The 72,089-nt window shown below is 41.6% G+C and overlaps 1 protein-coding gene across 1 annotated transcript; it reads right to left on the bottom strand.

Annotated features, from left to right (window-relative positions):
* Positions 1-42,297: 42,297 nt before the first annotated feature.
* On the bottom strand, positions 42,298-68,341 carry SLC30A8 (solute carrier family 30 member 8). The gene is made up of 8 exons (XM_013191761.3): positions 66,841-68,341; positions 56,926-57,130; positions 52,878-53,016; positions 47,829-47,982; positions 47,148-47,337; positions 46,640-46,745; positions 44,431-44,565; positions 42,298-43,396 (listed from the first exon to the last, which is right to left on the bottom strand). Exons 1-8 carry the CDS (start codon positions 66,918-66,920, stop codon positions 43,251-43,253), a joined length of 1,155 nt encoding a protein of 384 aa, XP_013047215.3. The 5' UTR covers positions 66,921-68,341; the 3' UTR covers positions 42,298-43,250.
* Positions 68,342-72,089: the final 3,748 nt, after the last annotated feature.

Genomic DNA, 72,089 nt, shown 5'->3' with positions numbered 1-72,089 from the left:
GCTGCCAGACCAGAGCTCCTAGCCTTTCAGGGTTCAGTTAGCAGTTACAAGTATATTGACATTTCTTTTTACCTCAGGCCAGATGAGGGAGAAACAGTTTCTTACTTTGTAGAGCACTTTTGTTTCCACTGTTTGACAGCTTTTGATAATGCATTTGGGAAGGAGAGTGAAAGTGATTTCCACAGAGGTAAAAACGTCTTCAAACTTTTCCATTCCCAAAGAGCCACAATTCATTCAACTAAACAGGACCAAAAACATTCTTAAACTTGCCTTTCCAGCAACCTGCCATGCCATTCCTTAGAGAGCTGCTTTCTGAACTTAATCAAGGCCCTTCCCAGCCTGTCTGCAGATCCCCCACGCACAAGAACAGCTCTCCATAATATGTTGCTTTGGTATACATAACTCTTTCATACCAGATAAACCAGGAGTTTTTGAGAAGCCTTTATCAAAAAAAGTAACTATCTGTGTCATGGAAGCACAGAAAGAAACTACAGTGTATTTAATCATCTGCTGTTCAGAGTATTTAGCTGTAATACTGGAAACAAACATTCAGCCTGATCTAGTGGAAGGTGTCCCTGCCCATGGCAACGCGGTTTTAACAAGATGATTTTTAAGGTCCCTTCCAATCCAAACCATTCTATGATTCTATGATTCTAAGTATTACAAATTCTTACACTTTCGCTACATTTCTCATCAGGTTAAATTCTATTTTATGCAACTTTATTTATGGGGAAAAATGTATCTCAGACTTCTTTCTCAAAAAAAGTAAATTTTACATAACAACCTGAATCTGCTGTCTGCCTAAATAAGCATTTATTTCTTGTAGTATAGATTAGATACCTATATGCCTCTGATATCTGGTCTTGGTGACGATGCGTATGATATGCTATACTCATTATTCTTCAGCAAAGCCAATTTAAAGTAGATTCATCTTCTGAAAATCCAACCTCTTCCCTCCTTTGCCCCCAGCATGGCAAATACCTTTTTATTGAAAGACCGATGCAGTGTGAACAGTGTGATATGTCCTCACCTTTCATTATCTCACCACAGCTTTGATAAGTATGGGATCTTATTTTTGTTTTTGTGTGCTTTTACTGAGACATTTAGGAATTAGAATTTTTAGCATCAGGAATTTCATGCAGAGCCTCAGAAAACAAGCATAACTATCAGAAGAGCTATGTGCTGTTTTCATATGACCTTATTCACAATCACTATGTTAAAGGTGTTAGGTCTGAAATCATTTCAGTCTCTTGAGCTTAATGCCAAAGCAGAGACAAAGTCCATAGTGTGGCTCATTCTATTCTGCATCAAGAAGGGGCTGTATCAGAGAAGTGTTAATCTCAATTTATTTAACTTCCCTAGTTATAGCAGTACAGTAGTTAGAGGTGGAATAGGCCTACCATGTCTTGCTTCTGATCTATATCCTTGGACAAACAGGGGGTGTTTATCATACATTTCCTGAGTTTTGTCTCCCTGAATTTGAAATATAGCTTGATTGGCAGCTAAATGTTGCCACTTACCACATTTTTGAGAGTTGTTAGGGGCAACAGCGATTACATAGGGGAACTGCATTTGAGAAAGTGGTGGAAATAATTCTATTTTGGGTTCCAGTAGACTTTCTCCCCTATAGGAGGTAGAGGAGGTTTGCAGTATGGAAGAACAGTCTCACATACTTTATATATCTCACATACTCTTTTTTGCTTCTAATATCTACAAATTTCCTTGCAGCAACATGATCAGCACTCAGCATTGCATCTAGGTTTAGATTCCGATGTGCACCGCGTTTCTTGTCTCCTATCCATTCAGAAAACACCTGCTGGAGTGTGTGAGATGGTAGGAAGGATGTGGCTGGCTTTTCCCCAGAGCATCAAGACCTCATTATAGTGTGTCCAGACATGGGGAGAACATTTGTTTGCAGTAATATAGGTATAACATCAGTAACAGATTTCTTTGGGCTCTCTAAGTACATGCTTGGTTTTAGGGATTAAAGTAGAACTATGCTTGGCTTAGAATTAAGCATGTGCTGAAGAGTGCTACTGATGCACAGAGTATCGATCTCTCTATAACACTGAGACCAAAATCACAAAGATATTTTAGCACATAAGTCTAAAGGACTTCAAGGGAACCATCCATATCTTTAAAGGTAGGTACATGCTGAAGTGCTTTGCTGAATAAGAGCATTTTGAAATATTCTTTTATATCTTTTGCACTTGAAAAATCATTAGTATAGCTGAGAAGGACAAGAAATGAAGAGGAAAAAATGGAAGAAATATGTAGGGACATTTGGGATTCTAGACACAAAATATCTGCAGCACCGATTTTAGGCAGGTATGCCACTTCAAGTGTGTATAAAACAAGATTTTTTTATTGTATTTTATGAATTGACTGTAGACGATGTAATACAAGTGGGACATAATAGAATAATGAAAAGAACAAGATGTGACTAAGTCTTCTAAAAGTTTTTTATGGTCTTTGTCAGAACAAAAACTTCATCCCATGCTTTCTAACTGTCATTACCTTCACATAAAAATGTAATGTTAGAAAAAAAAATCTGTTTAGAAAATTATTTCAGTCCATCCCCAAAACACCAAAAACATGAATATTATCCACAGAATGATTATAGTGATGTTGATTACATGGAATGCAAGCTGGTTATTTGTTTCAGTAACTAAAATAGGAAGCTGAAATGGTAAATAATTAATCTTTCTCCATGATGGTTATAGAAATGTAATCTTGTACCTTGTTAATGTTTTGCTGTACATTGGATAATCCTGTAATGATGCAAAGGTAAATGGCTAAGGTATGCTGGCTGTGGAATATAGAAAGAGCTGATGCCCTGAGAGGTGGACAGCCTGGGGAGAGATTTTCTGTAATGCATATTACCTTATGTGTATAAGTCCATTTGTTTAACAAAAAAAGTCCACCACAAAGCCATTTCAGGTTTGCTGGATACAAGAGCAGATGAATGAGTCGTATGATATAGTCAGAATACTCTATGATAAAAATGAGGTATTGATTCAAGGAGATTTTAATTTAGATTAGTTCGCTTAAAATGAATAATAAATTGAAATGAACTCTACAGAGCTCATGTTCAGAATGAATTATCTTGCCACTTCATTGAAACCTGAGGTAAGGAATAATTCGAGTTATGGCCCTAACCCAAATCACCAATTTTAAATGAGAATTGTACAAATAATTTGGACAACAGAATGATAGATACAATATCTCTGAATTAATGATTTGTAAATGAATTATAGGAAAAGGGAAGACTAATGAAGAAAAAAAAGTTCCTAAAATAAATCAGGAGGAAAATACATAAGTAATTTCTGTACTATATTTGATATTATTTAATCCTTATGTGTCAAGTGATGTGTTAATATTTGATAAAATCTTACATATTGCTGCTAGTATTTCTTTCCAAGAAACCTCCTTCACCCCCCTGTCTTTCTAGGTAGGATTTTCAATGACTTATTCTGATGAGGAGCCTTTTACAATAGCTGGCAGAACAGGTTGCTAAGATGCCTTGCGCTGATTTAACCTTTGTTTACATATGATTTATCTATGCATGTTTACAATATGCATACTCACCGCCCACACTGAGAGTGTTGATGTATATAAGCATACAAATACACACTTCATTATATGATTTCCTCTTGACTCATTTTCAAAGCCTCCATTTCCTTGCTCATTCTATTTACTATATTTCAGTTAAGATTTATATTCTTCACTCTACCCATTTCTCTGTATATCATTTATTTTCAACATTAAATTGTGCATATAAGATCTAAAATAGATAACAGAATTGAGCAAAAAGGGATTATGTTCTGCTTCTACTTTTTCTACAATTACAGCTTACTGTTTAATCTCCACTTTATTCACTTTCTTATTTATTTATTACCATTTTTTAAAAATAAGTTTTCATGTTAGAACTGAGGGCCTTTGTTTAACACCTAGCTTGCTAGACAATCTGGGGATCCTTTTAGGCATCTAAACTCAGTGATTTTACACTTTTTCCAAATGAAAATGAGGTGCCTGGAGAAGATTACTTGCTTGCAAGGAGTAGATGTTCTTGATTTATGACAGAATAAAGTGTCTTTTGAAGGACAGCGTTCATACTAAACATTTCAAACAAAGGCATGTGGATATTTGTCTCTTGAGTGCTCCAGAATATCGCACATAGCAGGTAGGATCTTTGATTGGCTTACGGCCAAACTATCAGCTACATTAAAGCCTCCTGTTCAGATGTGCAAAGTTAGAACAAATATGCGTATTCCATTGTCCATGTCATGGCTACTGAGGACTTTAAGAAATCTTTATTACTTTTCTTTCCATTTTTGCTTTTTCTGTCTTCATTTTGTTGTGACTCAGTTGTGTTCATATGAGCCCAGTCACCTCCACACAACCATCATTTAAGCAAATGTGGTAAAAGAAAACTCTGATCTTGCAAATTTATCAGTGTCCTGAGTCTAGTGGAGCCCTGCTATGTGTTGTGGTTTAACCCGGCTGGCAGCTAAACACCACACAGCCGTTCGCTCACCCTCCCCCCTCCCTCTCTGGGATGGGGGAGAGAAACGGGAAAGTGAAGCCTGTGAGTTGAGATAAAGACAGTTTATTAAGACAGGAAAATAATAATAACAATAATAATAATAATAGTGATAATGGTAATAGTATTAACAATAATAATGTGTAAGAAAACAAGTGATGCACAATGCAATTGCTCACCACCCGCTGACCGATGCCCAGCCTATTCCCGAGCAGCCGGCCCCCCACCCCGGCCAGCCACCCCTATATATTGTTTAGCATGACGTCAGATGGTATGGAATACCCCTTTGGCCAGTTTGGGTCAGCTGTCCTGGGTCTGTCCCCTCCCAGCTCCTGCTGCACCCCCAGCCTGCTCGCTGGCAGGACAGAGCAAGAAGCCGAAAAGTCCTTGGCCCGGTGTAAACACTGCTCTGCAACAATTAAAACATCAGCATGTTATCAGCGCTCTTCTCATCCTAATCCAAAACATAGCACCCTACCAGCTACTATGAGCTACTTAACTCTGTCCTAACTGGAACCAGGACAGATATCCACCCCTTATTCCATACCATTTATGTCATGCTCAGGTTACACTCTGTCCAATACATTCTAATTAATCACCATTTTCATCTATGATATATAGCAATCATGGTAGTGATGACATACATTATTATATAATAATTAACATACTACAATTCAACTCATGGGCTATTCTCACCCAGTATCAAATCCCCTTGAGGTACACACCGGACCTCCCCATTCTTTTGCATTACCCACCAAGTGCATCCAGGTCCCTGAGTAAAAGCAATTCCACGAATGGGTTTGCCTTTTCCTGAGGCAGGAGTAGCCCAGACTGTTTTACCCAGCATGTTTCTTACGTGCACTACAGGAACTTTATCCCCTTCTACAGTGCGTAACAGGTTTGATTGGGCAGGTCCAGCTCGGTTGGCAGATCCCCTGGTATTGACTAACCAGGTGGCCTTTGCCAAATGTGTATCCCAATTTTTGAATGTCCCAGCACCCATTGCTTTCAGTGTAGTCTTCAACAGTCCATTGTATCGTTCAACTTTTCCAGAGGCTGGTGCATGATAGGGGATGTGATACACCCACTCAATACCATGTTCTTTGGCCCAAGTGTCTATAAGGTTGTTTCGGAAATGAGTCCCGTTGTCTGACTCAATTCTCTCTGGGGTGCCATGTCGCCATAAGACTTGCTTTTCAAGGCCCAGGATAGTGTTCCGGGCGGTGGCATGGGGCACAGGATATGTTTCCAGCCATCCGGTGGTTGCTTCCACCATTGTAAGTACGTGGCGCTTGCCGTTGCGGGTTTGAGGGAGTGTGATGTAATCAATCTGCCAGGCCTCTCCATATTTATATTTCAGCCATCGTCCTCCATACCAAAGAGGTTTTGACCGTTTGGCTTGCTTGATTGCAGCACATGTCTCACAGTCATGAATAACCTGTGCTATAGTGTCCATGGTCAGGTCCACCCCTCGATCACGAGCCCATCTGTAGGTTGCATCTCTACCTTGATGGCCTGAGGTGTCATGGGCCCATCGGGCTATAAATAATTCACCTTTATGTTGCCAGTCCAGGTCCACCTGAGCCACTTCAATCTTAGCAGCCTGATCCACCTGCTGGTTGTTTTGGTGTTCTTCAGTAGCCCGATTCTTGGGCACATGAGCATCTACATGGCGTACCTTTACAACCAGGTTCTCTACCCGGGCAGCAATATCTTGCCACAATGCCGCAGCCCAGATGGGCTTGCCCCTGCGCTGCCAGTTGTTCTGCTTCCATTGCTGTAACCACCCCCACAGGGCATTTGCTACCATCCATGAATCAGTATAGAGATAGAGAACTGGCCACTTTTCTCGTTCAGCAATATCTAAAGCCAGCTGAATGGCTTTTACTTCTGCAAACTGACTCGATTCACCTTCTCCCTCAGCAGCTTCTGCAACTCGTCGTGTAGGACTCCATACAGCAGCTTTCCATCTCCGATGCTTTCCCACAATACGACAGGACCCGTCAGTGAACAAGGCATATTTCTTCTCATTTTCTGGTAGCTTGTTGTACAGGGGGGCTTCTTCAGCACGAACCACCTCCTCCTCTGGTGATATCCCAAAGTATTTGCCTTCTGGCCAGTCCATAATCACCTCCAAGATTCCTGGGCGACTGGGGTTTCCTATTCGAGCCCGCTGAGTAATCAGTGCAACCCACTTGCTCCATGTAGCATCAGTTGCATGATGCGTAGAGGGGACCCTTCCTTTGAACATCCAGCCTAGTACCGGCAGTCGGGGTGCCAGGAGGAGCTGCGCTTCAGTACCGACCACTTCCGAAGCAGATCGAACTCCTTCATATGCTGCCAATATCTCCTTTTCAGTTGGAGTATAGCGGGCTTCAGATCCTCTGTATCCCCGACTCCAAAACCCCAGGGGTCGACCTCGAGTTTCCCCAGGTTCTTTCTGCCAGAGGCTCCAGGTGGGACCATTCTCTCCGGCTGCAGTGTAGAGCACATTCTTTACATCTGGTCCTGTTCGGACTGGCCCGAGGGCTACTGCATGAACTATTTCCTGCTTAATTTGTTCAAAGGCTTGTCGTTGCTCAGGGCCCCATTCAAAAGCATTCTTCTTACGGGTTACTTGGTAGAGCGGGTTTACAATCAGACTGTAATTTGGAATATGCATTCTCCAAAACCCCACGACACCTAGGAAAGTTTGTGTTTCTTTTTTGCTAGTTGGTGGAGACATAGCTGTTATTTTGTTGATCACATCCATTGGGATTTGACGGCGTCCATCTTGCCATTTTATTCCTAAAAACTGGATCTCTCGTGCAGGTCCTTTAACTTTATTCTGTTTTATGGCAAAACCAGCCTTCAGAAGGATTTGGACTATTTTCTTCCCTTTCTCGAAAACTTCTTCTGCAGTGTCACCCCACACAATGATGTCATCGATGTACTGCAGGTGTTCAGGAGCTTCCCCCTGCTCCAGCGCAGACTGGATCAGTCCATGGCAAATGGTAGGGCTGTGTTTCCACCCCTGGGGCAGCCGATTCCAAGTATATTGGACTCCCCTCCAAGTGAAAGCAAACTGTGGCCTGCACTGTGCTGCTAGAGGGATGGAGAAAAATGCATTAGCGATATCAATTGTGGCATACCACTTGGCTGCCTTTGATTCCAGTTCGTACTGGAGTTCTAGCATGTCCGGCACTGCAGCACTCAGTGGTGGCGTGACTTCGTTCAGGCCACGATAGTCCACTGTTAGTCTCCACTCACCATTAGACTTTCGCACTGGCCATATGGGACTATTAAAAGGTGAATGAGTCTTGCTGATCACTCCTTGGCTCTCCAGTTGACGAATTAGCTTATGGATGGGACTCAGGGAGTCTCGGTTGGTGCGATATTGCCGCCGGTGCACAGTTGTGGTAGCGATCGGCACTTGCTGTTCTTCAACCCTCAGCAACCCCACAACAGAAGGGTCCTCTGAGAGACCAGGCAAGGTAGACAACTGTTTAATGTCCTCTGTCTCCAAAGCAGCTATGCCAAAAGCCCAGCGGAACCCTTTTGGGTCCTTGAAATATCCTCTTCTAAGATAGTCTATGCCAAGGATGCACGGAGCATCTGGGCCAGTCACAATACGGTGCTTTTGCCACTCATTACCGGTTAGACTCACTTCAGCCTCCAATACAGTTAACTGCTGGGATCCCCCCGTCACACCATAAATACAGATGGGCTCTGGCCCTTTATAGCTTGATGGCATTAGAGTACATTGTGCACCGGTGTCTACCAAAGCCTTATACTTCTGTGCGTCTGACGTGCCAGGCCATCGAATCCACACAGTCCAATAAACTCGATTGTCCCTTTCCTCCCCCTGGCTGGAGGCAGGGCCCCTCTAGTCCTGGTCAGAATCTTCATTTCTGTGTTTAAAGGACTGCCTGCTGGAAGTTGGAGCAGCAAACCTTTCAGAGAACTCCTTTTTCCCAATTGTTTTCCTTTGCAATTCACGTACCCGTGCCTCTAGGGTCGCAGTAGATTTTCCATCCCATTTTCTCATGTCCTCTCCATGGTCACGTAGGTAAAACCACAGGGTGGCGCGGTGTGTGTGCCCACCATATTGTCTTCCTTGCATAGATGAACGTTTACCCCTAATAGCTGAGACACTGGTTTGTACAGGTGGGGAGGAAAATAAACTCTCTTTAAGTTGGTGGATCTCTTCAGAAAGTTTCTCCAAGGTATTCTCTTTTAGCTGGTGGACACTGGTTCGTTCAGGTGAAGGGGAAGATAATCTTTCTTCAAGTTGGTGGATCTTTTCAGAAAGTTTCTCCAAAGCATTCTCTTTTAGCTGGTGGACACTGGTTCGTTCAGGTGAAGGGGAAGATAATCTTTCTTCAAGTTGGTGGATCTTTTCAGAAAGTTTCTCTAAAGCATTCTCTTTTAGCTGGTGGACACTGGTTCGTTCAGGTGGAGGGGAAGATAAATTCTCTTTAAGTTGGTGGACCTCTTCAGAGAGTTTCTCCACAGCTGAGACACAGGCCTTTAGGGAAGAGGAGAGATTTCCTTCGTACTGCCGGAGTATTTTAGTCACTTCATTCACTGTGGGATTCTCCTCCGTTTTCCAGGCTAGCATTGCCAATGAGCTGGCATATGATGATGGGGCACTCTGTACAAACTTCCGCCACATGGGTAGTGTACACCGGACTGCATCTGGATCTGCGGATGTTTGTGCGTCGTCTAGGTCCTTATAAATTACTTCCCGTACGGCCAATTCCCTCAGGTACTGAATTCCCTTCTCCATGGTGGTCCATTTGCTTGGTAAACATACAAGTTCTTCCTTGAAGAGATACCTTTCCTTCACAGCTGACAGGAGACGCCTCCAGAGGCTGCGAGATCGTGCTCCATCTCCAATTGCTTTGTCAATGCATGCGTCCCTAGCAAGGGATCCCAGCCGCCTGGCTTCCTTGCCCTCCAATTCCACATAATTGGCTCCCGTGTCCCAGCACCGGAGCAGCCAGGTGACAAGCTGCTCGCCTATACAGCGACCAAAATCTTTTCGCACATCTTGTAGCTCACGCTGGTATAGAGTCCGGGTAATTACTGTTGATTTTTCGACATCCTCATCCTCATCTTCAGTCTTCTGCACCTTTGATGGCCGGTGTAGAGTCCGGGTAGTTACTGTTGATTTTCCGACATCCTCATCCTCATCTTCAGTCTCCTGCACCTTTGATGGCTGGTATGGAGTCCGGGTAGTTACTGTTGATTTTTCGCCATCCTCATCCTCATCTTCAGTCTCCTGCACCTTTGATGGCCCAGCCTCGTCTTCACTACGCCCAGACTTAGCAGAAGACTGTCTGCGTTTTAAACGACCTGAGCCTCTATACCATTTTTTCACCTTGTCTACAGGGGCAACTTGCACTGCTACAGCTCGTTTCTCTGACCCAGCCACAGGGTCTGCCACAGGGGTTGGAATACCCTCTGCGGGGTCAACTTGCACTGCTACAGCTCGTTTCTCTGACCCAGACGCAGGGTCTGCCACAGGGGTTGGAATACCCTCTGCGGGGTCAACTTGCACTGCTACAGCTCGTTTCTCTGACCCAGCCACAGGAGTGGGAGCAGCTGCACGAGCTGGGGCAGCTGCAGGAGCTGGGGCAGCTGCAGGGGCTGGAGCGGCTGCAGGGGCTGGAGCTGGAGCGGCTGCAGGAGCTGGAGCGGCTGCAGGAGCTGGAGCTGGAGCGGCTGCAGGAGCTGGAGCGGCTGCAGGAGCCGGAACGGCTGCAGGAGCTGGAGCTGGAGCGGCTGCAGGAGCTGGAGCTGGAGCGGCTGCAGGAGCTGGAGCTGGAGCGGCTGCAGGAGCTGGAGCTGGAACGGCTGCAGGAGCTGGAGCGGCTGCAGGAGCTGGAGCGGCTGCAGGAGCTGGAGCTGGAGCGGCTGCAGGAGCTGGAGCTAGGTTGCTAATAGCATCAATTGCAGCTCGATAGGCACAAGCCAGACCCCAGCACGCTACAGTGATTTGTGTCACTTTGGAACTGCCAGAGTCATGACACCTTTTTTTCAAGCATTCGGCCAGCTTTTTAGGATTTTGCAGTTGTTCAGGGGTGAATGTCCAAAACACTGGAGGTGACCACTGCTCTAGAAACCTGCCCATATCCTCCCACACTCCCTGCCACTCGCAACTATCCCGCCTCAAGACAGATCTCCGGATGAGATTCCTAAGTAGTTGTTTAACCCTCCACAAAATCTGAAGCGCATTCAGGAGACATAACAACAAGAGCAGGCTGGTCTGAGTATCCCAAGGATATTCAACATCTCGGAGAACCACCGTAACTAACTCGGGGGATAAGAGGGTGGTGGTGAAGGAGAAAGGGAGAGTGAACAGGTAGGGAAACATGTCTTCCCCTGTCCCCTTCACAGATTGGCTCCCTAACGAAAACAGGCAATAGGTGTAATTGCTAATAGTTTCCGAGATATGGGTTCCAAAGTATAGAGTCGATGTCAGTGCTGAGTACAAATACCAGGTTAAAGTCGTGACCAGATATTTCATCATTTCATAAGCCATTGCTACACCGCACAGTACCATAACAATCTTAAACCAGGGCCCGGAAAGGATAAACAGTGCAACAGGGAGCACATACAGAAAGTAACGCACCATAAAACTCAATTTGGAATACAGGTACAGCAGACTGGAGATTAAGGCAATCAACATCGTGACTAGCAACTATTAAGCAGGTCCAATACTTATACCAATTTTAGTTTAACACACTCTGGTCAGATTTGTCGATATCTCAACCCTTCGGGCCCCACGTTGGGCGCCAAAAAGACTGTTGTGGTTTAACCCGGCTGGCAGCTAAACACCACACAGCCGTTCGCTCACCCTCCCCCCTCCCTCTCTGGGATGGGGGAGAGAAACGGGAAAGTGAAGCCTGTGAGTTGAGATAAAGACAGTTTATTAAGACAGGAAAATAATAATAACAATAATAATAATAATAGTGATAATGGTAATAGTATTAACAATAATAATGTGTAAGAAAACAAGTGATGCACAATGCAATTGCTCACCACCCGCTGACCGATGCCCAGCCTATTCCCGAGCAGCCGGCCCCCCACCCCGGCCAGCCACCCCTATATATTGTTTAGCATGACGTCAGATGGTATGGAATACCCCTTTGGCCAGTTTGGGTCAGCTGTCCTGGGTCTGTCCCCTCCCAGCTCCTGCTGCACCCCCAGCCTGCTCGCTGGCAGGACAGAGCAAGAAGCCGAAAAGTCCTTGGCCCGGTGTAAACACTGCTCTGCAACAATTAAAACATCAGCATGTTATCAGCGCTCTTCTCATCCTAATCCAAAACATAGCACCCTACCAGCTACTATGAGCTACTTAACTCTGTCCTAACTGGAACCAGGACACTATGTTAATAATTTCACCTACAGTACTGAACATTCAGAAGTAAGAGCTGTTTGTCTTGCATTCTTGGAATAATCATCCACTTGTATTCACTTGGAAGAAGCAACTAGAGAAAGAAAGATTTGGAGAAAAATTAATTGCATGAGTAAGCTACAATAGACTGCTAACAAAGGAGGGAGGATATCACGACAAAAAAGAAATAATTTTCTCAGGTAATTTTGTAGCTAGAGCAAGAGAAGTTTTATAGAGATCAGGGAGACTTCAGGTCAGATTTGGATAGAGATGGAAATTTCTATAGTATTATTAGGTTGGCAGATAATTATTGAGTCATTATCATGATTATAATTCTTAACCTTGAAGAACATATCGATTGACACATGTGCAATCTCCATCCTTGGGAGTTTTCTGGAAGATCCGACTGGATAAATCCCTGAGAAACCAGGTCTGACCTCAGAGCTGACCCTGCTTTGAGCATGAAGCTGCATGAGAGACCTCTTGAGGTTTCTTCCAGCCTGAGTTTTCCCCTGCTCCTAATTCTGTTGCCATTACCATGATAAACATTATGACAGAACTCATCTTCATTATGAAAGCTGAGGCAATCTGTGATCGAATAGTTTCTGAATAAATGTAGAGAGAGGAGATGCATTCAGCAGTCATCCTGGTTCAAGTTTAATGAGATTATAAACAAAAATAAATCTGTAGCTAAGTTTCTTGAGTGATCAATATGCACATATGTATATTACATATAATGTCTTCATTTAGTAACTGTACAGTAGTAACATCATAAACATAAAGTGGAGAAAAATTCATCTGAGTGAGAAAAATTAATCTGACTAATGCAAGTAGACCAGGCTTTAGAACAAAATCTACTGGAAAGAATAATTAAATACCTAGGAGAAAGTGCAACCTGATTTTACCAAATGTACTTTAGTACAATTTAACAGAGCTGTGGTACTTTAGTTTGGTTGGTTGGTTGGTTGGGTTGGTTTGGTTGTTTGGTTTTTAATACCTATTGTAAGTAATTTTCAAAACAAATGAGAAACAGCAGATTTAATCTACCTAAACTTCACTCAGAATTTTGGTATGATACCATGAAATAAATGCTTAAAAATGGAAAAGCTGAAGATTAGTAGTCGTACAATACAGGGATGAAGGGAAGATTTCAGTAAAGTGAAAATGTCAGAAGGGTGGGTAGCAGGTTAGAGAGAGAGCCTCTAAGTATACATTAAAGACCACTTTAGTGCAGATCTTAGCAAATGATAAAAAGTATTAAGATGTCATCAATAGAAAGAAGGATGTCATCCAAAGTTGGGGATATCATACTGAAAGGACAAGAGAGCATTGAGTTTAAGAGTGATGTAAATGGAATCGAACTCTGGAGAATAATCAATATTGTACACCTGAAGCCCAAGAAACTTCGCTATCCGGTAAGAACTTGGCAGATGGAAACAAGGGAATAATAAAAAATAATAATAAAATAATAATTTTTCTCCATGTTTTAAAATAAATTCAGGCCTAGACTTAGAATTTATTGTATTTGGCAACAGAAAAATACCCATATTTACCATTTCATTCAAAAGGCTATTGGGGAGAAAGAAACAGGAATGGAGGAAAAAAAAAACCATACAAACAAACAACAATGACAACAAAAAACACTAGACCCTGGGCTGCATGTCATCAGGTGCCATAGACATGTACCTACTCTGTTTCATCAGGTGGTCTCTGCTCTTCGTTTACAGCAGGAAAGACTTTGCTCCCCCAGTCCTCACCTGTGGGATCAGGGAAACAAGAGACTTGGGAAGCCTGTAGCAGTGAAGACTGAGGCAAAGAAATCATTGGGTACCTCAGCCTTCTCCATGTCTGTTGCTACCAATTCTCCTTTCTCGATTATCAGAAACGGCCTTTCTTTTCTGTCTAATGTACCCAGAGCATCCCTTCTTGTTATTCTGTGCTGTGGCTTTCCTGATCTCATCCCTACACACCCGGACAGCATCCCTGTTCTCTTCCCAGGCTGCACGTCCCTGCTTCCACTGCCTGTGCATCCCGTTCTCACACCTCAGTTCGACCAGCAAGTCCTTGCTCAGCCATGCTGGTTTCCCCCCTTCCCTGCTTGATTTCATACACATGGGGATGGACTATGAGGACTAGGTTGGTTGAAAGAATACAACATATCTCAATATTTATGGTCAGTGAAGCGGAAAGACACAGCACTGAGTCCAGATGTATTGTGTCTGGATTTTTTTTTCTTCTCCATGTCTGCTTCAATTATATTATTTCCAGAGCGAGGATAACAGCATTTAATCGTCTTTCTAACTTTCTTCCAGGAGATTATGTAGATATTATTCAGAAAATAATTAGATTTTCTATAATATTAGATAATATCCAATATTAGTAGATATAACTTTGATTTTAATAAGAAAATATATTTCTTAGAACTAGGAAATTATTAGAGAGGATCTTAAAGTCAATACTTTCAAGTTCCTTCCTCACATTTGATTAAACACTAATTGCAGGAGAGCCATTTGCTCCTGATAGTTAATAGGATATTTAACCTTGCACGTTTCCTTGAACATTAAGATTTTCTTATTTTGTTGCTGCTTCTTTTCCTTCTAGCATGATTCTTAGCTACAGGTAGTTAATCTCCATTCTACTATCGACACCACTTAACAGAGAAACAAGTGGATCTGAGATTTATCAAATATGTATTTGACAAATAATTCTTTCTCCTGGTGATGGCCTGAAAAGGGTTTTGAGAGTGATTTGGAGAAAAAGACAATTGTTCACCCAGGACTGGGGAAAGATAATAATTTTTAGTCTCTTTTTCTTTATTTATTTTTTCCTCTCTTTTGTTCATTTTCTCTTTAAAACCTTCACTCCATTTAAATCACAAACTGAGGACAGTACTGGACTTACTCATCCTCCTGTCACACAGTGTCATGAACATATGGGCGTGCTTTGTAAAGGAACAAATCCCTGTATTGTGGTAGTTTTCCTCCAAAATTCACAGCATTGGCAACAAGGAATGTGTAAAGTCCTTGTAATAATGATGTTCCCATCAGTGGTGGGAGCAATCATCTCCACGCATGCAGCAATTAGAACAGCACTAGGAAATGAGATGGGTTATAGAAAAGAAGATCTGCTCAACCTCTTAACACACAGGCAGTGTGAGCTGCCAAATATAAAATAACTAATGCAGTTGCCAAGTTACCAGGGTCAAGACACAATTCAGACAGAAGACAGCCATATTAATAAATATCTTTAAAATAACTAAGGTTTGAAGGAGGAAATTGGTCTGCTTGTTATTTACCCTGACTGATTCGCTAAAAACTTCATCTCTCTGTCAGAATCAAGCAGAATGAATTATAAGCTTATACGTATAGTCAGTTCACAAAATCCATCAGTGAATGAAAGACCAACATCCCACAAAGAGACACTGGTGTCTGGATAAAACTAGTGGAAATCAGTACGCTGCTGTCGATTCTCCAACATATGGTAAGATTCTTTGCATGCATGTAGATAAACAAAATCATAAATGTTGTGTTTGCAGACTGAGACTCATTTATACAAGAGGTAAATAGCAAGCCATTCTTATCAACCTAAAATAAAAATAATTAAAAAATCCATACCATTGGTCAAGGATTTATAAATAAATTGCCCATTCATTGAGTACTGGGAAGCAGGCCCACAGCTGCAGGGAAAGTCTGCTAGCTCTTCTTTTGCTAGCTGTGCATTAAGTAGCTCAAGCGGCCACTGTGCCAAGCTCAGTGATTAATGGCTTTTTGGGGTGGCTTCTTGCATCGGTCTGGTGCAGTGGTGGGTCTGGTGACTACCCCACAGACAATGGTGTGACAGTGCTTGTGGTACCCTTGTATTTTGAGCTGTCCTGCCTTTCTAAAAGCAGCTCGTCAGCTGAATGGAAACTGCCTGGTGGGAAACTGCCAGGCATGGACAAACATCATCACAGCTGATGACATCAGCTACAAATTAAGCATTTAGGCAGCTGTGTTTTTTCTCAAAAAACAAGGGAGGCTGAACTTTGTCACATCTCTTGGAGCCCTGACGTCAGAGGGAGGAATGATGCACTGCTCCCAGCATCAGAAGCCACAAACCCACAGGCTGCCAGTGTTTGGGGACTACTGTGGGGAAATTTGATCACTGCTTGAGCTGTTCTGATTCTTTCCCCTTGGCATCCTATGCTGACCACTTTTGGAGACACAGCACAGGACTAGGTGGTCTGTCTGCCTCTCCCTGTGCCTATATTTTTCATTTACTTATCAGTTACCTTTGCAATTTCTATCTGTATTCATTGATTTCATATGGCACTGAAGTGACTAGCTTTGACTACCTTCCTTAGTTTTAGAAAAAGTCATAGCAAAACCTTCCTTAAATTAGAATCACAAAATCGTTAAGGTTGGAAAAGACCTTCAAGATCATCTGGTCCAACCACCCCCTACCACCAATGTCACCCACCAAACCATGTCCCTAAGCACCACGTCCAACCTTTCCTTGAACACCCCCAGGGACGGTGACTCCACCACCTCCCTGGGCAACCCGTCCCAGTGCCTGACTGCTCTTTCTGAGAAGAAATGTCTCCTCATTTCCAACCTGAACCTCCCCTGGCACAACTTGAGGCCATTCCCTCTGGTCCTATCACTGGTTACCTGTGAGAAGAGGCCGACCCCCAGCTCCCCACACCTTCCTTTCAGGCAGTTGTAGAGAGCAATGAGGTCTCCCCTGAGCCTTCTCCTCTCCAGACTAAACAACCCCAGTGCCCTCAGCCGCTCCTCACGGGACTTGTGTCCCAGGCCCTTCACCAGCTTCTTAGCCCTTCTCTGGACACACTCCAGGGCCTCAATGTCCTTCTTGTACTGCGGGCCCCAAAGCTGAACACAGTACTTGAGGTGCGGCCTCACCAGAGCAGAGTACAGGGGGACGATCACCTCCCTGCTCCTGCTGGCTGCACTATCCTGATACAAGCCAGGATGCTGTTGGCTTTCTTGGCCACCTGGGAACACTGCTGGCTCACGTTCAAATTATTAACATTTCTACCTTAGTAAAAATAAACATAAAAGAGGTGGGATTTTTTTGTTTGTTTTGTTTTTATATCCTGCAAGTAAATCTATAACATCACTGGGACTCCACAAGTATTTAAAGGTTCATTCGTGCCATAATAACTAAAATGGTAATGAACTGTATTGGCAATTATTATAACACAGTTGTGCATGAATAGGATATTTTCCACCACACTATGACAAAAGATACAATATGCTTGCAAAGTAAACGTGCAAATACTTACAGCTTAGTCTTTCTTGCCCCTGAAATTTGTAATAAATTAAATCATGGACTTTTCTATTTACTTGAACTGCCTTTGGCTTGAACATTGGTTAAGATAGCATTATTTGTGGTAGAAATTTCCAAATTTCTAGAATTAGCAAATTTGTGGTAGACGTTCAGAATATAATTTTTCAGTTAATAGTTTTATCCAATCTCCTTCTTCCTAGAAAGTACTCCTACATTAAAAGAAAAAAAAAAAAAAGCTATTTCCTTCTTTAAATACTGCTTTTCCTTTTCCAGCTCTCTAGCTACGCTTCAAGAGGGTGAGAGGATTTGCTTTTAGCTAGGGAAATAATTCCCTCTCCCCCTCCTTTCAAAGACACCTGAAAGACTGGTCTTCCAGTATCCTTACTTAGACAAGATACCCTGAGAAGGAGGGGGGGGGGGGGCTCAAGATCTTTTCCAGAAAAAGGGAAACTCCTGCAAACTGATTGTCAGTGATCTCTGATGCTTCTGTGATTACAAGAGTGATGTTGCATTATGAAAAGAAATGTACTTTTCCATTCAGCAGTAGAAGAAAAAGTTAGAAACTCAAGTCTAACTCACAATTTATTCATCAAAGAGAGTAGGTCAGGAATTCCTTCATGTGATTAGTTTAGGCAGGTAGTCTTCATGAATTTATATGCAATTCTCTTACTTAGTAAAAGTTTTCAGACAGTGAGGATTAATACTCAACTATTGTTATTAATTGGACACTTTCATTCTTTGGCTATTTTTTTAAATCAATTCCCATATGTCTAGGTAATGAAATGTCATTCTGCCAACCAAAGCAGTTGTTATACTGCAATGCGGTGGAGGAAAAATACAACGTGCTGGTGTAAGGAAAATTTGTCTGGCTTCACCTTCCTCTTCGTACAAAGTTTTGAAAAAATTGCACAACAGTTCTAATGAAATTTCAGGTTTAAAATGCAAATACAATACCTCCAGAGGTGTTTTTGTTCTGGGGTTGCAAGCATTAATATATGTGAAAAAATTGGAAATGTTGGAAAAGGAAAAAAAAAAAAAAGAACACAAATGTGAACTTACTTTGCTTCTACTGGATCTCTCCTATATGCAAACTTGTACATTTTCTTCAAGCTTTTTTCTTGTAGGCTACAAAAATGCTTCCATTGGATAGTCTTTTTCCCTGGCCTATTTTTTTCAAGGGTCCTGAGAAGATTCTTTCTGATGTTTCTCCTTTTTTAAGAAAAACAGCTTTCTAGTACAACAGAAACATTTGTGGAAAACATCTGCTTCCCCTCAAAGCCTGTTTTTAGTCAGGAAATGAAATCCACACTCAAAAAACCTTTAATCCAGAAATCCAAAGTTCATCTGATTTATGCTGGCATATATTTACACAAAGCTCATAGACATGGGTTTAAGACACTGCATAAGCACTCAGTGCTAACATGTTCCATGGAATTACCAGCCTCATTCCTGTTTATTCGTGACACATGAGGACGAGGGATCTCTACTTCTGCAGCTTCTGTCATTGTAAACCTCGACTGCTGCTTTCTCCCATATCTTCTTGTTATTTTCTTGCTGTCAACTCTAGTCAACAGTCCATCCATCACCATTGCTTTGATTGTTGCCAGAGCCCCTGCGTCAAGACCACACTGTCAGCTTGACATCCTGCATGTGGAACAATATGTCAGGGTTCACCTTCCCACTGCAGCAGGGATTTCTAGCAGCTAAGTGCTGTGGGGACAGGCTATTGTTTGGAGCAGGCAGATGAAAAAAGCTCTTCTCTCTCCTGGTTTTACTATTTTTTATTTTTTTTCGTTTGATCGTTTTGATTTACCCCTCTTGTCATTCTGTTTTCTCTCCTTTGCTCATGTTGCTGCTTTGATAGAATCTCTTATCAAGGAATGTCTCTTGAAAGAAATGAACATGATTTTGTTTACTCTGTTGGCCACAATTAGCAGAAGCATATTGCACCATCTTCATTGGGTCTGATTTCTCAGTAAACACCAGCAAAATGCGTCTGTGAATTCTGACTCCCCCGAGTTTTCATTAGATTGCATCAAAACAGTTTTAAACAGTATGTTTTACGCTGGAAAACAGTGTGTTTGCTGTCATCTTTTCCCATGTGTGCAAAAACACACACATGCACTTACGTATGTGTATAAAATTATCCAGACAGATACATAAAGCTGGCTAAAGCAGGGCAGATTCAAGATATGAGCTGACACAGAGGTAACCATGCTATATCCCGTGGCATGGTTTAGCTTTTGAAATGGCTGCATGGCCTTGCATAGCCGAGAGTTCCTCAGTGAAGGAATGCCATGAACATTGTCTCTCTGTCATGTCTGTAGAGCCTGCAACAAGCAAAGAGGATCAGAGGGTTTCCATTTTGATCAGTCATAGTCAATTAGTACACTTATGTCTTTCATTACATTATTTGATTTAAAAAAAAATAAATTAAGGTTATATTTTGGTATAAAATGTGTCCTTTTTCTTCTCCCCAGTGCATACTCATTCTCTTGAGAGTCTTATCTTGAACAGCTTTTTCTCATAGTCAGAGCCTTGTACTATTAAATTGCCTAATTGGTCCCACAGCGTGAGAATAAAGCATCCCAGAGCACAGGATCCTGCAAAAGATCTGTTTCAAGAGCATCTTCCCTGGTTGCATATTTGTTGTATTTCCCGTTGATGTAGTCCAGGACTGCGAAAGCAATGGAAAGTTCCTGTTTTGATGTTCAGGGAATGAAGTTGCCACAACAGATTTTCATATTCCCCGCTGGAGTGGTGTTTTTTCTGGTTGCAGTCAGCGTGCCCAGCTAGGAGACTTGCTGATTTGCTTACTTCAGAGGAATTACCTAACACATATAAAATGTGAGGAAGCTCGGACATCTGCCCAGAGATGATAAAAATAATAGTTATATTTTGATAAGGCTTTGCTTTCTACTTTCTATTATCAAATAAATTTGTATTTATCAATGGAAATCAGGAGGCAGCCACTCTCCTCATAGTTGCAGCTACTGGATGGCATCATCACTAATATTTCAAGAAGTTGTTCAGTTTTATACCTTTCCAGGTGCAGCTGCAAACAGAAAGGCAAAGTCTTCCAGGTAAGAGAAGTGTTAAAAAAACTAATGAGCAGCTCCTGTGCAATCTCGGAGGCAGCATTTGACACAGCATAAAGACAAAAATGTCTCCAGAATTGGAAAGAAGACTTTTCAAAAGGAGTTTTAATCCAATTGTTGAAAGACATTGAATTATACAAAGTGCTAATGAATATAATTTGATGCAACTATCAGAAAGGAAAATTGCATTTAATATCTCCATGGCAGAAAGTGCATCAGAAAATAAAGGAAAAAGTGCAGTTCATTACTGGAAAAATGACCAGGCATCATTTCCTGAAGGCGATCAATTCCTGAACTGCCAGTAAGTGGTCTGCCTGTGTCCGTGGTGTCCGCGCATGTCAGGAATTCATCAGTTTCTCTCAGAAAGTTTATGACTAACTCTGACAGTACTTGGTCAGATAAATTCTAGTTTTGGTAAATATGTGCCATTCAAACATATGAAATGGACAAAAAAAATTAGAATAATTTAAATTTAAAGATGAATATAAAAAATCACAGCTGTCAGCTTTCAGCAAAAATAAATGTCAGACTCTCCCAATCCTAATGATAAGCTGGTATGTCCAATATTGGAAAAATCATCTCTGGTTTTGTGAGGAAAGTTCCCAAAGTAGTTTAGGTGGTGTTTTTTTTTAGAGGCATACCACTTACAAAGCAAAGGCGTTCCCCAGCCCTGGAGCAGGGACCTACACAGATGCAAAGGGTGGGAGCAGGGACAGAAGAGATGAGATGAGGACAACCTCCTCCACCACAGCAGAACAAGACATTTATCCCAGTCTGGCTCTATGTGCAAGCAGAGCTGCATTACTACCAAAAGAAGGAAGCTATAAAAAAAGAGGAGAAACAAAATCAGAAGGAGGAAGATGGGTTTCTTTCATGCAATTGCCAGAATTTTTCTGATTCTTTTTAGTATAATTGTGACATTAAATGTCTCGTGGGCCAAGGACAGGCTGCCAACTTGGATGAGAAATTGCCCTCAAGAGAACTGAAAGGACAGAAGGGCATCACCTTCTCTCAAAGAAGACAAGAGGACTTTATGACTGCCCATCCCCAAAAAATCAAGGTCATACTTCAGGTCCAAATAAAATGAGACTGGCTTGAAACTCCCAAGATTGAACGAAGGGATAGGTTTATTATATTTACTGCCTGATTCTTGAGCCTGGTAGTAAGGGGGCATTTGTGTTACATTTTTAAATTTCCCAATGACCGTTCGGGTTGGACTTTGTGGCTGCCTTTTATTCTTTAGAAGAAAAAAAATAGGGAGCTGAAGGAGCTGAGATTGGCACTGCGTCACTTATTTCCAGAGGTATACCATAAACTACTACAAGAGTCAATGAAATACTGACAGTTGTCAGCACCACATATACTAAAAAAGTGTCAGGAATCTGACTTCAGCTTTGCAGAAATGAATAACACAAAGTGCAATTTCAAAGCAAGCAGAACTGGGGGCAAGAAAGGCTTTTGTCAGATTCATGTTCTCATTTCCATATGACTCTTGACCACTGCCCATATGGTTACATTTCCAAATATCTGTCTGAAACTTTTTACTGGTCAGAGAACTTTGGGGGTAGATTGAAGCAGAATATTCTCCTTTATCAGCAAGTTTTTCTTCCTATATACTTTTTGCTGAAGAATTTTAGCAGTCTAAAAGTTTCTCTGTGACTACAATAGCTCTCTTTCACAGGTAGATGTATTGTTTAATGTAAATGCTAACATAGCCTTATGAGTTTAGACTTAATTTAGTGTCTAGTAATCCATTGTTAATGACATTTCACAGCCTCTAGGACAGCAGAATGCCCTAATAGAGTAATATCCTTTTCCATCCCCATTATTTGCCAGATATGGGCCAAAGACTATTTTCAGTGTTAGTGGTTTAACCCCAGATGAGTTTTGCTGAGGTGAAAGTCAGAGATGCACTGGGGTGACAGAAGGTGATTAACTCACAATTTCTGTGTTTTGTTCTTTTTTGGAGAACTTCTTATTCTTGCTGCACTTGTCAGGGTGCCTGTCTCCCTCACAGAGTCCTGTCAATGAGCTGCAGTAGGAGTTTTGCTGGAAATGCTGCATTTTGGAGCCCAGCAAGACTCTGACAGCATGTCTGGCAGCAGCGTTGGTAGGGCTGAGCTCCCCTCTGCCCAGCCACCACAGATGGGATCAGGCAAAGGGCAGGGCTAAGACAAAAGGTTTATTAAGTGACCCAGCTGCTATGAGGATATATTTTATTTGTGCTGACATATTTGCTGCCAGAAGGAATGACAAAGTGCTCATCATTCACTTGCTTTCTCTAGGGCTGAGGGAAATGGAAATCCTGAAGGACTTAGCTGGGGCATCCCATCAAGATGAGCCACGGGGTTTGATGACGTTATGGCAACTATTAATGAACAGGCAGGGCAAAGGGTCGCCAAGAGGAAGCTTGAAGGACACCAAGACACCTTGCATTTCTATTCATCACTGATATCCCTAAGGAGCCCTCCTAAGGGAATCTATGCCGTGGGTGGTGAGGGACTCCAAGTGCGGAATCCATTTTGGATCTGCTGGGAGAGAAGGAGCAGAAAGGCGACAAAGTCCCCAATTCTCACTGAACCCTGTGGCTCTGGTCATCAGTGACTGAATTCCCAGCACTACGAGAACTTGCAAAAGACTGCGGCTGTGACAATATAAAACAGTGACACTTTTTCCCTTACTTTCTGCACTTCCCCAAATGTGTTGTTACCCTCGCGTTACCTTACTCTTATCCACTTCCTTACCAAGAGGTTTCCTGAAGTTCTCAAACACATTCTGAGGTAGAAATATAAAACTGAGTGTCATCAGGACACTCTTTAGGCCATTTGTCTTTTGAATTAAATTGAGCATTTGTAAAACAGAAGTTAATCTGCCTTTCTATGAAGGCTCAGGGGCTGAAGAGCAATTGTCCTGCCTTACCCCTAGGCTTTCTCTCTTCAAGGGTTTGCAAGTCAGTAGGTACCACATCACTCCTAGCCCTAAAGTTTCCGTTAGATCAAGGAAAGGACATCTGAGGACTAGTAGGAGGTTCCTTATCTCTAACAAGAGATGCTGCCCCCTCTCAATCACACAAAGTAGCTGGCAAAAACACGTAGCTTCACCGGCTGGCCATGCAGATGTAGACATCAGAGACTGGGACTTGTAAGGCAGAGATCTTAGTTTTGGGCTGCTTTTTTCTTGTTTCTCATTAAGTCCCAGGAGTGAAACTACAGCCTTGAACTGATTGAAATTTTTCCATCTCACCTTGAGGAGAGTAAAAATTTCACCTGCAGAGTTTGAGGCTTTTCCTCTCTGCTAGCATGTGCAGAAAGTGTAAGGCTTGACTTCCCAGGGAACCAAAGAGAAGAGAGGCTTTCTACTACTAAAAAAGAGTTTCATTTTAAAAGCTAATTTTAATCTCCTTTTTGATACCCTGTCCAAGAAAAGGACAAAGCAGAGACTACCATGTGTTTAACGTTGCTAGTTTAGAACAGAAATAACTTTTGTTAGAAGTCAGTGAATTTAGGAAATGCTTTTTGTAATGACAATAGAGAACATAATTGTTATTTGTGATGAACTAGGAGCAGATCAGATAAAATTAGGATAATTTTGGATCTTGGCCATAGATATTTGGTATTGTAAGAGATAAAGACTGCAATACTTTTTTCTTTTCTTTTCTTTTCTTTTCTTTTCTTTTCTTTTCTTTTCTTTTCTTTTCTTTTCTTTTCTTTTCTTTTCTTTTCTTTTCTTTTCTTTTCTTTTCTTTTCTTTTCTTTTCTTTTCTTTTCTTTTCTTTTCTTTTCTTTTCTTTTCTTTTCTTTTTCTTTTCTTTTCTTTTCTTTTCTTTTCTTTTCTTTTCTTTTCTTTTCTTTTCTTTTCTTTTCTTTTCTTTTCTTTTCTTTTCTTTTCTTTTCTTTTCTTTTCTTTTCTTTTCTTTTCTTTTCTTTTCTTTTCTTTTCTTTTCTTTTCTTTTCTTTTCTTTTCTTTTCTTTTCTTTTCTTTCTCTTCTCTTCTCTTCTCTTCTCTTCTCTTCTTCTCTTCTCTTCTTCTTCTTCTTCTTCTTCTTCTTCTTCTTCTTCTTCTTCTTCTTCTTCTTCTTCTTCTTCTTCTTCTTCTTCTTCTTCTTCTTCTTCTTCTTCTTCTTCTTCTTCTTCTTCTTCTTCTTCTTCTTCTTCTTCTTCTTCTTCTTCTTCTTCTTCTTCTTCTTCTTCTTCTTCTTCTTCTTCTTCTTCTTCTTCTTCTTCTTCTTCTTCTTCTTCTTCTTCTTCTTCTTCTTCTTCTTCTTCTTCTTCTTCTTCTTCTTCTTCTTCTTCTTCTTCTTCTTCTTCTTCTTCTTCTTCTTCTCTTCTCTTCTCTTCTCTTCTCTTCTCTTCTCTTCTCTTCTCTTCTCTTCTCTTCTCTTCTCTTCTCTTCTCTTCTCTTCTCTTCTCTTCTCTTCTCTTCTCTTCTCTTCTCTTCTCTCTTCTCTTCTCTTCTCTTCTCTTCTCTTTTCTCTTCTCTTCTCTTCTCTTCTCTTCTCTTCTCTTCTCTTCTCTTCTCTTCTCTTCTCTTCTCTTCTCTTCTCTTCTCTTCTCTTCTCTCTCTCTCTTCTCTTCTCTTCTCTTCTCTTCTCTTCTCTTCTCTTCTCTTCTCTTCTCTTCTCTTCTCTTTTTCTCTTTCTTTTCTTTTCTTTTCCTTTTCTTTTCTTTTCTTTTCTTTTCTTTTCTTTTTCTTTTCTTTTTCTTTTCTTTTCTTTTCTTTTCTTTTCTTTTTTCTTTTTTTCTTTTTTCTTTTTTCTTTTTCTCTTCTCTTCTCTTCTCTTCTCTTCTCTTCTCTTCTCTTCTCTTCTCTTCTCACAATAGCTAATAATTTATATTTCATTTTAGTTACTATATGGTTATTGTAAATGACCTTTTATTTCTCTTCATTAAGACACTGGTCATATCTGACTGTAACTTATTGAGATCAATAAATGCTTAATGTGTTAACTTCACAGTCTAATTTTATGTGACACCTTGCTGAGGCCAGCAAAAGGAATAGAGGACAAATTGGGATGTGCAGTTTTAATTTGAGAGGTATTTATACACAACAGCCCATGGATTTGTCGCATGTTTGCCAGGTTTATTAAACCATTTTCATCACATTCACATCAGAAAGTACTCTACCTACCTGCTCATATAATCACGAAAGGGTCATCTTGCAGTTCAAATGCAAAATTTGGTTCAATAGATCAGGATTTAGTTCCTATCAGTGCAATAGATTTTGACTGTGACCTTGGGCAAATCACTTACTCTCCCTGCCTCTCACTTGTTTGTAAGCTGAATTAGGAATAATAACTTCTTAATGGTGAGAATGAACATGTCAGCATTCATGTGGCTGAGAGATTGTTCCCAGAAAGGTCAGTCTCTACCCTGATAGATTTGAAGATTTGTTCACCCTCTTTTTGGTACAGAGTCCTTTCTCCTCTCCCAAATGTTAAATCAGACTTCACCTTGATTCAATTCATTTCAGAAGCTGAAAGCTTTCTGGGCACCCAGCATTGCCACAATAGCCAGTAGTAGGACTTCACTTCATCAGTGTATCAAGGCACAGCTGGAAAGGAAAGAAGGCCCTGCATAATGAATGTGTTGCTTTGTCTTCAATATAAATTGATAATGATCTGCATAATTCAACCCGGTCTGTAGCATGCTAAGGGACATAAGTATCTGCCTATCTGCACAGCAGTTGGCCAAGATAGCCAGCAAACACATAACTCAGTTATGTTTTGTACACAATGAAGATTTTAATAGTCTTCCCAAATGCTCTAGAAGCCCAAAAGTTTGCTGTTGAAAAGATTATCAAAGTTCATTTGCATAATTATGGTGTGTTACACAGAATCACTGGGTTTCTTCAGTGCTGTGGTGTGGTTCTTTGCCATTTACAGCTGTTGTGCATTCACCCTTCTCCTCTTTACACAAAGTTGACTTCATGACCTTATGCATCTGTCACAGGATTTGTATGTCACAAGATACAGAAGGGACATATGAACGGTCATAGCTGTGCCCTACTTCAACCACCACAATATCTGTTGGAGGGACAGCACAGCAGGGCGTAGACAATCCAGAAGGTTCCTGGAATGCTTTGATGATAACTTCATGCTCCAAGTGATAGAGGAGCCATGAGGAGAGGTGCGGTGTTGCACCTTGTTCTCACCAACAAGGAGGGGATGGTGGGAAATGTGAAACTCAAGGCAGCCTTGGAAGCAGTGACCATGAAATGGTGTGGTTTAGGATCCTGAGGGCAGTGAGGGGGAGCACCGCAAGCTTGCCACCCTGGACTTTGGGAGAACAGACCTTGGCCCCTTCAGGGATCTGCTTGGTAGAGTACCATGGGACAAAGCCCTGGAAGGAAGAGAAACCCAAGAAAGCTGGTCAGTCAGTATTCAAGGATAACCTCCTTCAAACTCATGAGTGAAGCATCCCAACAAAAAGGATGTCAGGCAAAAATGCCAGGAGGCCTGCATGGATGGACAAGGAGTGCCTGTCCAAACTGGAACAGAAAAAGGAGACCTACAGAGGGTAGGAAGCAAGGACAGATAGACTGGGAGGAATACAGAGACATTGTCTGAGCAGCCAGGGATCAGGTCAGAAAACCAAAGCCCTGTTAGAATTAAATTTGGCCAGGGAAGAGAAGGCTCTGGGGAGACCTTACAGCAGCCTTCCAGACCTAAAGGGGGCCTACAGGGGAGTGTCTTTTTGACAGGGAGTGTAGTGATAGGGCAGGGAGTAATGGTTTTAACTAGAAAAGAGTAGATTTAGATTAGATATCTGAAAGCAATTCTTCACTCAGAGGGTGGTGAGGCAGTGGAACAGGTTTCCCAGAGAAGCTGTGGATGCCCCATTCCTGGAGGTGTTTAAGGCCAGGCTGGATGGGGCTTTGGGCAGCCTGGTCTGGTGGGAGGTGTCCCTGCCCATGGCAGGGGGGTTGGATTTAGATGATCTTTAAGGTCCTTGTATGATTTTTATGATTCTCTCCCTTTCTTCCCCCATAGATGAAATCTGGCACATACATATTACTTCTTTTTTCCTTCCCAGTGATCATGTTCCAAGAGTCATTTGGGCAGAATCAACAAAGTTAATCCACGGCGCCAGGGTCCTAAATCACCACCACATGATAGCTTCGTGGTACAAGACACAGCAAAGCCCTAGATTTGCCATATGCCATTGCCTGTCAGTGATGGTTAGATGCAGTGATAAAACAAACAGTATTAAGTTATGCGTTCCACATTTTAAATCCCAGAAAATATCCAAGGCAGCAGGACATGCTGCTCTGATCCTGTGAACAAAGCAGTTGCCATCTCCTCTTCATTATAAATGCCAAACCACTCTGCTTACCCATTGAGTCAGTCCTCATGCTACCTGAGGTGCTAGCAATTAAAATCACCACCTTCTGAACTGAAGTTACCTTTCTCTTAGTTCCAGGAAAAATAAGTAAAAAAAAAAAAAAAGAGGGAAGGGAGGGGAAAGGGGAAGGGGAAGGGGAAGGGGGAAGGGAAGGGGAAGGGGAAGGGGAAGGGGAAGGGAAGGGGGAAGGGGAAGGGGAAGGGGAAGGGGAAGGGGAAGGGGAAGGGGAAGGGGAAGGGAAGGGAAGAGGAGAGGAGAGGAGAGGAGAGAGGAGAGGAGAGGAGAGGAGAGGAGAGGAGAGGAGAGGAGAGGAGAGGAGAGGAGAGGAGAGGAGAGGAGAGGAGAGGAGAGGAGAGGAGAGGAAGAGGAGAGGAGAGGAGAGGAGAGGAGAGGAGAGGAGAGGAGAGGAGAGGAGAGGAGAGGAGAGGAGAGGAGAGGAGAGAGAGGAGAGGAGAGGAGAGGAGAGGAGAGGAGAGGAGAGGAGAGGAGAGGAGAGGAGAGGAGAGGAGAGGAGAGGAGAGGAGAGGAGAGGAGAGGAGAGGAGAGGAGAGGAGAGGAGAGGAGAGGAGAGGAGAGGAGAGGAGAGGAGAGGAGAGGAGAGGAGAGGAGAGGAGAGGAGAGGAAAGGAAAGGAGAGGAAAGGAAAGGAGAGGAAAGGAGAGGAGAGGAGAGGAAAGGAAAGGAGAGGAGAGGAAAGGAAAGGAGAGGAGAGGAAAGGAAAGGAGAGGAGAGGAAAGGAGAGGAGAGGAGAGGAGAGGAGAGGAGAGGAGAGGAGAGGAGAGGAGAGGAGAGGAGAGGAGAGGAGAGGAAAGGAGAGGTGAGGAGAGGAGAGGAGAGGAGAGGAGAGGAGAGGAGAGGAGAGGAGAGGAGAGGAGAGGAGAGGAAGAGGAAAGGAAAGGAAAGGAAAGGAAAGGAAAGGAAAGGAAAGGAAAGGAAAGGAAAGGAAAGGAAAGGAAAGGAAAGGAAAGGAAAGGAAAGGAAAGGAAAGGAAAGGAAAGGAAAGGAAAGGAAAGGAAAGGAAAGGAAAGGAAAGGAAAGGAAAGGAAAGGAAAGGAAAGGAAAGGAAAGGAAAGGAAAGGAAAGGAAAGGAAAGGAAAGGAAAGGAAGGAAAGGAAAGGAAAGGAAAGGAAAGGAAAGGAAAGGAAAGGAAAGGAAAGGAAAGGAAAGGAAAGGAAAGGAAAGGAAAGGAAAGGAAAGGAAAGGAAAGGAAAGGAAAGGAAAGGAAAGGAAAGGAAAGGAAAGGAAAGGAAAGGAAAGGAAAGGAAAGGAAAGGAAAGGAAAGGAAAGGAAAGGAAAGGAAAGGAAAGGAAAAAGGAAAGGAAAGGAAAGGAAAGGAAAGGAAAGGAAAGGAAAGGAAAGGAAAGGAAAGGAAAGGAAAGGAAAGGAGAAGAAAAAAAAAGCAGGACACATGGTGAATCTTTGAGCCAGTCTTTGAATACAAGTACACAGAAAATTCCCAAGAGGCAAAAAAGATTAGTGGAACACTGGAATAACTGAATATAGCTGACAAACTGCAAAAAAAAAAAATCTAAGATTAAAATACCCTTTTTTTTTTTTTTCTGTTGGAGAAGTGAACTACCTTAACACGGAAACAGAGATTTAAAAAAAGATATTGGGCACCACTTTTTAATTTTGTCAAGCATACTTCATCCTGGAATGGATACCATGATAGGTAATTTTTTGTTTTGAAATTAGAATCATAATCCAATTTTGATGTATTCATGAAGGAAAACCGAGTGCATAGAGATGTTCTGAGGCACTGTTGTAATCTAGAGTGCCTCAGAGGAAATCTTTAAAATGTCCTTAAAATTAAAGAGAAAAATATTTTCATAAGTGGTTTTTGTTGCTTTTGTTTGTTTGTTTGTTTGTTTGTTTACATACAAGAAGACAAAGGGCATGTTCAAACAGTTCAAATTTACAGGATGTGGTATAAAAGAAAAGGTTATGAAAACCAAATATTAACCAATAGGTATAGTTCAACAAGGGTGAATTAGATGTTTGGTTAGCTCTAACTTATGGCAGAATTCTCAGAGAGATAATCTTTACCTACATCCTTTTGTGCTGCTGAGGCTGTAAAAACATAATAGTGACCTCACTACATGTAAGATGTACATTGATGAATCTGCTAATTGTATTAGTGAGAACAGTCAAAACAGCATCTTCAGAACAGGTGCACTTCAAAATTAGCCTTTGCCTTATAAAAGCAGACACAACGTGCATGTTGCATCAGGTGCCTTCTAGTCCCTTCAGTAAAATTTGTGACTGCAAAAGACTCTGCCCTCATCTGTGGATAGGTTCCCTCATTTAAACTTGGAAGAACAGAGATAATGAAGCTCTGTGTGCATGTTGTGTCCCCTGAGTGAGGAAGGCTTATTCACATAAGAGGATTAGAGTAACAACTTCAGTGAATTGATGGGGGTTACATTTATCTTTGTATTAAACTTCATATTAAGGCCCTAATTTCAGCTCCCAATGAGAATTCATTGGAAAGGTTGGTGTTTCTTGGAAGTTTGTACTTTAATTTGACAAACATTCATATTAACTTGTTACGATCTTAGTACTAAGATTGGTATGTCCTGATATAAGACCAGGGAAAGTTGTGATAAGGGACCCCAAAGTTCCTGCTGAAGTTTCATTATTCTTTAATGGATTATTCCTTTGTCCAATTACTTGTTTGTGATTATGATTCCAGGTTTCATAAAACAAAAAAGGCTTTGACAGGCTGGAGCAAGGCAATGGGCAGGCCACCAAGATAGTCAGGGGCTGGAGCACGTGATATAGGAAAAGACACTGAGGATGGGTTTGTTCAGCCAGGTGAATAGATGACTCAAGATTTTACTGCTGTCTGAAAGTGCCTAATGGAAAGGTACTTTGAAGACAGAGCCAGGCCCTGTCTCAGGCACTCAAAGGTGCCGGGATGCACACATCTATGTGCACCTGTGTGCATCTGCCCTGGGTGCACAGGATGAAAGGAAACAGACCCAATAAGAAATTTAGGGAATTCTTGTTTGATATGAGGAGAAATTATTTTACTGTGACAATGGTCAAATATTGGAATTAATTGCTTGGAGAGGTAGTGCAACATTCATCCTTGGAGACATCAAAAATTCAACCGGCATTGAGCAGCCAGCTCTAATTGGGCCTCCACTGAGCAGGAGGTTGGAGTGGGTGACCTCCACAAGTGACTTCCAAACTGAGTTATTCTGTGAGTCCATGAGTCCAGACTGATAAGACATTTTGACTGATTCAATGTCTTTTGGTTTCCACACTGAGATAGCGTCTTTCTGGAGTGTCAGCAAAGAGGAAACCAGATGAGGAAGAAGCAAGCCTTGCTTCCAGCTTCTGCTACAGTGGGTACCCACATAACCTCTTTGGGTCTTCAGAGTCCTGAGCATTACCTGGGGGACCACAATCAGGCAGAAGGAAAAGTCTAAAGGTCAGCACCATTGAGGATGGCTAAATCCAACATTTGGAGCATAAAAGCTTTTTCTGTGTCATGCTCCTTAAGGGGCTTGTTTCAAGTGAAGGTCTTGGAGAAGCGTTGTGACATGCTGGGTGTTTCAGCTGCAGCTGCTGGTTCAGGACCTTAGGAGGAGAAGAGAATCTGATTATAGTCATTTGGTGCAAACACAATAAAATAAAAACTTATAAAAATTATCCTGTGACCAAGTTTACTTCTTCTGAATTCTGAGGGAAATAGTAAAGTAAATGGGAGTAGATAAAGCCTGGGAGCATTTTGCCTGGGTTTTCCTTTAAGAACTCAGTGCTACTCTGGTTTTCAGGTTAATCTCCCTGCTTCATCTCATTCATTCCACACTGGCATTCTTGCAGCTGAAGGAAAAACACGTACAGAAGAATAATTCACAATGCTCCTTTCCCTCTTATATGAACCTACTCCTTATTTTATTCTTTTTCTCCCCACTCTCTGTACATATTCACCAACCCCAATTGTGTTTGTTACATAAGCTGTCAAGTTATCAGTGTAATGTTGTGTTAGGGATTTAGCTAGAGAAACAAATTCCCTGGGCGTGTGAGTAAGATTAGAACAGCATGTGAATGTGATGGGTTTGTGGACTGAAAACTCATTCAGTTTTAGTTTGGTTATGAAGGCAAGGTTAAATGTGAACACTACTGGCAGAAATATAGGCCTGGCTCCTCAAAAATCCTCCAACTTTAAAATCTCTACAGAACTATTTGGTGCAGCAACATCCCTTTAAAATTGGCATGTGCTTCCTCTCCAAGTTCTTTTTTCTTCTCTTAAGCAACTAAAATTGCTAAATACTTCAGTAATCAGCTCTTGTAACCACACTTACTTTTCCAAAGCCAAATCTTCTAGATGCCTTTACAAGAAGAGTGCTCCCAGGTTCATGAGCACTTTTTAAAAGATTAGAGGGAGCAAGACAAATCCTCCCTGTTGCCACAACTCAGTCTGGATGATACCGTTGCCACAGAGATGCACAGAAACACCCCCAGGAGCAGAGATGCTCCATACTCTGCTATCTGGACATGGCAAAAACACAGGCTGGTGCAAGAGATTATACAGTAGCAGTGAGGTAAGCTAGTGGTAAACATGGCAAAGAAACTTTAAAAATAAATGGAGGGCAAATCTGTGTAGGAAAGTGAGAGATTCTGAAAGTTTTCTGAGGAGTACTGTCAGCCTCCGTGGAAACTACAGATATGTTAAGCCTCTGCAAACTTGTAAAAACTGGTTGGACAGCCTGTATCAATGGGTTTTGCTAAACAAACAGAACCCAAAATAGCTCCCCAGTTTGTAAAGCACTTCCCAGTCAATTGCTGTTGGGTCTGATGACAGACACATCAGCGTTTATGGTGAACCCACCCAGAGTTTATGGTGAACCCATGCAGTGAGATGCAATACTCTGCCCTGTCCCCATAGTGAAACCACGGGGAACACTATTAAAATCCCAAATCTTCTCAGTCTGAAGCTCACTGAAAATGCCTTTGAGCCTCAGTCTCCTTGCTCTGCCTTCAGAGCAACCATGAAAAAAAAAAAAAAAAAAAAAAACTAGAGAAAACAGGCCTAATGTCACAATTCAGCCATGAGATTTACTACCCAATGAGATCCCTGGACCAAGAGCATCCTCAGCATTGAGAAGGGCACTAGGGCCAGCTGTGAACGAGGGATGCAAGATGGGATGAAACGCATCTCTGATGCAGAAGCAATTTATATTAAGAAAGAGATCAGTGTAATCAATGAGGTTGCCATAATCTATTTTATGGTGTTTTCAGACTCAGAAACAAGTCAGCTAGGGTGGTCTTTGCCATGAGTCTGCTGATGAACCAACTACATATAGCAGAAAGGCTGGATTCATTTCACTGTAAAAGGAAGTAGGTATGGATTTTAAAGAGACCCTTCTATGGAACCACCGTTGACAAATCCAGTCTGCTGGATGTTGCTGCTTCAGTTACTTTCTGCTAGTTGTTCACCTCTAAATAGCAGTATGCATGTCTCTGCTGGAGAGCAACACTACCACTTCAGTGGATTTCAAACATCTTTTGCATATTCCACTGCAAGAAAAATAAGTAAATAAACCAGCGCTTATGACCTGACTGTCCCCCATTGTCTTCACTGAGTGTATTCCTGTTAATGATCAGCAGAATGATGAAAAAGCAATTAGCAAGCAAGCTGAGTCTTGATGACTTGTACCTTCAAGCCTTCTCTCCTAGGTTTCTATGTGAATTAGATGCACAAACTGCACAGAGCTCTTTGGCTGTTGAAGTAAAAGCCAACATCATTTGCAGTTGAGCTTCCAAACACACCAGCCAGAGGAGTCAGGGAATATGTCAAGAATACAGTGAAAGATTAGATCTAATACAACCCTTTTTATCCCCTGGTCTTGTGGTGTAAGGATATGTTTATAAGCTAGAATCGAGCATCGATAGCCCCAAATTTTCTGCCCAGTGTGCTAACTGTTTTGCCTCATTATCTGTATCCTGTGGTGGCAGAGATTTCTCTCTCCCCTATTTGTCAGAAAGTTCAATCTTCTGCAGAGAGAGAAGAAACGAGGTATACTTCAGTGTGGATTTACTTTATTTCATGTCACAAAGCATCATGTTTGTCTGGCCATGGAGGCTAAGGGCAGAGTCACACACATTACATGTTACAGATTGTGCTTAGGAAAAGGAGCTTGGTTGAACACATTATTTTAGCAGATTGCATACAATTTGTGACTACTACAGCTGTTCCACCAAGCGGGGCAAATGCTAAGCAGCAAGGGAGCAAACCCAACCTGAGCTGCACTGAAACAACAGCTTGTCCCTCAGAATCAGTGGGTGCAAGAAATGCAAGTTCTTTCAAGTCCTGTTACACACCTGGGAGATGCTAAAAGCAAGAGAAAGCTCTGCCTGATATCTCAGGTACTGGAAATTGCAAGACAGACAAAATAGATTTCCCAGGTTGTCTCTGACTGAACACTGAAGGGTAGCTTGACACATAACTTGAAGCTTCAGCGTCATCAAAAGTGAAGCTACAGAAACATCACTTTGAGCAACATAGGATCTAGAACCCAGCACTTGCCATCAGTATGACTTCTCCTTTCCAAGTAAAAAACAGAGATGTTTCCTGTTATGAACTCGTTAATGTTTATGCAATGCTGAAATCTCAACATCTATTCAAGGTTTTAGTTGTATAAATCATAACAGATTTGCCGTGATGGTTTTAGTCTCTTCTGGTGCACCCTGTATTCTAGGAAGAGTAGGTGTTGCTGGAATGCAGAGGACTTTTCTCAACATTTGTTTCAATATAAAAAACAAAGCCACAGTTCAAGATAAAACTGCAAGTAAAAATAAATCTCCCTTAGTTAACCGAAGGTGCTTCCTCTAGTATTAGTAATGTCATAATCCTGTTCATTCTAATTGAGTTTATTTTGTAGGTTTTTTCAGGGAAAAAAAATAAAAAATAAAAAAAGGATCAAGATTTACATTTCTAATGTAAAAATAAAACCCAGAGAGAAAAATATATCTGTTTATTCCCTAAAGAAAAAGATACAAAAGCAGACATCTCCCCTTCTGCAAATCCTCTTTGAAACAACACGATGAATTCAAATGGTTTAATGGTTCAAATTGAGAATAAATATGTGCTCAGTTACCCTTGTGAATGAACATGTAAAACACAGTTAGTGATAAGGTGAGGTTACGAAGGCACTTTGTACTTACAGAACTTTAGCCTCTACTACTTCATGGACTCCTAAGCAGCTTTGACTTTTCATTGACTTTCCTCACCTTTAATTTAAGACTGCATTGACTTTTCCTGTCACCTTAATCCATTTCTAGCATTAAATTGCTGCACAGCTAGCTATAATGCTACTCGATATTGATTATCTTCTTTCTTCTCAATAATGTTTTGTTACATAAATTGGAAACAAATCGAAGAAACTTCCTAGTGTTTTGCTGCTTTTTGGTAGCTAATAATCCCACTGATTTTTTTAAAAATGTTTTCTTCAGTGTTTAATTATTCACTTAATTCAAAACAGAGATTTGGAGGAGGGTAAGCCGTAAATGAGATGTTGTGCAGTGGCTGGGCAGAATATTTGATCCCTGGGGTTTGATGCAAATGGCAACTGCATGAGGGGGAATCCTTATCAGATCCCAGAGGTGGCTTTCCAAGGAGCCAAAATCTCATCCTCTGGCTGATATCCAAGTCATTTCCAAGTAGGGTTACCACAAAAGGAACAGGGTAATGAGGAGCAATGGCTGCCTCGGTCCTGGGACTTCCCAACTGACAGGGAAAAGCAACACCCAATTGAATTTTGGGTTCGAAATTAAGAGCTTTAAGATCTTAAACAGAAAAAAAGGTGACTGTCTGAGCCCCCTCCACAAATTACCAGCTACAGATGAGCTCCTTGGGGATGCAGTGACTTTGCTGAAGTGTGCCATGGTTAAGGTTTGCACAGACCATATGTGGAAAACCAGGACTAATTTCTTCTGTGTGCTTGCCCTAAAATGGTGGCAGTATTTTTTCCTCGTGAAGCTGTCCCTTGCAGGGAACATGATTTTTTACAGCAAAGTGCTCAGCTGGGGGTCATCTCAATTACAATAACCCAAGCCTGATTAAAAAGTGCTTCTATGTTACAAAGGAGTTGGGATTACAGAGATGAAAAGGGAAAAAAATAGGCAAAGACTACATGGAATAACACTGTGTTAGCTGAGCTTAAAACACACTGGGGAAATGTCCTGGTTCCAGTTAGGACAGAGTTAATGTTCCCTCATAGTAGCTGGTAGGGTGCTATGTTTTGGATTAGGATGAGAAGAGCGCTGATAACATGCTGATGTTTTAATTGTTGCAGAGCAGTGTTTACACCAGGCCAAGGACTTTTCGGCTTCTCGCTCTGTCCTGCCAGCGAGCAGGCTGGGGGTGCAGCAGGAGCTGGGAGGGGACAGACCCAGGACAGCTGACCCAAACTGGCCAAAGGGGTATTCCATACCATCTGACGTCATGCTAAACAATATATAGGGGTGGCTGGCCGGGGTGGGGGGGCCGGCTGCTCGGGAATAGGCTGGGCATCGGTCAGCGGGTGGTGAGCAATTGCATTGTGCATCACTTGTTTCTTACACATTATTATTGTTAATACTATTACCATTATCACTATTATTATTATTATTGTTATTATTATTTTCCTGTCTTAATAAACTGTCTTTATCTCAACTCACAGGCTTCACTTTCCCGTTTCTCTCCCCCCATCCCAGAGAGGGAGGGGGGAGGGTGAGCGAACGGCTGTGTGGTGTTTAGCTGCCAGCCGGGTTAAACCACAACAGGAAATTTAAAAGTTGCTTGAAAAATTACGCAAGGAAAGATAAATTTTTTTTTTTTTTCCTCCCACCCTCAGGATTTGACCTTGAATTTATTGTTCCATGACAGGGTGTCTCCTCTCACCATTTAGTGAATCATAAAATAAAAAATTCATTTTTCTAGTCAAAAAAAGTGATTCATACTTGCAGCCGAGGCTCGGAATATGTGCATGACTAGGTACATCTGCAGCACTGTTTTTCTTGGTAGAGAAGGAAATACCTGCGATAAATGTGAAAAGTTTTACATATTGTTTGTTTGAAGGCAGATACTGGGTTCATTCCTGACTAACCATGTTGCCATTATCCAGGGTGTCTCCCTTGCTTGGACGTTATGCAGGAGATATAAAGTAGGGCTCAAGGAAAGCAAATCTTTTCTCCTGTAATACTGCCTTCTCTCCCAAGGCAATTCCTCTATTCCAGGAGAGCAGAACATTTTGGGGACTAGGATTGTCCGTTCCCATACAAACCCGAGCTGTGCCTGGTACAAATCCAGGAGAATGTTTGGCGAATACAAATTAATAACATTAAACCACTCTTGAAAGGCCCTATTCACTCATGTCTTTTATACAGTGTTGAAGCCTGTATGACTCTTAAACCTCTCTGTCACAGTTAATACCAGCTTTCAGTCATATCTTTGCAATGGAAACTCAGCAGGAGACTAATGGACGACCATCTATTTTCTGCTAATACACAGTAGAAATAAATGTGCTGGATCAATTTTAAAAAACACAGTGAAGAAAGTATTCAGAGAAAGTCAAAAATCTATTCTTCGTAAGAGAACTTTTTTTTTCTTTTTTTTTTTTTTTATGATCCCAGATTCTGCATTTAATTCTGTAAGTGTACTTTAAAGGGCAGAGGGAGTTGTTAAATTTCACTTCACATTCACACTCTTCTCCTCTTGGCACCTCTGTGGAATTGTTCCTGCTGCTCATGCATTTTGAGGGGGAATGCACCCCTTTGTAGGCCAAATACAGCTTCGCAGCTTGTTCCCCAGCATTTCCCAGATGATTGGCACTGTGATAGCATTGAAACCCACAGGAATTCCCATCTATGTCCTTATCATTTTTTCTTGCTTCCTACAAAGGATCTACTTTTGCAAAAAAAAAAAGTCTCTATGGCTGGATGCGACATCCTCGTAAGCTCATCAGCAGTTTCTGCTGCTCCTTCAAAGTGCACCGCATCCTTCAAAGCACAGCACATCCTTCAAAGTGTGTCTAGCTGTTGCCTGTCAGCAAATGAGAAAGCAGGGCAGGAGCCAAAAGTTAAAGATTCAGGTTGCATGCTGCTGCTGGGAGGCACACCGGTTCCAAGCGTTTTGACATCAGAATTGCTGCTAGTCCAGGAGCTAGCCCCGAGTGCTCATGGCTCTTTGAGGATGAGCAGGTTGTGCCATGATTAATGAATTCCTGCTCTTTCTTATTTAGACAGAAGCTACATGAACTGTTCCAGTCAGCTTCAGTCCCTGAGAAGAAAATCACTGGAGAATATAACTACACAGCAGGAAAAAAATAAAAAATAAAATAAAAATCTCTGCTTCGCCAAAGCCTCAATGGTTGCTCTGCCCATGCAGTTCAGGAGGAGTCCCTATAGCTGAGAAGCTCATAGCTATAGCATGCAAGGAGTCATCTGGCATCTGTCACAGCAGCACACCTTTCTTGCCATGTCGTGGCACTCATAGCTTGGATGTTTTGTTATCCAGATCTCTAGGATAGCTGGATTCTCTTTTTCTGTGGTGTTTAGTAAGGAGAGGCAGCACATCAAGGCAGAGCACGAGGCAGTGCAGTTTGGGAGGCAACGCTAACGAGCCCTGCTGTAACAGAAGAATGCAAGCCATGGGGTAAAGTGCCTCTGAAGCCACCAGGAACGTTACACAATATAATCTTTTTAACTTTTGTTCATTCCTTTCTTTTTTTTTTCTTTTTTAATCAAAAGTCAAAGCCCAAGATTTTGGCAAACATCAGCCACTTTTCTCATCAATGTAACACCTGGGATGGAAAATTGTGAGTGTGCATCAATAACCGTGTAAAAACCCTCTGTTGTGTTTCCATCGCAGCCACCTTTCTCACTGGGCTGCCCTCCGAAGCTTTCCCTGCTGCAGCGCATTCTTGCTAGATACTGACTGTCTGACACGAAGTCCAGGCTGTGAGAAATCCTGCTGAATAACCTCACGAAGGTGGTGATGCCCGAGGTGGTTAAGCAACTGAAAGTCTCTGATTCCTTTCTTGCTTAAACTGTGTGTACTCAGGTGGGAAATGATTTTATTTTTCTTAGCTGAAAGAAGTTATCAGCAGGCTTGAGAATATAAAAGAGTACCTTAAGCTGGAGATACCTCAGGTGATTTTTTTTGGATGTGAAACTTCTAAATAATTTTAATACAAACTAAATATATTGCTGTGCTTGACGTGGGCCAATGTGCAATGCCTGGGATGGCCATTGCTCTTTGCTTTTATTAAGATCCCTTTTTAATTGTACTTACAATAGAGTCAAATGAGAAAAAAAAAAAAAAAGAGAGAGATTATTCATTATATCAAGTTTTCAACAAATATAGAGCAAAAGGCAGTTAGTTTCTTTCTGGGGCACTTTTGATCTAACCACACAGGGTGAAGAGGAATGGGAGGGGCTGTAAGCAGAAAAGGTATGTGATAAATATCATGTTGGAGTTGGAATTTGAACAGGCAGATAATTGAGGCATTGCTGAAAAAAGACAAATGGGGAAAAATAGAGGAGAGGGGACTAGAAGGGGACAATAGCCCAAGGGGGTGAAAAGGAAAGGATGGAGGAAAGCACAAGTACTATTGCTGAGGGTACGGCACCAGGAAGGTGTGATGGAGCATGCCAGCATTCACGAGAAAGTAGAAAACAGCTCCAGAATTGCTTGATATAACCTCCTGACATCAGTAAGAAAGACATTGCAGTCCTACACGGCCCTCGTTGCTCAGGCTACGATTTGCTGCCACTGTACCACAGGAAGTCTGGTTTGACCTTCCTTTGGAGATGATGAATTGCTGTCACGCTATCTCACACCAAGTGGGCATTTCATATATCCTGCATTTTGTATCCTGTTCTTACACTCACTGTGCATTTCAGACAGGAGAACAGATGGGGATGGCTATCATCATACAGTAAGGGTCTATTCCAGTGATGCTAAGGACAGATTTGTGCCTTATTTTTTCCAATTCAAGTCACTATAAATATTTCTGTCATTGATTGGTGGGCACCTCAGCATAATATTGGTACCTAGGTCCTTTGTCATTGCTGAATGAGGAAAGTCCAGCATCGTGGTTGGTGGTTTCATGGTTTCTACTTCAAAAAGTCCTGAGATCCTACAAATTCCTTATTCTTAGGCTCTGCTCAGAGTGTTAGATTCTGGATGTAGAAAGAGAGATATAGTCTGGAGAATGAAGAACTATATAATTTACAAGCTCCAAAATGGTTACATTAAAATTTAGAGGGAGATGAACATATTTATGGACTTAAAATTTCAGTGCTAACCAGTAAGCCATGTACTTGCCCACATGAACTGAACTCCACCAAACAACACATAGACATGGAAAACAGACCACTTTAATGATAAATATTTCTCTTTTTCATACTAGTTCCATGAATGGATTTAAGGAAGCAATTTCTTATCATTTTCTTACAATTATTCTGCAGATAATTGAAAGAATGTAAAGTTAATAAAAGCAGAGAAGTCTAGAAATTGTCTCCGAATTTCCTGGCCCTGGCCTCTCTATATTACAGTAGCATTTCTGCAGAAATCCCTGCCAGCCAGTCAGACAGTATTCTGAAAACAACCTTTTACCAAGAAAATATCCCTGAGGATCAGACTAGAAGGGGATTAAGAAGAAATATATATTTTGTAGTTCATTTATAATGGGAGCATTAAATAGCTAGTTCCTTATAGCAATATTCATAACTGCAGGCAAATATTTGTTCTAAAAGCATGCTCAGTCTCTCATGTTTAGGTAAAATTTCCTTAGGATTACAGATGGCTCTGTGTTACTTCTGCTACATTGCTCTGCTGGAGGAAATTCCACAGCAGAAAGCAGAGACAATTACACTGTCTCTAGCTTTTGCTAGATATGTATTGTTAAATTTTTCTACCTGAAATACAAGGTGTACTGCTGTTAACAAACTCTTGTCTTTCTCCCCATTCCTCCCCTGAACTTTATATGCACCTTCCCAGGCTATAATTTTGAGGGGCTGTTGAGTTAGCAGCATTACTGTAGATAGCAGCTGCCACCTCATTTTTTCTTTAAATTTTTTTTTTTTTTTTTACAGCTTTCCCCTACTGCCTTTCAGTAAGGATCAATATTTTGGATTAACTCCTTCCTTCCTCATGTGTCTATATTTCATCACTTTTTTTTTTTTTTTGTCAAAGTTGTAATGAGTGTCTTCCATATCCTTTCAATTCATCTAGACAATATCCTCATCGGTCCTTGTTGTGGCTGCTGAATATCTTTTTTTTTTTTTTCCAGCCCTTCTTGTGTTGCTTCCATCCAGCTTTTCCACAGATCTGCTACCCAATGTAACTTTCTTGGTGGACCAAGTCACTTGTCAGTTTAAACCTTTTCCCACTTGTTTTTAAACTTCTGGTCTTTTTATCCACCTCAACCCAAATCTCAGAACTGAATCTGTGTCCCATACAGGTGCTTCTTTCATCCACTGATTATCTTTTATGTTGTCCTTGCCCACTGTGCCCCTAAATTCCTCATTATGTCCAGGTCCATATCCTTGTCTCATTCAAAACATTTTTCTTTAAAAGCTATACCATTACCTTGTCCTTCCCATCTAATGAAAAGGATGTTCGTGTTATTTAACAAGCACAGCTGTGTTGCTTTTGGTAGGAGGCAACCATGCTAAATTATAGCAGCAGAGAAACTGGCCAAAATCAAAATTAATTTCTTCATTCCTTTTTTTTTTTTTTACTCTGCTCTGATTTATCTATGTCTTATCTTCAGGAGTCTCAGTTGATAAGGGCAAGAATTGTCTTTATCACTGTACTGAATACCACTGTTATGTTCTCAGTTCTTATGAGCCAGTAAATAATGAGATACTCATGAAATTCTTAGCGGGTGCTGTGTTTTAATACCTTATCTGATTTCATTGGGAGGTTTAACTAACAAGATCTTCTGGGATGCCTCCACAAAGCAGAGTAATTTCTTGTTCCCCCTACCAGGTAACAAATGGCAGCTTAATATATCAATCTATCATCACGTAGTTACGTATTATCTATAGCCAAAAGCACCTAATAATAAGTTCTAATCTCTTTAGGATGATAAAGCAGAAAACTAATGTGAACCTATTGTAAATAAAACCCGCACTCCCTAAAAAGCAAGGTTTCTTTATACCTTAATAACACAATACACTTTCCAGCTGCCAGCCTGGAAACTCAGTACCACCTGAGTTTATATATAATAATATATATATTTATTTATAATATAACATAATTTATGTTATAAATAACCTGTTAATAAAATGAGCCCTACAACTGCAGGAGTGAGAATTGTGGAGTGGGAAAATATCCAGTCCAGTTCTGCACAGAAAGTGAAGCTGCACTGTTATGGTCAAGGGAAGAATTGAAGTCGTTTCATGAAGAAGAATTTGAGTATGCATTTTCAAGTGCAGCCACTGTTTTTTCTAACAGGTGAAAGTTTAAGTCGGTAGGTTGAACAAAAGTAGAGGCACTGCAGCAAGTCCTGACTCTTGTTTCCAGTTCTGCAGAAACCGTTGTCAGATATGTAGAAGAGGAAGGTTTCCCCCTCCCATTTTCAGGAAATTTGGGAATTTGACACTGCCCAAAGGAGAGGCACGTCCCTTCCCAGTTCAGTAAATAGCTTTGAAATATTCCAAAGGCTTATTTAGTTATCTGATATAACATCAGGGATGCAGCATTACTGGGTAGCACTCTGCAGACTATGGGCTTTAAACTTTATGTTCATGACGTCTTTCCTTGTCCTAATTACATTTCCATTTTCTAGGAGCACTTGGTATTTTTTAGTGTCACAACCAAGCAGAACCTTGTGACAAGGACTTCCAAGAATCCGCTACAGATTGTCATGGTGCAGTGAGACAGGAGTTATGGGTTGTTTGGTAGTGGAGAATACTGCCCATGTCTGGTAGGAAAGAGATTGGCTGAGGGCTAGCTGAGAAATGAATAGGGCTAGCTGTGAAATGAAGAACTCTTTGCCAACTGGGAATGGAATGGATTCCCTTATGATCCATACTGCAGAATATGGTACACATCTCATAATTCACTAATATTCAGGAGGACGAGTGTCCACCAGAAGGTAAGAAAGCACATATCACCATACTGTTCTTTCCCAGATCTCTTCATCCCTCATGTTAGCTTAAATGTTCTTCCTTATCCTGAATAACCGTGGTAAGCTTTGCTAACAGCAAATTTACATTTCATTACATTTTGTGATAATTAGCCTGTTTGTAATTTGAAGGTTGATTAGTTTTCTGTTACCTGTGATTACAAACAGGGACTCTTAAGTGTTGCTTTGGTGCCAGTCTGTCACTACAGCGAAGAATAATTTAGAGCCTTTCTCTTGTAATTGAAGGTAAGCACTGATGGACAGGTAATCTAGCTGATGGATGGACATAAAACATGTTCTCTCCTGGTAGATAGTACCAACAAACACAGGTACATGCACTGTTTTTAGTGGCAGGGCTTTTTAGTTCAGTTAATTACCATTTGTTGTTAATCAATTGCATACAACCAGCACATACAGTCTCCAATGACCTGTAAGAGAAGTGGTCATTACTTTGCATAGCATACTGCTTCCTTTAATCCCTGGGCTCCTGGCAGAAGACACAGTCTTGTTTCTGATCCTCTCCTGATTCAATCTGAATGGTGATGGAGTGGAAGCTGTAGTGCTCAAACAGGGCTTGGGTGATGTCTTTCAAAATCTTCTGGCTGTCTTCTGTGTCTGCTATAGAGAGCAAGCAGAAAATAATCAAACTGCTTATAGTGTAATAGTAGTAGTCGAAGAGAAGTGGTTACTGATAGAAACTATTCACAAACAGTCTGGCACTTCTACAAAGAAGATGGTTTTGAGAAGTGTCCCTTGTCCTTTTTATCCTCCTTTCAGGAGCTTGCATATCAGCAAAAGTTTGTTCATTCAAGTACGGTCAGAGTATGGGATTTTGGCAAGAACTGAGCAATGTTTAATCATGAAAGAAATTCAGTTTGGCAGAAGATAAGCTCTAGAAGAAAGCAAGATTACTTAATAAAGATTAGTTCATCCAGTCAGGGAGCAGAAACAGTGCCAGGTGATTTGGGTTACTGACAGACCTACTCCTTGTGGGAAGGTGGGACTCCATGGGGGATTTTGCCTATGAAACGTCTCATGGCCAAACACAGGTGAAGTGTTTGCCTTACATAAACCATCACACGTATAAGTTACAAAAAGCAAACAAGAAATCTGATTCGGGTTGTGGACAATTTGTCAACAGGGATAAGGACATTAAAAATAATTTTAAAGATAAACTGTTGTCCTGGAGTCACCTCCATGCTCCAAGCTATGTTTTAAAGATTATTTTGCAGCAGAAGAGGCATCAGGAATGCAGATTTGCCCTATAAGTTTTTGTTATAGCAATCAACAGTTTTCACGTATGACAAAACAACTCCAAAATCTATTTGATATTGTGAGAAAAATCCAGTCCGAGTCTAATTCTTTTAATTTGTTTAAAATATCCTGTAGTTTAATTCCTTGTTCCACAGTCTCTGCAGTTTTCAGGTTTTTTTGGCTAAGTACAGGTACTTGTTGTTTTGGCAAGATTTCTGGGAGGAAGATTTGAAAGCTTTTGTTTTTCTATTTTCTGATTATTTTTTTTTTCCAGCAGAATGATGACATTTATTTTAACAAGCACCGCCTATACCATCAGTTGTATCCCTATCAGAAGTAACTGACCTTTGCCAGGCAGCTGCTGAATACTTACCCCATATTTACAGAAATGTACTGACCTGTGGCAACATGAGCAGATAGAATAGTTTGATTCATTGTCAGAGACCAAAGATGAAGGTTGTGAACAGACTCCACTTTCTCGACTGCTAAAATTCTTGCTTTTATTGCATCATAAGTAAGTCCTTTTGCTGTTCCTTAGAAGGAGAAATTGGGGAAAAAAAAAACCACACATTTTGAAGAGAGAAAAATTGTAATCATTAGAGGAAAATACATTATGAACCTTTATTCAGTTAGATATACCATTTTATAAAAATATTCTACACCATGGGAAACCTGTCTATTTCAGAGTTCACTGTGAAATTTAATCCTATTCTTTGTTTTATACTTCTCCATGGAGTGAGACTTGTGCATATGTTAGGAGACACTCTAAGGGTCCAGTTTGCACAGGGAGGTGAGCTGTTTAGCCAGATCATGGTTTATATTAGCACCAATGTCTTTTGTAAGTTCATATTTTATGGCATCACCTGAGCACCTGTGAGGGATTCTGTCCTCCATATATGATAGAGAATCATCTGTTCAACACAGATGGAAAGACAAACAAAGATTAAAATGGCTTGCCCCAGAAGTCTTAGAAGAGAGAAGATTAGACTACAGGTCTAGTTAATTAGTAGATCAGTGACTGTTTTCCTAGATGAGCTTTTGTACAAAAGGTGATAATGATGATGATTACCCTCACTCAGAGTAAGGACACTTGTGATAGGGTTACTTCATATATGAAATTCAGAGTTCAATTCAAATTTGCCCAAAGAACTTAATTATGGGTCTTTCCTGGCGTGAGACGTGGGAATTTGGAAGTGCAGCTCTGTGCCTACTTGAACAGCTATGCTTGTCATGCTTCACTTGGATCAGTACATTGAAAAAATATTTTTAATACCACCAATTATGAGGTATAATCATGATAAGTACAGTATTGGTTAATTGGGTCTTTCATACCATAACTGATAATGAGCCACTGTCAGTACCAGCTCCAAGTCCTCTTTAGAAAATTCTGGGCAGAAATATGCTTCTTAGGATGTAGGAGACTGGCTTCAGAGACCTCCCCAGAAGACAACATGAAAGGGCCTGTTGCAGAGGGGAGCAGAGCATTGCCAATTTTTGCATGTGAGCACTGCTTACAGAAGCTGGCAATCACTGCTCTGAGAAGGAGATCCACGTGCATCAGGGGCTGCCAGGCCTCCTTGCTAGTTCAATTTTTTCTGTAATCAAGAGACCTTCTGATTTGCCAGCAGCCAAGACACAACTAGCTGTTGCCTTCTGTCCAGGTCCACTTCTGCACAAACATATTACACTCTCTCGATAACTGAAAGTAGAACAACCCTAGAATTAAGCTTTACTGGAAAATAATATTGGAAATTTCCTTTCTTGAAGCAGAAACAGGGACAAAATGAAAGAGAAAAGTAAATAGTCATGCAGATAGTCACAATGAGTAACTCGTATCTGTTCAAAAGCTGTGTTGTTACAGCTGCTTTTCCCCTTAAGCCTAAGTCTTCATAGCTGAGAAAGAGGTTGCATTATATTATTTAGTGTAAGGGAGGCAAAAGTATGCATCTATGACTGCTCAAGTCATTTGGCCTTGCAAATCAAATGTTCAGGCCCATAGCTGGCAGGATTAAATATTACTGAGCCTAGTTCTTCTTGCTGCCTTCATGCTGATGTGCTGGGAATTGTCTATTTCCTTGTGCTCGGACGTGACTGGAAAGCTCCACTGCCTTGCTTTTCTGGACTGGCGTAACTAAAATCTTTTAAACTTCTGTCTCTTGCACTCATCCTATTTCACAGATACAGTTCAAAGCACAGCCTTTTTCTTTTCTTTGGTCTTTTTGGCAAGAAGTTGTATTTCACATGGGTAAAGGAATTACACAATGAACAAAGTGAGTAGACATCTCATATGCTAAAGGGGGTGATAAAAAGTAATGTTATGGCAAACAACAACAACTTAGCTATGGCAATACAAAATTTTGGATGTTCGTTAGCAAAACACCTGTACACAGATTTTTACAACACTGAAATGTGTATAAATCTTCTGGTGCAATGGTAGAAAACAGTTTTGATTAAAATTGCAATTAGGATTAAAGTATGATCACAGTTATGAGAATTTTGGAAAATAATACAGAAGTGTGCTATTATACTTTTGTCAGCAAATGTAAGTGTTATGGAGAGACACAGAGAAAGAACAATATAACTATTGATTCTGGAATCAGGTCCTACCTTCCATTAATACAATCAAAATATCCTTTAAAATGGTGATGGTGGTTGCCAAAACAAAGATGGAAAACACAAATGTGCAGATTGGATCAGCTATTTTGTATTCTGGCTAAAAAAAAAAAAAAAAACAAAGACATCACTTTGTTGATTTCATTATTAGTTAATCTCAAAGAATAATTCCATTGCATAATATATTCCATTCATCTAGTACAGAATCAACGCCAACCTCCTTTGCCAGTCAAGGATGGTTAGAACAGGGGGTGAAGGTACTATTGGTGAAGAAGGGGGCAGAAATAAAATTATCCTTCTTGCAGTTTAAACAACAAAAAGCAAGTGCGATTCCCTCAATAGTCTTTTAAATTCCCAAGAATTAGCATAATTGTTCTTGACTAAATTACAAACTATATCATTAAAACAGAGAAAATTTTTGCATAATACCTAGCGTCATGATGCTGTGAAAATAATTGTTATCCTTAATTGCAAGGAAAGCTTGTGAACTAATAAAACTAACCTTAAAGAAGATGATAAGGGCACTAATTAGCACACTAATACTCTGGAATAGATCCCCAATGGCATGCACGAAGGCTGCCCGCAGGCTGGCATTTCTCAGAGCTGGCTTTTCTGGAGGGGCCGACAAGGTTTCTCTGGCTTGTGCCCCATGGCTGTGCCTGTGTCCAGTCTGGTGCAGAATCAGGCTTAGCCTGCAAGAGATGTAAAACTGTGAGGTTATTGTGTCTTTGAAAGCAGTGATATCACACACGTCATTGCCCATCTTGCTTCTGAATGCTGAACAGTAAAATCAGACACGTTGGATAAAAATAGAGTGGCTAAGCAGATAATTCCTAGGTGTTCCAGTGTTTTGCATACAAACAAGGATGTCTGAGAAAAGGGGAATTAATGAGGCCTGATTTTCTACAGAGTTCTTGAATTTTTGTATGTCTAATAAAATGTGAGATGGAGATTAATATTTTTGTAGAGTTTGTGCATTCATAATTACCCCTCCCCATCTGGCAGCTACCAGGAAGGAGAACAGCAACTACAGCCTTCTGTGAGAAGCAGTTACCCCACTCCATATTCTCATGAAACTCATAAACACTTTATATTTTTGAGATTTCTCCATCATCTTTTATTGAAATACACCAGCAGATTCAAGGTTAAAAAGTCATTTGGGGAGGAAAATAAGGTAACTTACAGGATGTTGGCGAGCATGGCACAAGCAGAGGTAATTAGCATCACTGTAGCATCGATATCATAATCAGGATGTAGGAGCCTCATGCTAGCCAAATACGTCAACACACCAGTCACCATCCAAATGATTACCATAGACATCAAAGCTCCCAGAATCTCTAGGAATTAAAGAAATCTAAGTTTAGCAGGAATCATTAGAGAAACACAAGAAATTTTAATGAATTTGTGCTAATGATTCCAAGTTGGCAAGTTTTATAGTCAGAAGTGTTACTCTTTGTGTGTAGGCAGCTTTGGTGCTCACAAAGAATGTGTCAAAACGTCAAAACCCTTTCTGGTCATTGGCAAATCCAGTGACTGCCCAGAGTAGCTCTATGCACATGGTGGCCTAACGTTGTTCTACCTCGTCCTTAGAATCACAGAATGGTTTGGGTTGGAAGGACCTTCAAGATCATTTAAATCCAACCCCCTTGCCAAGGGCAGGGACACCTCCCACCAGCCCAGGTTGCCCAAAGCCCCATCCAGCTTGGCCTTGAGCACCTCCAGGGATGGGGCAGCCACAGCTTCATTGTGGAAACCTGTTCCACTGCCTCACCACCAAGAATCGCTTCTGAATATCTAATATAAATCTACCATTTTTTAGTTTAAAACCATTATTCCCCATCCTATCACTATAGTCCTTGCCAAGGAGACCCTCCCTTGTAGGCCCCCTTTAGGTACTAGAAGGCTGCTGTAAGGTCTCCCCAGAGCCTTCTCTTCTCCAGGCTGAACAACCCCAGCTCCCTCAGCCTGTCTTCATAGGAGAGGTGCTCCAGCCCTTTAATCATTCTTGTGGGCCTCCTCTGGACTCATTCTAATACTTCCATGTCCCTCTTGTGCTGGGGACCCCTGAGCTGAACGCAGTGCTCCAGGTGGGGTCTCACAAGAGCAGAGAGGGAGAGTCACCTCCCTTGACACGCTGGCCATGCTTCTTTTGTCCCCCTTCCATTGTTGAGATCATGGAGCATTTGGAGAAATCTGGCATACATGCCTGCCTCAGCTAATACGGTGTGAGGGCCCCAGGAACCAGCCCACCTCCCCCAGTGAGATTATCTTGGCCACAAGAATAAAGGTGGGAGGGAAGGAGGAAAACAAGGCTCACTCAAACCTACTGGAAGATATAATCACCCTCCAACATCCACCCTTATTTTTGCCTACCTCTCTTCATTTCACAATTCAGAAAGTCAGTGAGAGCTCCCGACAAGGCCCTGCCAGCAAAACCTCACTTTTCTGTCCCCTGAGACCTGTCCTGCCAAATGCCACCAGTAATGCTAAGGACAAAAGAAGTTATTTTGTCCCTGGGGCAACAAAATTCAATTTTGTCTCTATTGGCTCTGAGCGGGGCTCAAATAAATCCATTGTCCCCAAGGCCACCTTTTATTGCACTGCCATAGGCAAGGTCTGGGGATGTTTGTATGTACGTGCAGAACATTTTTAATAGGTTGTGGGACTAGTAATTGCCATGTGTCTTCAATGGGTAAATGTGTCACTTTACAAACACAACAGACACAACCGCAAGGAAAATGAAAATTCACAGTAGAGTGAAAATTTACAGACCTCCACTATCAATTCATGAAAGCAACTGAAACTCAGCTTGTGATTTTGAATATATTTTCATGATGGTAACAAATTTTGCAGCAGTCCAGACTACAGATGCTTCTAAAAATAATCATTTTGTCTAAAACTGACAAATAATGAATTAAGCTGCACTGATGGGGAAACCTAGTTTTGCTTAAAAGTGCATAGAGAAAACTAGAATCAAACATATCTGGTGTTTACATTTTCTGTAATTACAGAATGAAACCCTGCAAACTTGGCCCAGAGGAAAGTGCTGATAGCTGTGAAGGAACCAACAGCTTTTGTGAACACCTGCATGAATGTCTGTGTGCACGTGTGCATGTACTCCACCACTGAAAGTGTTAGAAGTCATCTTTACCTACACAGGTGAAAATACACATTATTTTTGTATGTAGCATCCTAGCAAAACCTTAGTTAATCTTACAGACCAGTTCGATAGTACAAAGTGTTTTACTTAAAAATGTTCTCATTTAAATTTCTTCTGAACTGCTAACACTACCAGAGCACAGCATACAGTGCTGGGATTGCTTGAGAAACTTCGGACCGTAAGAGAGAGAAAGAAAATGAAACTTCAGAGACCTCTTCTCCCTGGAAGAAGGTCTGGCTCAGACATCAATCTCATTCAATACTGTGTTTCTAACCAAGCTGCTGAAAGCAGCTGCTCACCCTAAGGATTGTGTTGAACCACTGTCTTGACTTATTTTGCTGCCTGGCTTAGATGACAGGAGATATTCAGGTGGCTCCCGCTAAATCTGAGCCCTGTCATACACAGTTTTGCATGACAAAGCCAAGCTAGCAGTCTGAGAGAAGCAGTAAAATGCAGCTTCCAGTGTTGCAGAAGGCTGTAAGACTTCAACGGTCAGCACACTGTGACTCTGCCACCTGTCTGACCGCTCTCAGCTCCCTAAGGCACCCACCTGCATGTTAAACTGGAAATAAAGCTGGGGAAATAGGCAACAGGATAATTATCACAGAATGGATTAAATAGCCACTGACATTTGATGCAGATCTCTCATTGCCACCAGGATAAAAAGACAATAAAGTAAATGATAGGTTTTGAGGTTCCGCATTGCAATGACAGAAACCTGAACAATCTCACACAGACTGAGGGTGAAGTTCCATGAGATGGCTGAACCCGTCTGCCACCTCCCTGTCATTAAGAGAAAAGTCTCTCACTTTCCTTTCCTCCAAGGCTAAGAGAGTACAAACACAAAGAATTATTACGGATGGTAAGTAGTACTTTGCTAAAGCTGCATAATTTAGATGTGTGTTGGCAACATAATACCAGCTACACTTCACTCACACTAAAACTCCATCTCATCCAGCAGCCCATTTCATAGTGTTGGTAGAATGTATTTAGGGAACAATATAAAGACAGGATGAGTATCACAGGATCACAGAATGGTTGAGGTAGGAAGGGACCCCTGGGATCCATCTGGTCCAACCCCAGCTCAAGCGGGGATGCTCAGAGCAGGGTGCCCTGGACCACTTCCAGGTGGCTTTTGAAGATCTCCAAGGAGGAGGTTCCACAACCTCTCTGGGCAACCTGTACCAGTGTTTGGTCACCTGCACAGTACAGAAGTGCTTCCTGATGTTCATAGGGAACCTACTGTGTTCTAGTTTGTGCCCATTGCCTCTTGTCCTGCCCCCAAGCACCACTGAAAAGAGCCTGGCTTCATCCTCTTTGCACCCTCCCTTCAGGTATTGGTAGACACTGATGAGATCCCCCCGAACCTCCTCTTCTCCAGGCTGAGCAGTCCCAGCTCTCAGACACTCCTTGTAGGAGAGGTGCTCCAGTTCCTTCATCATCTTGGTACCCCTCTGTTGGACTCTTTCCAGCATGTCTGTGTCTCTCTTGTACTGGGGGGCTCAGAACTGGACATATGTCCGCATGGCATTTCTTCTCATGTAAGATCTGCAGCTACAAGCAACCTTTCCTTGCAGACATCCTGAGTCAGAAGCTGCTTCTGGAGTGTCATACTGAACATCCTTGAAGCATTCACCATCCTAGTCCTCAGTTCAGGTGTGTAGGTGTCTAGAGCCATTTTAGATATACCAACACCTCCATGTATGGCTTGACACAAAATATATAGATGACCGATAGCATTCTTGATGGGCATTGGAGATCTACGGGACACATTACGGCATTTCAAACAGCACTAATCACTTCCATGTGAGCAACTAAATTAAGGCACAAGACACCCACATGGGATTCATTTAAAGACTGAGGCATGCAAATTAAAACATCTACATGTAGTTGTGTGCTAGGTGCCTAAGACTCCCACTTGGGACTGTCAGGTATGACAAAGGCCCTGTGGAGATCCATTTCCTTTTGGAATAACAGCTGAAGAATACAAAGACTTCTCACATGACACCAGGTGTCAGTGTTCAAATAACTGTCTTGAGGTCTAGCTATTTAGTTTATGTAAAATGAATGGTAATTTACCAAGATCCCTGCTCCACTGACTGATTGACAACACATTCCCATTTCCTAACCATAAGTGTCTGGTCACATTTGAGGTGCCTTGGTCTTATTTTTGGCATCCTGTGCAGTTTCTTGTTAATCCCATGTCACAGTTGCTATTACTGTGCAAAAGTCTCAGACAGCCTAGGAATGTTCAGGTACCACTAGATCTCTATGTTTAAGCAGCTGAATTGAACCTAAATCTCTTCTGAACATATCAGAAACTTGATCACTGTGCTTACATGTGCTCACCTGTTTGTAAGTATTTATATTTATGTGTCCAAATTTTGAACAAAATTACAACCCCAGATTTTTTTATTTCATTTCCCATAGTTAATATTTTGCTGATACCTTATATTTTGTAAAACTGCACTTGCCTTGCGTTTGATTATCAGGCTTCTGATATTAGGTGTCATCCATAAATATGTCAATGTTAGTTTAGGACGGAGAATGTTCAAAACCTACCCATGCTTCCAACTGAATAAAAACAATGGAGGTAGAGATGATTTAGAAAACAGTATATATTACTGTCACTTTTATATAAATCTAACATTGTCTTTTCTAAATAAGTTAGTGCTTTTTGTTACCATTTAATAAATGGAGTAAACACTCACTTTTATGGCTATTTCGGCTATTATAGAAACTAGCTTTATAGTAGATTGAGTATTCAGTCCTGCTCACTCTCAAGTCACTAAGGTAACCTACTGTTATCTCAGACAAAGCTAGCACCAACCCAAAACTATACAAAATAATGAACCGGAAGACACATTTGTAGGGAAGCATAAATGGGCTCTTTACTTCTTTGAAGCTCATTGGCTTGCTACTTTTGTGATGTGTCCTGGGGGCTTTGAGAATTTTAGCACACTATCTTTCAATTTCTTCAGACCTTGTTGGACATTAGCACATTTTCCAGTTCCTTGCTATGATGACTTCCCTTTCCCATTTCACATGTTCACACTGTGGCACATTTCCTACCTGCTCGGTGCCACCCGAAAGTTAACTGCTTGGTGGGAGGTTTGGAGGCAAGCCAGAGCGAGACGAGGCTGATGAGGAAGCTTGTCAAGTCCACCAGGATGTGTGCTGCGTCGGTGATCACCGCCAGGCTCCCAGCAATCTGCCCACCTGTGTGAAAAGTGTGTCCGTATCATGGCCCCGGTCAGAAGTTTGAGTCAACTAGATCAAACTTGAGACCTGATTTGCTACACATCAGAAGAAACATTTAGTTTTCAGTGTTCATGCACATGACTCAAAACTCTGCATAGATTGCTTCATTTTGTACCACATTCATTCAGTGAAAGGCATGAATTAATAAAAAGAAATATGATGGTTTTCTTTGTCCTAGATACATAATTGAGAGTGTCCTAAGGATAAGAGCTGTGATTCATAAGTGCTGTGTTTATATTACCATTGGGCTATTTTACTATGACAACTTTAATATGTTTCTTGGTGAAAACCAGTCTTGGGCATCACATTTCCTGTATCCTCCCACTATGTCTTCACATTGGTGATATTTTATGTCTGTAAAAAAACTCAGAGCCTTAGCCTATGGAATTAATTCACTATTTGTAAGAGGAAAAGGTGCACTTTCTTCCTGAGTTTTAGATGGCTGGATGCCAGACTGTTTGTCACAGGCAACATTAAAATAGGAGTAAAAGGAAAGGTTCCAATAGAAGAGTTGTGATAAACAACTGGGCATCTTGGTGAGGGCATAGAGAAAAATGTTCTGTTTGCAGGACTAATCTATCATTTTGTATCTGTAATGCATGATTTAATTTTGCTGTTAGAGCTCAAAAATGTGGCTGTATGTCATTTTACTTTGGGGGTTTTGGTTTTACGTGAATTCTGGGGGAAAAAAAAAATAGGCTGTCTGAAACCACATTTCTTTTACCCAGTAAGCCAAATACTATTTTGCCAAGTTCTTCTAACCATGTCTCAGGGCTACAGGCAAATCCAAAGAAACTGAAGATTGCTTTAAACCAACCCCAGCTGCTGGAGGCTGCAAGGGAAGACAAGGATCACAGGCAGGAAGCTGTCCTGCCAACTCGTTATAGCAGGGGAGTCTGTTCATCGCAGTGGAAATGTAGGAAAATGGAAATGTGAAATAATAGACCCAAAGCATCTAGTTTCTGCATTTGGCAGTATCCTTCCACCCTTCTTCAGTCATTTAATTAGTTTCAGCTCACCTGTTTCTCCTGACCACAACCCACATGAAAATCAATGAATCCTGAAAAACATCATAAAATCAAAAATGCCTCGTTCAAAACCTTTGGCAATATACCACTGCCAAAGGGACATGTAGACACAACTCTTGTTTCCTCAGAGATGGAAAGTCTTCACGCCAGCACGATGCACTACCTGTCTGATTTCCTCCCATATTAAAATTTTAGGTTAGAATACCTAATATTGTGTGGTTTGTCACCACACAGGAATGCATATCACACATATAAGCAGCTTTTTTTGTCTGTTTGCTTTGTTTTTATTTTGTTACCTCCCTATAGGTCCCATTGACAGCTGCCTGAAATTCTCTTCCCAAAAGGGAGCAGGCAAGACTGCAAAATTCTGGAGCATCTCATTCCTCGCAGTAAAATGCAAAATTCAACAGAATGGGGATTTCCCAAGACATGAGCAGATGTAAAGGCACATTTACTTTTTGATCATGACACAGCTCCTAGACTTCCACTGTTTGCAGGGCAACTCTTTCCCAAGTAGAAAACAATTTCACATAGCAGAGGGAAGCACTGTATGTCAGTGTACAGATGTTAACAGCCAAGGCTTCAGCTATCTTTCAGCAAAAAAATATGTAGAGCACAAGCTGTCTGCAAAGCCCAATTGCATTTTTGATACTGTATTTCCATGTTCTTTGAGACAGCCTTACAAAAGCTTGCTTCTAGCCTGCTGTCTTTGAAAAATGTTGGCAAATGATTACTTTATTTATTGTGACATAGCTGATGCTGTGGGTGAATTTCTGAGATCTCAGTCTGTTTATCTTAGCAACCTGGTCAGGTCTTTATGCTTCTTTTCATTATGATGAAACATGCTAGGTTTGTCTCTCTTTCCAAAAAGAAATAAAGTACTTTGAAATCCACATTGGGTCATTAGCCACTGAAAATCCTTGGTAAACACTTATATCAGGACTGTATATAGGGTGCCATTGGCTTGACTGATATCTCCAGATCTCTGGAGATTGTGATGGGTCTGCATTAGAAGGAGAGAAAATTATCTTTCTGAGACAGTTGGTGCATCAGGCTCAGCAAACAGTGCCCCTTTTGGGAGAGTAGTGAGGGCCAGCACAGATGGTTAGAGAAAAAAGAAAAAATCACAGAAAAGATCTAGGTATTCAGTGAAACACAACTTTTCAATATATTTGAGAGTGATGCATCTCTTTTTCTTCTGTTTACCATAATAATGCCTACAGAAGCTGTTTGTCCTTAAGAGTGGTAGGAGGGGTTGCACGTTCTTTACTTTCAAGAGTAAAGCTTGTGTAATAGTTACAGGCTTTTACTGCTTTGTATCAATACTCCCAACAAGTGGCCTTTATGATTACTATCACTCGCGATGGCTGTTTATAGCTTTGTATACCACAAAGCAGTAGAAAATGTCAGTCACTCACTGGTCAATCATCAGGCACATGCTGTCTAGCCTGATGATTAAAAAAATTAAATGTGTGGTTCATAATTACAAAAATCTCCATAGACTGCTGCCTGTAACTGCTGTTAATAACTGGTTTGTCAAAGTTTAATGGTCTGAAGCAAAATGGTCTTCAAGGCTGTTACTTAAGCTGTCACTGCAAAAAAGCTGTATGATTCATTAAGCAAAATGAAACATTTAGTTAACATATCATCTGTCCTTCCAATTATCCTCTAGCTCTGCCGCATTCACCAAACTTAGGCCTACTGATTACATGGTTTTGTTAATAATGCTTTACTACTGGCACTGGCAATTACTGCATGGAGATTAGTGGCTTGCACCAATTTGCATGGGCAAAATGCACGTGCCCTACAAACAAGTGGGCTTTATGCAGATGAAACCTGTGGGAGGGAAGAGTTGGAGAAAATCTGACTGGGTTTGGCAGCCAGGAATGAAGGCAGAAATTCAGTGACTCCTTCACTGCCTCCAATTCTCACCTGTGGGGAAAAAAAAGCCTTTCTATTGCATCTTCACGGGGCTCCAGAGACTCTGATTCTGGGAAACCATGGGTTTCAGAGACCTTCCTCTCTGATTTTTCCTACATTCCCTGGGGTACACGTGGCTAAAGCCTGTGGGATTCCTCATTTCTTACCTTACCTCATCTCAGAGAAGGGGAAATTAAAGAGCCAGGAATTATCAGGTAGGTATAGATATCACAGAAGCCATGCAGAGAGCAGATCAGTGAGACAAAATGAAAGCTAATGTTCTAGGAGGGAGCCAAAAACCTATGTTGGATGTTGTAGGATAGGTCCAGAATTGGAAGCTAATTAGACAGGGGAATAATCTTCCATTGATCCAGAGACATACCAGCAGGCCAATTTAAAAGATAAACGTGCCCTGTTATAAATACATTGACTTAACTGAAGAAAAGCAGATGGTGAGTCTGGCCCCGGATTTCCCTGGATTTTGTAAAGACTTTTGAATTTAATATCAGATCCTGCTGCTAGCTGCCTTCACCAGCACTGAAGGCTCATTGGCCTGGATAAGCATGAAAAGTCCTTTAATCTTTTCCAAAAAAAACTAACTCAAGTTATTAAAAACCCATTTATGACATGATGCTAAGACATGGTAGCCACTTTTAGCTGAGCTTAAGTACCTGGGAGAACAGGCCATTAACCGACCCTCCTATTCCTACCCAGATGCAATCCTTAAATTAATATATGAAAATATGTTAATTTCACTAGGGAAAAAATGTTATTTTAAAAGGACAAAAGGGGGTTATTTTATCCCAGGTGTGTTCATCTCTATGCAATGGGGGTCACTGCAGGCAGAGAGGGTGCAGAAGGGCAGGAATACAGCTGCGCTGGGCACAAAAGTGAGCTCCCTTTGAGCAAACATACTCCCCTGTAATCTCAGCAACCATGAAGAAGATGCAAATTACTGATGCAGCACAGAGCTTCCTCCGGGCTTGATGCTGCTCCCTTTTCCTGTTCTCATAGGCCCGCGAGTAGCCGTGACAGTGATACGCTGGATTAGCTTCAGCATCTCCTGCTCCCTGCTGCTGCCTCTCGTCATTTAAATTCTTCTGATGCCAGCTCATCCTTTGGGATTGAAAGGAACAGAAGGTTAAAAAAAGAAAAACCCTGGTTATTTGAGCATCTAGCCCTGCAGCCCCAGAAAGTTTGTAATTAATGCTTCTGTAGGATAAAAGCAGGATTGGGAACAGCAGTTCATAGGAGAGGCTTGCTCACGCAAGCAGGACTCTGTGAGAGGGAGCTGCACATGAAATGACTTCTCTGGCTGTGTTTCCCAGCTCTTTGGGCACTCCTACATCATTTACCAGTTTATGGAGCACAGGGTGACTTTCTTAGGCTGTGTATATTGTGCACATAATTATAAAGGTTACAGAAATGAAAGGACTCGGACTGCACAGCATGAGGTTTTCAAAAAGTCATACCTCAGGCAAACACTAACCAAGCTTGGCGTAGCTTGGAGATAATTCTGTGGGAATTTTCAGTTTTCTATTCCCAACAGCTTTGTCAGGAAGACAATTTAAAAATAAAAATTCTTACGTTTTGCAAATATAATTGATTAAAGATATTTCTCTACTCTCTCTGCATGCAGAACTGTTTCACCTCAAATTTCCACTTAAGTACAAAGATTATCACTGTTCCAGCAGAGCCTGAACATGGGAAATGTTAGCCCAAAAGTTTCAAAGGCATTTAAAAAATAATAATAATAAAAAAATCAGTTCTCCAAAGTATGCTGACCTCTTTGTGCCACTGATTTCATAAAAAGGAGACAAGTCCAGCAGAAGTGGGTCTTTGAGTATCACCCAAGGTGATTTCCCAGCTAAATCGGATCTGTCACGGAATTTCAGTGCTGTCCTTCTCATCATTTCTGCCTGAGAAATATGGGATGGGAGACAAGGGACATGGAGTTACACTGCATTGCAAATGCGGGAGCTCCTGGATGACCATTGCACCTGGTGCTTTCACTAGAGCAGCCCAAAGTCTACCCAGTTTATTCTGTGAGGCTCCAAGGTGGTTTGGTTAGCAAGGAAGGTCCCTCCTCCGTATCTCCCAACCAAGAAGAGCCCAAATGGGAAGAAAAAAAAAAAGAAAAGAAAAAAAGCCCAGCTGAAAACCAGTATGCCACTCCAGCTACACCATTTGTAGCTGCAGCTGCTCCTCCTGTAATACCCCCATGGCAAAACACATCCTGCCACCTACCAAGGCGCATGGGAGTGCACTGTGGTGTGCAAAGGGGAATTCTGCCCAGATGCACATTTGTAACGTTCATACAATCACGTTACAGCTATTCGTGGTCCATGCGTGCAAGGTAGTGGTCTGCGAGCCTGTCCAGGAGTGCAGCAAACTCCACTGCTCTGCTGTTTCAGTCCGAAATCAGCACGGGGGCGTGACAAAAGGCTGGGTTTCACTGCCCCCCTGTAATGACTTCTCCCCATTTTGGGGTAGTGAGGACTTTCCTTTGGGCCAAGAGTTGTTTCATCTATGCACGAAGGAAAGCTGTGCTCTGAGGAAGTGCAAGCATCTTAGTGGCTTTCTGTGGTGTTTCTGCACTGTTTAGGGAAGTGTCAAGATGCCTAAAATCTTGTATGATTTGCTGGAAAGATATCATGCTGCCAATCAGCTGTGGTCAATGTCGAGGGAAAGAAAAGCTGCCCTGAAGTCACAAGCTTTTCCAACTGGCTTTTTGGGCAGCTGGGGTGGGCTGCAGCTGCTCAGTGGGTCCGAGTCCCACCAGGGCACCCCGCAGCCCTCACCCACCCATGGGTGACAGTCACTGGGTTCATCACCTCCTCGGAGGTCCTGGTGGAAGAAGAGCTGCCCCGCCTGTTCACCAGCATTTTCTCCACATCCTTGGCAGCCGAGCCCTGCAACTGTAGATAATCAGCACGGATTTGGGTTTGTAAATATTTTTGAGATGTTCCAAGGGTTCAGCTTGTTCCCCTGAGTCAGCTTGTTCCCAGCCAGGTCACCATGTGGTCTCTGTTTGCTCAGCGGAGGCAACTGATTCCCCTTATGTGCCTCCATAGAGCTTGCAAGAAAGAGCAGTGACCGATGCCTGGAGACGCTGAGTTTTCCTAGTCCCTTTGTCCATGTTTTTCCTTATTTTCCTCTCAACGACAAATAAACGGGAGCTGAGCTGCCTGGGGAATGGGCTGCCCATCTGGCAGGCTGGGTGCCTGCAGCTAGTCCTTCTCCAATGCTTGAGTTTTACATCCATCAGGCTCCTCGTGTGCACTGTGTCACTTGCACACAATGTTTTGCTGATGAATTAGACTCGGAAGGTACCACAAACTGATTCCTTCCAGATGGCTGAATAAAATACTTAGTTTTCTCACTTTCCCCTGGAGATCGGGGCATGCGAGTTTTTCTTTCTCATGATCCCTCTCTGGAGTTAACTTCCAATGCTCTGCAGTTTGCATGTAAAATTAATTTCCCTTTAACTCAATTTTCATCAGCTGGCACTGAATGTTAAAATCATCTTAACGACATGAGTCATGATCCGCTCAACAGCCTGTCAGGGCAGGGATGCCAAAATTACCCCTGCTGATTTCTGAGCCACCAAACCCTTTCCTTGCTGCTAACAAAATGGGTCATTTTCTGACCTCCCTCCCTTTTTTAATCTTCAAGTCTCTTCATCAGCAAACAAAACCTTAGAGTACTGTCAAGGGGTAGGAAAGCACTGTCCACAGATTTCATTGAACAGATGCAGAAGCAAACAGAGACAGCATAAACCCACAAATGTCACACTTTTCTATCTAAGGGGTGCCTGAATAAAAGCAGCCCGGTTGTCAGAGGTGGCGAGCATTTGCTGCTCCCTTTGAACTCAGAGAGCAGCATCCAGCCCCATGAGTCAGGAAGGCTCCTGCCAGCTCCTGTGTGCTACCTTTTTTTTTTATTATTATTATTCCAAAAGCAGCCTGCCACTAATTAGAAGAATCCAAGATACAGTTTTATAAATGTGTGAATCAAAAGCTTAAGGTGCAAAGATCATCTCTGTCAAACTATAAAACCCTCCTGAGTGTGTTAGAGCAAGATGTAGCCTTTGAGCATCAGATCTCTTCACCAGCACACCACAAGAAGAGTCCCAGATTAAAAAATAATCTTTTCTCCATTTCAAATTCTCTTTCCTTTAAAAAAGACAGTCAGGGGAAACATCAGAGAAAGGCACTTACTGAGTCATGCCTGGAAGGGGGGAAGGAGAAAATACTAATACATATTGCAGATTCCACACAGATCATTAGCAAGAGTTTTTTATTGCAACTTCCTTTTTTTTGTTTTCACTTGATCTGTTGGGTGCCTTGATCTACAGGCTGATGGGAATAATTGCCGTCCTCCTAGACCATTATGAGACCACAGTGAAAAGAGCAAAATGTGGAGTCAATGCACTTCCCACAGGAAAGCATCTCCTTCCCAAGGGAAAGGAGTAATTTTTGGTGCCTGAAATGATATGAAAGTGCCTTTGGAGAAAAAATTATCTAAGCCAAAGTCACATCCCTTATGCTGATACCACTCTGATTTCAACTGATGTACCAAACTTGAACATTTCCAAGTCATTTAATACCTTTTTACAGCCTGGCCCTCCAGATACTTCTTTTCCTTACGTGGTATTTTGGACACAAAACAAAGGCAAATACGTACTTGCATACATTTAGATATCTACTAGATGGTAATTGTTCTGATGGTTATTTTATTTAGTCTCATTTTGAGGGTTTGGCCATGTATGCATGAATCTATTTTGAATAAATTTCCTTCTGCATAACAGCATGACAACACTTGTACTCAGAGCAAAGGTGCTTGTAGTATCCAGCCTCCATTGTGAGCATGACGGAATACACAAGGACAAAGTACAAGGAAGGAACATGTCCAGAGGGTGCCTCCCTGGTCCCTTCTTCCAGGCTGCACAAACCTGGCAGTATGGCAGTCTGGGGCAGTACTGGGAGCTGGCTGAACCACAGCTTGTGTTTAACAGCCCTTTACTTTTTTTTTTTTTTTTTTTCTGTACAAAACTCAAAAACTCCAGCCACCACTGTATGCTGGGGGCCACCAAGCTGGAAGGCAGCACTGCAGAAAAGGAGCTAGAGTCCTGGTAGACACCCAGCTGAACATGAGTCTTCAGTGTGCCCTTTCTACTAAGAAGGCTAATGGTTTAGTTGGCTGCATTAGGCAAAGTGTTACCAGCAGGTCAAGAGAGGTGATCGTTCCCCTCTGCTCAATACTGGTAATGCTGCACCTGTAGCACTGTGTCCAGTTCTGGGGGTCCCAGTACAACAGAGACATGGAAGTGCTGGAAAGAGCCCAGCAGAGGGCCACCAGGATGATAAAGGGATTGAAGCACCTCTCCTACAAGGAGTGTCTGAGAGCTGGGACTGTTCAGCCTGGAAAAGAGGAGGCTCAGGGAGATCTCATCAGTGTCTATCAGTACCTGAAGGAAGGGTGCAAAGAGGACAGAGCCAGGCTCTTTTCAGTGGTCCTTGGGGCCAGGACGAGAGGCAATGGGCACAAACTGGAACACAGTAGGTTCCACCTGAACATCAGGGAGCACTTTACTGTGGGTGGCTTACTTTGTGTGGGTGGCTGAGCACTGGCACAGGTTGCCCCAAGAGGTTTTGGTGTCTCCATCCTTGGAGGTCTTCAAAAGCCACCTGGATGTGGCCCTGGGCACCCTGCTCTGGGCGTCCCTTCTTGAGCATGGGTTGGACCAGATGGCCTCTAGGGGTGCCTTCCAACCTCAACCATTCTGCAATTCTGTGATTCTGTGAACCTGGCTGATTAAAAATTGGTGAGTTCCACAGTTTAATTATGATTTGTGTAAAAATAATGCATCCTTAAGCTGTCTGCCTTATATTATAATTAGTTCTTGTGCAGTTAGAAATAATGAATGACCACTCCCTGTTTACCTTCATCATATCAATCATGGTTTTATGTATCATTGTTATAAACCTTCCACCATCAATTTTCTGAGACGGAGTTAATTAATTTCTGTTTCATAGCTCTTACTATCTTGGCTCTAATTTTCTTTCTGACATGAAGTGGGCATCACTGTACTATGGAGATGGTGTATGGCAGTGTTAGGCAGACACAGTCCTTTCTACAAGGTCTTCATAATCACCTAACATGAGGCCAAAAACAATTGGATGGGTTTTGCTGAGTTCTCCGAGATACTGCTTGGTCTTGGTGTCAGCTGGCAAGCCAGTATGAGGGAGACATAACCACAGGGCCCACAACAAAAAACCTTTCAGAAGTCACAAGAAGCACTTAAAGTTTTCCTCATCATTGGCTTTCACAAGGTATCAGGAGTAGTGGAAAGCCATTATTTGATGAGGGCTCTTTGGTCCCGTAAGTGTTTTCATATCACCTGCAGGAAGACAGAAAAAGAAGAAAATATTTCCTACACATCTCTAATAGAAAATCAATCTCCACCTGAAGAAATCATTTCCCAAGCACTCTTCAAACTTTTTGCCTCGTGATATGAGCCCAACAGATAAGAATCAAGTACAAGCCTAAGGCTTCACTGATAGACAGGAATAACTACCAGTTAATTTAATGTTAAAAAGTTATGCATGAAGACATGCTCTAATATATTTATATATCTTTCCTGCCTTCAGCACTGCAATTTTTCTTGTCTCTTGTCTCAAAAACTTACTGTTAAGCAGCTGGGCTGGAGTTGGTAACAGTCAGTTCTTCTGTAAGTCATAGGCCCTTAGCAGTAATGTGGGATGTCAGGGTGATTTAGCAGAGAGCTGCAAAACTTTATTTCCACCACATACCTTCAACAGAAGAAGTAAATGTAGGGGCAGTTTTGCCACTTTAACTCTATGCTTTAGACTAAAGGTGATTAAAACTTCGAGTCCATTTGCCTCTGTATATGCTGGTCTTTTCATTTCAGTTACAGTAAAATAAAAACATAAACCTTGAAACAAGAAACTTCGGGTTTCAGTTGTATGATGGTACTCAAAATCCCACTGTAATGATATATAAAGAAAGTAATCATAAATCTGTGCTACATCAAGCCAATATCTAGCTCACAGCGTAGCTGGTACAATCTGATGCAAATCCACTGGTTTATGAGGTGGCATATTGAATATTTCTGGTCAATGTTACATTGATCTATTGCCAGCAAGAAATAACCTGGCCTGTTCAGGAAACCGAATTCATGGAAACTTCAGGAATTTGGTCAAGATATTTCCTGGGCTTTTATAAGTGATTATGTAGATCACCTGATAGATAACCAACATATCAAATGATTAACACTCTGAAGAATTTATCCTCCCACACCACCACCATTGATTGTTTCAAAACAATAAAAAACTATCATGGACCTAATTTAAAGAGAGGTGATGCAAGTCTAATATGATTTGACTTACAGACACTTTTTGAATAAGGCAGGAGGTTCTGAGTGCTCAGCTTCAGACACTTGTAAAACTATGGTTCATATCCTTCTGGAAGACTAGTGAAAAGTGGAGCCTCTCACTTATCCTGGGACCAGTCCTGTTTAATATCTTTATCCATGACCTGGAAGAGGAGGTTGGAGTGCACCCCGATCAAGTTGGCAGATGACTCCAACCCAGGGGTGCAGCTGGGATGACAGAAACCCCGTGAAATTCAGCAAGGATCAATGCACTTGGAACAGACTTTTGAGACCACAGCTAGAATACTGTGTACAGTTTTGGAGCTCCCAGTGCAGGAATGATCAACAAACTAGCATGGGATTAGCAGGGGGCCACCAGGACAGATGAGGACTGGAGCACTTGCGCTGGGGGAACAGGACTTGTCAAGCCTAGAGAAAAGTTGGCTTCAGGGGAACCCAGAAACAGCCTACCAAAATTTTTAGGATGTTATTGAGAAGATGGGGTTTTATTAATGTGCATGTAGGAAGGATGAGGACAATGATCATAAAGTGAAACAAGAAGGGTCTAGACTGAATATAAGGAAAGAAAGAAAAGAAAAAAAAAGAAAAAAAAAAGAAAAGAAGACTGTGAGGATGATTCAGTATTGGAGCAGATTCTCCAGAGAGGTTGTGCAATCTATATCCTGGGAGATATTTTCAAGACTAGACTGGATAAAGCCCTGAGCAACCCTGTGTGATCTCTGGGCTGACCTTGCTTTGAGCAGGGAGTCAGCCCAGAGACCTGCTGAGGTCCCTTCCAACCTGAATTATTCTGTAAGCCTATGACTGACCTGATTTTCAGGGAGCTCAGCTAAATCCAGGCCCCTTTTAAGAATTTCAAGTTTGGCAGGGGAAGCCTCAATGCATCCAAACCCGCTAGTGACTACTGACAGGCTTGGCATGTGCAAAACACTCTCCCGCACCGCCTGTGTGCAGGGAATGGGGCCTGTATTCAGACTTCCTACTCATATGATTGAGATAAAAACAGTTTTGTTCCCCGTGTATTGTAATAATGGCATTTATTAAAAAGAAAGAGGCTGGGGGCTGGCAAAGAAAGAAGCAATCTGTGTGCAAAATAGATTCTGTTGAAAGCATTGGAGCTGCTCATTAAGCCTACACACAGGGAATGGAAAAATGTGGTAATTTATACCAAAGGCTAAAATGAGCTTATTGCTACTGATCGGCTTAAGACACCTGAAGCTGTGCCCGCAGCTGGTCTGTGCAAGCCCGAGCACAGCACGCTGCCTCCCCACCGCCACGCCAGCTCCCTGGGGTGGGCTGGATGTGTCCTCTATGCCACTGGGCTGTGAGGGCTTCCCCTGTGCAGCCAAATCTTCCCAGGAGGAGGGAGACGGGAGGCTGTGGCTCTCCCTCCCCATTTCTGGAATAATGACGGGGGAGGGAAATGGTAACCATCAGCCCTGTGAGAGAGTGATGGACAGGGCTGCTGAACAGAGGCATGGGGTGACTTGGTAGGGATGGAACACAAAATCAAGAAAATGAGGGTTAAATGTGGTCACCAGCACTTTCGTGTAGGTAAGGAGGTTCGTAGAAGGCACCATTATGGTTAAATCCCCCCAAAACCCAACATGCTGGCATGTGTCTATTAAGTGCTTGCACACCAAAGAGTGCAGTATGGGGAATAAACAAGATGAGTTAGAGATGTGCATACAGCTGCAGGGCTATGACCTTGCTGGGGTCACAGAGACATAGTGGGATGTCTCCCGTGACTGGAGGGCTGCAATGGAAGGATACAGGCCCTTTAGGAAGGACAGGCACGGGAGATGAGGAGGGAGGGTTGCCCTCTGTGTCTATGACTAGATGGAGTCCCCAGGGATGGATGAGGGGCTGATGAAAGTTTATGGGTCAGGATTAAAGGGAGGGCAGGGACAGGTGACATTATATTGGGTGTCTGTTGCAAGCCACCAGGCCATGAAGACCAAGCAGATGAGGCCCTCTACAGGCAGATAGGGCGACTTCATGTTCACAGCCCCTGGTTAAGGGGGATTTCACCTGCCCCGGTATCTTCTGGAGGAACAACACAGCAGGGCATAAGCAACCCAAGAGGATCCTGGAATGTGTTGATGATAATGTCTGTGAATGAGTAATTAGATCTTTCTGTTAATAATACTTAACCTGACAAAAACAAAAACAAAAACAAAAACAAAAAAAAAGGCCAAGAAGAGGTGCAACACAAATGTCAGGTACTTGTATGACATCCTTGTCCTAACAACAAGCCCTGTCTTAGGGCACCCTTCCCTGCACCATATAAAGGCTTTGTCGAGAGATGTCCGTGTGTCCAGAGGGACAAAGGGGCCAAAGGACTTCAACCACTGGAGCTGTGCCCACACCACTGCAAATTATCAAAAAGGCTCTGAGATTCTTCAGTAACGAAAATGAATTGCAGAATCATGTGACATCTTTTAAAAATATAAATATTACCACAAAAGTCCTCTTGGACAGTGCCATGTATATTTATGGAGCCATGTAATAATATTTAAATAATAATCCAGACATTGAAATGACTAAAATACGATGGCAGTGACCCCAGTATAGGAACATGGGGAGACAGATTTCCATTAGAACTGACAGTGTTTATGCCAAGTTTCTGTCCTACGCTTTTTAAGGGAGCCAAGCAATAAATAACCTGAAAACCAATGAGATAATGGAAATGTCAAGAGGTGCTAAGCTGTAACTGAGCAGCTATTTTCTTTTGAAAATACTTGCTGGTCTGAGTCAAGAGGAAGAATGAAAATAAGTTCAGCTGTAAAACTATTTTGTGATAGACATTTATACTCATTTTTGAAGTCAAGCTACAACACATCATATGTTTTCAGAGGGTCTTTCTTCACTCAAGCAAACATTTACTCATTGGACCTCTGGCACATCAGCTTCAAGCCTAATAGACTATTCACATAAGTAAAGCTTTGAAAGATCAAGTCCTTTGCAATATCACTTTTCTTTCACATCAGATAGATTATTTAGACATTCAGGCATGAAAGAGCCTTGAATCAAACATGGTGTCAATAGCACTATTATAATTCAGCCTAAAATTGCAGCATAATCCATGAGGTTCTGCATCCTACAATAAATCTACTAAGCTTATAAAATGGGTATCAGGAGACACTTGCTTCAGCAGCAGATTAGTTCAATCCATCACAGATGCAGATATATCAGGCTGCTGTCTAGTAAATGTATCTAACATCTACTAAGAAAGTTTGAAAGGGAAAAAATATCAGACAAAACATTTGGGAAGTAGTGAAAGATGTTCCCTGTATACACTGTGAAACTCCCCGTACTTCAGCTTTGGCAGCTCATCTGTAGGTCAGCGATCTCATGTTGCTTGCAAAGACAAAGCAATGGCAGAGAAGGAAGCACAGAGCTGTGTTACCTGTCTAGGGCTAAGGAGTACTTCTTGGTGTCTCTCTCGCTCACAAGGCACGCTCGTTCAAGACCCTTTTTGGCAGCCATGAGGACAGTCAGTGGAGTTTTGTTTGTTTCTTTCCCCCCTCAAATGCTTCTTGCTCCGTTGGAAGTGGATGCAGGCAAAAACGTCCCCACAACTTATTCAGAAGTCTCTGCCAAATATTTTTCAATGAAAAGGTTTTAATAATCTTCTCAATAAACCCACGGCAAGAGAAAGCGGCTTTCCTGTTGCTGGTGGCGTCACTAACATGCCAAACACTAACTCGCTGAGCCTGCGAGATTGGAGGGTTTGGGCCTCCTTCTCTTTTTTTTTTCTCTTTTTTTTTCCTTTTTTTTTTTCTTTTTTTTTCCCCTCCCTTTTTGATGCCATGATATGATTTTTGTCATGTGGTGAGCGAGTGCTCCCACATTTGCTGACTCAGGGTCAAGCTCAGCTGTGTGCACACTGATTTACACACACTAAAATGGACTGAAGCAGACCCATTTGCCTGGAAACAGTCAAAACACCATTTGCCTTTCTGCTTCCTCAGCTTAGAAGGAACACGCAGCTCCCTCACCCAGCTCGGCACAAGCCTCCTTCATCTAAATGATCGCTCTGAAGACTTATTCCTATCCCTGGCACGTTTACTCCTAACATTTCAAACCAAAAGGGACTGCTTATTATTGCCGTTTGTGACGCAGGTTATTGAAATCTTCATTTCGCCAGAAAGGAACGTGGGTTGTTATTGCTGCTTTATTCGGTTTGCTAGTCCCGGCTACAGCTGCCTGCAAACACCATCCTGGGGGACGAAGAAAGCCTCAGCCTCACCTCACTCACAGCCTGGCCTCAGACGTGCCCTTCAGAGCTAACGGGGAATTTTGCACTAGCACTGCTGCTGTCTTACCCCATTATAAATTAATAGATTTGAGATTAGAAATAGGCAATGGGAAAATGATGGGTGCGGCATTTAAAAACTGGCTTTTATTGTCATGAGAAGTGTAATATGGGCACAACAAGCTGGGATCTCCCCTCCCTCAGCTTGAAGGACATGTAGACATGTACCCTGCCTGAGATTCACATGTTAAGGAGGCATTTCTACATCACATAGATGCAAAAACTTGTGGTTTTTTTTTGACATCCACATGTTGCCTCCCACACATCAGCTGTGCTAACACTTTCCTGGAGTCTGTAAGCCAAGGAGCTGATGTTATCTCAAACATGTCTGTGAGCAGCCACTGACAAACGGTAGAAATACGTGATTTTTTTTTCACAGTGCCCCTCACTGCCCCTCTATTGTCCTTTTCTCAAGAACATTTTCCCAGGTGCTTATAAAAACCTACACACCCTTAAAGCCCCTTTGTTGGAAGAGATTGATTTTCTGACACATTTCTGGGGCTTCCTGGCTTCTTGTGGACATTTGAAAGTTGCTCTTTATTTTTATTTTATTTTATTTTATTTTATTTTATTTTATTTTATTTTATTTTATTTTATTTTATTTTATTTTATTTTATTTTATTTTATTTTATTTTATTTTATTTTATTTTATTTTATTTTATTTTAATTTTATTTTATTTTATTATTTTATTTTATTTTATTTTATTTTGTTTTATTTTATTTTTTCCAATGGCAGTCACATACCGGGGCCTGACACCTAATATGGCTGGCTGGCAAGACTGGCTTTGAGAAGAATATCAGCTCCCAGGATGAATACTTTGGACCCAGGGCATCTGCAGAAATGTTACAAAACAAAAGTGCCACATTACTTACCACCCCTGAAATGCCATTAAATAACAATTTCATTCTGCAGCCAAGAGGGAAGAAGGAAGGAAAAGGAAAGCAGCCTTTCCAGCTGTCTGCCCTGGAACCTGACACAGGCTCATAATTCATACCCAACAAGAGCTTCTGCTGGCTTCCAATCCCATAAATGCCACCATTATTGCAGTGTCACTCTGTGCTTCTCAACTCATCTTTCCTGTAGAAATTACCAGATACCACCATCATGTCACTGATTAGGGATGTCTGAAAAATAAACCTGGGCTGGTATCTGATTTACACTGAATCTCGGTATTTCTAAGGTGCTAAGCCAAAGTATTAGGTCTAAGCATCCTCAGTTTAAGGAAAATTTAAAATCCACCTCAGAAGATTGCAGATAAAGCCTCCTTCTGTTTCAAATCACTGGAAGCATGTAACTTTTGTTAGTGAGATAGATGGCCTTCCACCATTTTGCAAAAGGGTCTTGAGCCTCAGGTGCATTCCAGCAAAACAAAGCCATAGATCATCCCCAGCATTTAATCCAGACCTTTGTTTTGTGTTTATTGTTGTCAGTGCTGAAGGTTGTGCTTCTCCGGAGACCGGCTGTGAGGCAGGATAGAAAGAAATCTCTTCAGAGTTTTCCACAAAGACTTGGGTTTCCTCTTTATGCAGACTCTGAAACTCATTAAGGGAGAGACAGCAGCTGTCTGTGGAATTTCTGCTTCAGAGAAATTATTCAGACCATCTCAATAAATTCATCTTCTGCTTTCAGTAATAATGCAGTTTGCTTCCGAGTCTACATTAAAAATGTCACATAACCAATCATACTGGTTCTAATGACCCTAGTCAAGGACATTTCTCCAAATTTGCATCCAATGCAGACATGTGAGGCATCACACTGGCTTTTGCAAATGCAAGTCCCTTATCACTGTTATCCAAAATCTCCATCTGTAAAAAAAATAAAAAAATTATAAAAAGCATATCCTTGATCCCATTTCAACCCTAATCAGCTACACTTTAGAAATGAAAAAATAAAAACGCTCATCCTGTCATTATGGCAGTAGATACTGACAGCTTAAATGTAAAGAGGGAAATTCAGTACATCTATTAATTGAAAATGCTACTGAAGTCAGTCAATTTTACCAGGCATGAGACATCTTAGAGAACATTACAAAGTTTTTCTTCACCTTTCTCTGGCGTTAATTCAAGTAGCTCTGCACTTCATTGCCTGCAACCCGGAGATCCAGGCATTTGTGATTTTGGGGCTTCATTATTAGAATTTTTGTATTTATAGTGAGAAAACACTTTTTCACCCACATGGAGCTCTACTGTCTTTGGCTGGAACCTCTCCAGGCATATGTTGGTTTGCGATCCAAGGCTGGGGGCTTTCTCTCAAGACAAACAGAGAAAAAGCACTTTCTTCTTGTGAAACTAGTAATGCAGTAACCTTTTATAAGTGACTGTCAAAAGGAAAATATCTACCCTGATTTAGAGTCAATATAAAAATCATTAAAAGGAAGTTAATGTTCAATATTTTAAAATACTGAATTTTTAAGCATCAATATTTTTATCTTGGGTTTGATTGCAATATTTCAAAAGAATAGAGACTTTTGATAGCCACTGACTATGTCACTACCGAGGGGTAGTTGTCCTCTGCAATGTCTTAGGTGGGTGTTTCCAATTGCACAAAGTTGCTGAAGAGAAAAAGACTTTACTTTTCAGACCCTTGTCAAAGAGATTAGAGGTTGTACGGGGAGTGGGGCTCTAGAAGAGAATAGCCTAGTACCATTTTGTGGTGTACACCACTACCTACACAAGTAAAAGTCTACTGTGCTACCAAACCAAATAGGAATTCTTCCACGGAGGCTGGAGTCTCAGGTCAGGAGCATCAGACACCTTCTTCCCACAAAAGGAAGTGTTTAAGCTTTTAGGCTCCTGGTGAAGCCAATGGTGTGAGACAGTCCCTCCAGAGCTTACCCAGGCATCTCTAGAGAAGCTCAAGGCCTAGCTATGGATAGTGGGAGTCCCCAGGGTGCCCAGGCTCGGCAGGGAGCACAAAACAAATATGTGAGGAGATGTGGAATGTATCTAGACCACAGGGTAGAGGTCCTGAAGGACATCACAGATACAAACCTTGAACAAATGTCTTATGGCTGATGCCAGGCCTCTTGAAGGTGTTGTGTGGCTTGTTGGGGTTTTTTTTTTCCCTCCCAGGTGTCATATGAATATGGGTCTAATCTAGACAGTCACAGAAAAAAAATAAGGCTCAGCACTTTCTGTCCTTTTTATCTTAGTTATTTGAGCTTTCTATTTTATCTTATTTTCCTAGGGCCAACATTTCAAAAGTGCTCTGGATAAGCTTCCCCGCGTATCAGCTCTCATGGTTGAATCCACATTGCCCAAATAACCCAGCTCTCATTAAGCTCCTCGGGCAGACCAGACCTTGAGAAGTAAGCAATGCCAAAAAAATGTTATTTTGATACGGCTGCTTTGCTTTTCTGAGACTCTGGCAAGCTACATTGGTGTTGGAGTGTCCCAAAAGTCCTGTTCAGTAGTAGCAAATAGGCTACCCTTAGAAAAGGTTTTTCATTCTACTCCGTAGTTTAAAAGAAAAGGACAGTAGAGTTGAAAAACAAATGCTAATGACTCCTCAAATGTTATTGTCAAAGCGTGCGTCAGCCTTTGTTATAAAAATATATTATTATCTCTCTCTGAACACTAAGTGTTTTTCTCTCTCTCTCTTTTCCATTGCTATTGCAAAAGGCTTCTGCTTGTTTTTGTTTTTATGATGTCTGAAGTTGGTTGGGGAATTAAGCCTGTAATTGCATTGCTAACAAGTATTTCTTAGATACATTTATTTTTCCTTGGGGAAAGAGACTGTTAGGAAGAGAGTACACATATTTTGGCAGCAAAAGAGACAGCTATGACATTTGGTTCCTAAGTTACTACCTGGATATCATTTTAATTGTTTTCTTCTCGTAATAAAATATAAGAACTTCACTGCATTAGTTCCTTTATTATACTTGCAACATACATTTTGTTGTCATGCTCTTCCTAAGTGATTTGGGTCATGGAGGTACATTACAATATATATTGAGAGCCAGTTTGTTAAAGACACAAGGAGATCTACATTATTTCTCACCGGTGCAAAACTAATTGGTTTTTCCTAGCTATTGCATATATACATTTATTTCCAATTTTATCATCCCTGTAATTGCAGCTTGAATTATGAAAAGGACAGAGCAACCTGGTAAAAGCATTTCCAGGGACATCCTACATAAAGGCATCCCAGCAACCAGGATTTCTCAAGCCTGCCAAACAATGATGGTGTTCAAACAGTGCCCATGTCCTACTTTCTTGTGCCATGCAGGCACTTACCATTGCTCCAGCACTTTTTCATTCCTGGTGGACTTCTAAAATTTTCTTTGCAAAAATATGTAATGTGAGACCCACAGGCTGCTTTTATCCACACCCAGCGTGAA

The sequence above is a fragment of the Anser cygnoides genome, chromosome 2 (genome assembly GCF_040182565.1).
Source record: "Anser cygnoides isolate HZ-2024a breed goose chromosome 2, Taihu_goose_T2T_genome, whole genome shotgun sequence".
NCBI lineage: Eukaryota > Metazoa > Chordata > Aves > Anseriformes > Anatidae > Anser > Anser cygnoides.
Note: the sequence above shows the minus strand (reverse complement) of the source record. Positions and strands in the feature narration are given on the sequence as shown.

Coding starts and splice junctions, on each gene's coding strand:
- SLC30A8 (XM_013191761.3), bottom strand. CDS start 66,920: ATGGCTGCCAAAAAGGGTCTTGAACGAGCGTGCCTTGTGAGCGAGAGA. Junction 57,131..66,840: donor TACTCCTTAGCCCTAGACAG/GTAACACAGCTC, acceptor TCAATCCCAAAG/GATGAGCTGGCATCAGAAGA. Junction 53,017..56,925: donor CTGAGATTACAGGGGAGTAT/GTTTGCTCAAAG, acceptor ACAGGTGGGCAG/ATTGCTGGGAGCCTGGCGGT.